Genomic DNA, 60948 nt, shown 5'->3' with positions numbered 1-60948 from the left:
GAGTCCAACCATGGAAATTAGTCAGACCAAATATCAGGTTGAAACAGGTTCGAGTCCCATGTGACTTTAGATGCCCATAGGTACCCAAGTGTCAAATTCTAGGTTTTCTCTGTGGACATAGAAGAATTCAAATTCATGTATGATTCTGCCCAATGTCACTTCCTATGTGCAGGGCAAAATGCTTAAATGCATGAGGTCCATGGGTTTTGGGCCCAACCTACAAAATTATTAGTATCCTTTTACTGCTAACATTAAGGACTCTGCAGGATTCCTTTCTCATTCTTTTGATGACAGCCTAAATTGTGTCAAGGAGTCTACTATTTGAAGTTTGAATTTCTAATGAGTCTACTATCTATTCTTTTCTACCTAATGCTTCCAAAAGTGTTGCTAAATTTTATATTGTAGCTACTGTTGACTGATACGAGTTGGGTCATAGATTCTGTATGTTGGGTCATAGATTCTGTATGGACTGATACAAGTTGATTTTGTTCCACAGGTTACACATTCAACTTGTGTGACTCATGGCTTTCTTGGTTTTCAACCTGAGGGGGACAACAGTGATGAGATATATCACATGTATGCATGGACACAAGCGTATAGTTTTTTCTTTTTTGTTCTTTCGTCATGCTGGAAGAGAGGATAAGTGAACACCTTTGACACCACCTTACTGCATCGCATGAATTGTGGCAGCAGTGCAATGTTATTTTTTCTATGCAACTCTGCATAGATGGGTTTTGGTGAAGGGTCATCCATTTTTCTACAAATTCTGAAGGGTCAACTTTTTGTAGATGGGCTTTGTGAGAAATTGTTGTACATTTTTTCATTTTTATGGTGGAGAATGATTTTTTTTTTTTGATTTTTGTTTGTTTATGTGTTTTTTTTTTCCTTTTTTTTTCATATTTTCTCCATATATGCATTTTGCAGCAGGTTGCCAACGTGTGTATATGTTGAAAATATATAATTAGTAGATGTTTTTGAGGTTTTTTTAACAGAGGCAGAATTGAAAATTTTTGCTGATTCCGATTCCAGCTTCTAGTTGAACCAAACAACAACAATCAAATTTCTTGACTGAACCAAACAGGTGCCAAGAATAGATGATTCTGATTCTGATTTCTGGGGATTCTGATTCCGGTCCTATCTGCAAACCAAACGCACCCTTAGTTTCTATTCTAAACCAAATAGATTATGCCATTATGGGAATGGACCATTCCGATTCCCAACGAGAATAGGCAACCGGGTTGCACGAAACGTGATTCTTAGGGGGAACGACAGAATCACTCCTGGGAGTGATTGCCAAAGAGGGCCTAAGTTTTCAGTAAATACGTGAAACAAATCGAATTTGGATAATTGGATCTTCTACCTGTATCCCATTGGATTCGGTCCGCGTTTGCAGCCGTAGGTTACAGTATCGAAGTTCGAGACACTCGTCAACGAAACGGGTATGATAACGACTGTCAACTATATAAGGCGCGAGTTTTTAATGGGAGCCGCTTTTCGTCCGGCGCTTTATAAACTCAACTGAAATCCCACGCAAGCATCCTCGTTTCATCTTCATCAGAGAAATATCTTATTTATTCGATCGATAGGTTCCAGGTTTGTAGGTTTATGTTCTATCAGTTCGTCGTTGGAACTCGGGATTTCCATTCCACTCTCTTGATTTTGTATTTTTGTTTACGAAAAGACTATTTTTTTTTTCCTGTCATACGCTTCCAAAATTAAGTAGTTTATCTGGCGGATTATCGTCTATGCTTTTATTTATTTCCGGGGAATTTTCTCGAGTGCTCGGATTTTAAGATTGTGCTTGCGTCTCTATATATTTCTATTTTTTTTATCCTCTTTTTTGAGCTTTTCTAGGGTTTCTACTTCACTGTTTTACTTTGTTTTGATTTTTTTGTTCTTTTATTTATCTCGTTTTCCCCCTTTATCTGTGTCTGCATTTCTTTTCATAGGATTTCTGTTCGCTTTCTGAAAATCTACAGGGTCTTTTCAGAGCGATTGACTTTCTCTCAAATTTCTAGAGATTTTTGTTTGTTCATTGAAGCGTTTTAAAGTCTCTGCTCTATTTACCCCATACTCATTATTATTTATTTTCCCTTTCTCACAGTTTCTTGTCATTCATCTGACCAGTTCCCGTAATCTCGGTTCACTTCTGTTTTCTTTTTGAGTCCGGTCGCCATGGGGGACTGGCAGGAGCTAGCTCAATCCGTATTCATAGGCCTCATTTTCTCGTTCCTTGTCGCAAAGCTTATATCCATGGTCATATCGTTTAGAGACGAGAACCTTAGGGTGGCGCGCCATGAGGATTTACCGGCTATACCAGTCGAATCTGAACCAACATCTTCGTACGCTGAAAGGACAACTGAACAAAAATTCGTTGCCGCTAAAGCTGGCATTCCCGGCGATGAGAAGTCGGGGGTTCGTGAAGAGAATCAAAGAGCTTCTGAGCAACCGAGAGTACAGAGTGAGAGCCTTTTGGGAGAAGACGATGATGATTGGGAAGGGGTTGAAAGTACAGAACTAGATGAAGCATTTAGTGCAGCCACTGCTTTTGTAGCTGCTGCTGCTGCTGATCGTCTGTCGCAGAAGGTCTCTAATGATATTCAGCTGCAGCTCTATGGGCTCTATAAGATTGCCACTGAGGGGCCTTGCAACACGCCGCAGCCCTCTGCCCTCAAGATTTCGGCTCGTGCCAAGTGGTATTCCTCTGCTTCCGTTGTCATTTATTCTTATCGGTTTTATACGTGCAGCTTTTTTTAAACGATCAGTAGGCGTATCTTTTACGGAGAAGCACGGATGCACACGATGCAGAATTCTGAATTCCAGCCCCCCTACTACTAGCCCTCTCCCCCCTATAAACCACATCCTGCCCGTGAATTCGGCATCAATTCACGGTCAGGATGCATTCCCCCTGTACTTTGGGGCTATAAAATTCTGATCTGGGCTGATTGGTCATTCTCCCTATCTTTTATTTGTGCTTTTTCAATATTCAATGCCTTCTTAATGATTAGCAATGTGATACAAAATGTTCAATTGGGGGTAGCTGGTTTCTGCACATTTAAGAAAAATATGCCTTGGAGGCGGAACTGGATACTTCTTTAGTGAAGGTTTTGTTGATAATGGTCTAGCTTTATTTGTGAGAGCCTCGGAGCTTTGATCCTTGTTCGTCCCTGAACTACCAAAGATGAAGGACATAATTGACATAATAAAATATGAAATTGAGAATGATACACTTCAGGTGTCTGTACAGCACCAATCTCCATCTTGAATGCAATCCCTTATATTGCCTATAGTAGTACTTATTTCATAATAAAATATGAAATTGAGAATGATACACTTCAGGTGTCTGTACAGCACCAATCTCCATCTTGAATGCAATCCCTTCTATTACCATAAGCATCTAGCACTGACATTGTTAGACATTTCTATTACCAATTACCATAAGCATCTTTGATCAAAAGAAAAATCAAGAAGAAGTGCTGATTAATCAAATCATTAGTAACCTTAGAGGATTGCTGAGTATTAATCTGCATTTCAGGGATGGCCCTTTATCTTGTTCTTTTTTTGGCTGTTGGGCTTTTTTGGGAGGCTTTGATGGTGGTCATTTGTAGGGAGCCTTTTTGTACAGTGAACTGACATACTTGTATACTTCTTTTGAGCACATCAATGCAATTTTACCTTACATTTCAAAAAAAAAGCATCTAGCACCGACTTTTGTATGTTTGTTGCTGAGTTTAGGCATCATTGATCAACCGGAAGAAGTTGTAAGATAAAGAAAGTACTGGTTAATAGATTTTTAATGGTTGGAGAACCTTGCTTAATATTAATAGTTGCGCTGCAATGATGGGGTGAGCTTTGTAATTGCATGCTTTCATTACTGAAGTTGATAGCATATTTTCCTTTTTAAAATTTATTTGTTGCTTGGGACTTTTATGGCCTAACATCACATGCATTTGATTGGCCTAGTTCTTTTTTTTTTTCTTCTTGGTTTATTACTTGTTGCTGGATAAATGGATACTTTCTATCGTTAGAATTACAAATTGCATGGCTGAGTGATACAAATATCAATTTTTGGTGACATGTGCAAGGCATGCATGGCAGAAATTGGGTGCTATGCCTCCAGAAGAAGCAATGCAGAAGTATGTCACGATTGTTACTGATCTATATCCTACTTGGGCAACTGGTTCCGTGGCTGTGAGTATTTTCTTTCAGTATTACATGCATGTTTTTCTTCTGCTGTTCCGATTTTTTTACATTTAAATTTTGAAGAGTTTTCTTCACTTATCCCTTTTCTATTGCTCCAATATGCTCATAACTAGAAAAGTAGAGATGGAGGTACTGATGCTTCTACTTCAGACGCTAAAGGAACAATAGGCCCAGTGTTCAGCACCTTCATTTATGAAGAGGAGTCTGAAAAAGAATTGTAATGTTCTTTACAACTCTTCTATTGTTTTATCTATCAAAAAAAAAAAAAACTCTTTGGTTGTTCAGTTTATTTGTGAAGAGTCTTTGTTACCTCTTTGTCAATGGAGTTCTTCTGTTAATGTTCAATATTCTATATTATTTTACTGTAAGATGAGTTTTACTATTCCTGATAAAAGGGTACAATATGTAATACTACATTTGTATGTGATAAAGGCTTTTATTTTGATCATTACACATGTATGTGAAATGTATTATATATCCATGTGCCTGTGGTAAATAACTTGTCAATGCCTATCGGTTCATTTACGACTTGAACTGATCCGCTAGCCAAGAGTGAGGTGGGGGAGCAGAACTTATACAGGAGGCACCATTGAAGCTAATTAATATGATCCTCATTTTCTGCTTGTAGCTTTCCTATTGTTTCTCCATGTTTTGTCCCCCCCCCCCCACTAGTGCAAAACTAAGGGAGTACAAATGATTCGATTACAAATTCTGATTTTTTTATCTAGCTTTTACCATATTTTGTTTGTTTGCATTGTATATGAAGTAAAATGAAACCTTAATCAAAGTAATGTAAGTAAAACCTGAAGCGAAAATGAACCAGAATTTGCATTCTTCTCATTTGCACTCTCATGCGTTTGTACTAGTTTAAATGAAATAATTGCTCTGCAAATAAATGGGGCCTTAGTCTTATCTAACTAGCAAGAGTGACATTATTATAAGTGAGGGGTGTTATTGTTTGTTTTTGTTGTAGTTGTTTTCCTTGGGTGATTTCTTATCACCTTTCTCGGTATTTTATTTTTTGTTTTAATGAATTTTATCTTCATTATCAATAAAGTTAGTCTCTTTAAAGGTAGGGTATAGTTGGTGCTATATTTAAGCATTATTTCATATTTGAAATGGCATTTTTTTCTCTACCAAGCAGGATGGACTGCATGTTTGTATTTTGTTTTTGTACATTCCCTCATGTATAATGGTCCTATTTCTTGCTATTCAATATCGTATGTAGCATGTACCGGGTTACTACAAGAAATCCTAATAAGTTCCCTTTCCAGGAAGATGGATGCCATACATGCCTCTGCACGAGAAGGAGAGATGGATAACTTGCTTAAATATATGGATAATGGTGTTCCAGTTGATCTGAGGGGTATGCTACCATCTTTACTGACAGAAAATTACATTTCTCATGTGGAATTTCCACTTCTGTTATTCTATTTTACTCTTGTAATTTGGGTCTTGCCTTTTTGGTAAGAAAATGGCTGATTCTAGTAGGTAAAGGATGGAACAAACAAGATACAGGAATTTAAGGTCTGGTCTGGAATTTTTGATGTGGATGTCTTGTTCTACTTTTTTGGCAAATTATCTATTGAGGTCACTTATTCCTTTTAAGTTGCCATGCAGCCTATTCTGAACAAAATCCAACTTAATGAAAATCTGTATTTGTCTTTTGATCCATATTTTTCTTCATCTCATGAGTTTAGATATTTTTAGGTAAATTTACATAAACTTTCTCTCAAACCACCTGGTCATTAATAATACTTCCCCTGCTGTTCTGATATTACTGAACCTTCCCTATTAGCTAGCATTGCATACTACAACCTCCCTTCCATCATTTATCCATTAAGTTTCATTCCTTCATGAACCATCTGAGTTCTAAAAAAAAATTAAAGAAACTACCTATCTGTGCTTTACTCAAATGATACCAAACTATCAATTAAAACATCCTTACTTCTTTCACATTAAAGCCCATTTATTTTCTTACCTACATTTTTAGGAACAGCTTCCTATGGCTACTAAACCAAATGCATATATATATATATATATATCATCCTTACTTCTTTCACATTAAAGCCCATTTATTTTCTTACCTACATTTTTAGGAACAGCTTCCTATGGCTACTAAACCAAATGCATATATATATATATATATATATATATGTGTATATATATATATATATATATGTGTGTGTGTGTGTGTGTGTGTGTCTATATATATATATCAATGTTTAAAACATGGAGGTGTGACGTGACGCGAGGCGTTCCACTACCCGGAGGCATGAGGCGTAAGCCTCAAGTATGTATTTTTTTTATAATTATAGTGAGTATATTAATAAAAAAGAGATATTTTAAGCATAAAAGCATATATAACACTAAAATGACTTAATTTCAATCAATATTTGAGTTCTAAATCTCAAGTTTTCAACACCAACTAACAGTATAGCATAGTGAAAATGTGAAATACAATTCTTGATTCAAGTATGAAGCATAGATCACAAAAAAACAAAAATCTAAGGACTGAAACTCAGTCAAGAGACTCTAAATCATCTTCCTCTAGAATAATAAAGCCATCATTATTTGCTTCAAGAGTTGCATCCACATCACATGGTTCATTTCTCCCTATTTCATCATCTTCATCCTCATCAATCAAATTTAGTTCAACTCTCTTGCCTTTCCTTGTCCCTACAAACAAAATTCAATTGCAATTATCACATCACTCAATAACCCTCAACTAGAAAATTAATTGGACCACTAGAAGAATATCACTAATTATTATTTACTTTGAGATTCGGTAGCTTGAGCCTTTTGATTTCTACGATCAAATGTCTTGTTGCCACTATCACTTGAGCCCCTCTTTCTTCCACTTGATCCTTCTTTGTTGGTAGGGGCTATTGGCTCTACTAAATTTTTATATGCATCTTCAACCACCTCAACTGTGGCAATTTCAAGGCCCAGAGTCATTATCCACCCAAGAAGGATCCTCAATTTCAGTAATCCATTCATCCTCCTCCACATGTTGTGTCAAAATGGGATCAATACTTGCACTTGCCCTCTTCTTCATGTTTCTTTCCCTCAACTTCATATTATACATCACAAAAAATAAAGCATTTAACCTTTGTTGCTCCAATTTGTTTCTCTTTTTTGTGTGTATCTAGTTACAAAGACAAAATATATATTATTAAAAACATTGACAAAACACAACTATTACATAAAAATCTAAAAAGTAAATAAGAAAATAAGTAATTACCTTCTCAAAGTTTCTCTAGTTTCTTTCACAACCATAAGCACATGTAAGACTCAAAACTCGAATAACAAATTTTGTTATCTCTGGTGTTTGAGTTCCAAACCATGCCCCACCAATCAGCTACAAAAATATCATTTAACAAGACATTAGTAAAGCTTTAAAATATCCCAAAAAAAAAAAAGAATTATGCATAGTTGCATACTAATTATCAAACAAATAAACCGTTTACCAAGAGATCGCCTCTTCCTCGTATCAATTGCCATGTCACAACCAAAATCTCCTAGTGCTTTGTCATACATATCCAACTGCAATCTGCTAGGGCACACTCATGCCTATTAGGAATCATCCTTTTCATGCATTCAAATAATCCCTCTCTTACTTCATGATCATTCGAAAAATTTGGCTCATAGCGTAGCTGTGGGTTTAAATAATAACTTGCTACATGAAGTTGAGTGGTCCATCTTTCATCAATCTTATTCCAAATAGGCATATATTTTCTCTTTATCCCACTACAAGCAAATGCAATTTGCTCCTTTGTTGAATCCATCATTTCATATAAGTAAGGCGTTAAGGGTCTTACTTCAGAATCAACTTCTATCAACACTGCAATAATAGGCAAAGTGGTCTTTACACAAAATGCCACATGAGGCCAAAATCTGCTATCAAACATTATAGTTTGTTTTGCCTTGACACCTTCAGGATGCTCACTCCAATGGCTTCCATTCTACTTTTCAGAAGTAAACATTGATTGAAGAGGTTGCTTCTGTTTATAAATGCTTTGCAATGTCAAGTAAGCAGTGGCATATCGAGTAATTGCTGGTCATAAAAGCTCCTAGTTTTTTGTGAAACTCATCAAGTTTAAAACCCATCCATGGCGGTAAATAAATTTTGTGGCATGCTTTGCCTTTCAATTGTTTCACTAAAAACTTTCATCTTCCTAATGGACTCTAACATTAAGTCTATACGATGTGCAGCACAAGGAGTCTAATACAATTTTGTCTTCTTTTTCATCAACTTTTTTCCAGCAAGCACATAACTTGAATGATTATCTATGATTACTTGAACCACATTATCCTCTCTTACTTCTTCAACAACATCATCAATGTTATGGACACACAAACCGGCAGCGCACTACGGCGTAGTCATGGGCAGTGGCACGCATAGCAGCAGGCACCGCCCGGCGCCGCCTGGCAGCACGCACCGCTCGGCAACGCGCAGCACGTACTGCCCGACAGCGCGTTGCACGCACCGCCCGGCAGTGCGCAGCATGCACCGCACGACAGCAGCACTCGGCAGCAACACGCACCACACGGCAGCAGCACACACCACACGGCAGCAGCACGCACCTCACGGCAGCAGCACCGCGAGATGCGCGCGCCGCCCAGGGCGGGGCTCACAAGACAGCTCATCAGGGTGGGGCCACACTTATCTTACCACATCAGCTCTGCCCGCCAACTCGCCGCTAGCTACACCATTCCTTATCCCTTATCCCTTATCTTATCTTATCCTTATCTTTATCTTATCTTAAGTAAGAGTTGTGTTACCATTAGGAGTAGGTAATTAGGGGTTTGAGTTCAAGTTGGAGTTTGAGTTTAATTAGGAATTTCCTTCTGTAATCTCCTATTTAAGGAGCTACGAATTGAAATAAAGGCATTCAGTTTTCTAGTCAAGAAAAGTGAGGAGAGTTCGGGTGGTCTCTTGGACAAGTCACCCATTCAGTTTCCGCAATAGGGTCTGCACGCACGGGAAGGTGCAAGGGAAGGCGGGGCTTCCTCACCGGGACTGACCCGTGACGAGATCCTACACGCGGGACCATAACAATCAACATATTTAAAAAGAAGCTCACCATTTTTAATTGAATCTGATGCATCAATAGATTTCAAAAACATTGCCCTACTTGGTCTATTAACAAGAAAATTGATAATGGACCTATTTTTTTCCAACAGTCCATTCATCAGACATAATCGTGCAACCATAGTCCTTCCATGATTTTCTATACTCCTCCATCAATTTATCTATATTCTCCACTTCTTCTTTCAAGATCCTAGTGCGAAGATCATGCATGGATGGAGGCTTATAACCTGGACCAAAATTTGCAATTGCCTCACACATACTCTTGAAATAAGGACTATTTGCCAAATTAAAAGACAATGCATTGGCATAAAAGCATCTTCCAATAGCCCTATCAACATCTTTTTTTTTATCTTTTTTCCATTGTGAATTTAAAGTCTGCTGGCGTGGCTCAGATGAAACAAATTGATCCATTGGGCCTACTGGTCGTGGTGAAAATGATTGTGCAGAGTCCCACTTCCACTCTGGCTTCCACTTCCACTTCCCACAATAGACTTCTCAAATCTAGGATTAGGAGCCATACAACACCCATGTTGAGAAATCATAGATGTACGATTAAACCTCCCAACACTAGCCACAATATTAGACTTCTTCTTTTTCTCCACTTCAAATTTGGTAAGTGCATTTCGACATCTTAATTTTATCTCTTCAGGGCATTGTTTGCACTCACTCATTCCATGTTTGGTACCGGCCAAATGATGTTTTAATCGGTTTATGCCTCCTGTGCACAGTTTACTACAAAATACACAATAAATATAACATTTTTTCCCATCCTCTTATTTAATATATTCCCAAGCAAAATCCTTTCTAGACATTCTAGGTTCTTGATGAAATAGGGACCAAAGAGATCAAAATATCAAATTGCAGCACCTAATTAAATTAACAAAAAAAGAGTATTAGTTAAAATTCACAAATTATAATTTCTATCATTTAATTCAGATTTACTTTCTATAAGACTATAAGCATTCAGTTTCTACAATTCACAAGTAAAATCAATAAATCATTTATCAAATTCAAAAGAAGCAAAATCAATAAAAGGCTGAACTGATGAAGCTACAGCCAACAGTTGGGTCTTGGGCCTCTTGGCCTATTCGGTCCATTAAATGTGTTAAAAAAAAAAGAAAAAAATAGGAAGAACAGAATCAACAGATTACATAACTACTAAAATCATGCAGCTTTGTTCAACAGATTGCATAATTTATTCATGCAGCTTTGTTCAAGAAGGCTGAAACAAAACTACTAAAATCAAGAAAAAAAAAACAAAGAAACAAAGAAACAACAGAATACAGAAATGAAGAACATAACTACTAAGTACTAAGTTACTAAACGTTGAAACTTATTTCCAAAAAAAAGAACTGTTGCAGCTTTGTCACGTTCACAGCTGCCCAGGTTGGTTGGTTACTCGGTTGGCCCAGCAGCAACCTCTCTTCAATAGTTCGATTGCAATTGAAAATAGAATAAAAAAAAAGATCACATCTGAGAAATTTCAGGTTGCTTGAAGAAGAAAGAAGAAGTTGCAGGTTGCAAAGTGCGATACCAGACCAGATTTCTCGAAGTTGAAGTTGCAGGTTGAATGTTGGAACAGAGTAGAGCTTCTTCGCAGTTCGCATTTAGCAAGAGATTTCACAGTTTAGAGTTCTATACCAGACCAGATTTCTCGAAGTCGAAGTTGCAGGTTGAATGTTGGAACAGAGTAGAGCTTCTTCGCAGTTCACACTTAGCAAGAGGTTTCACAGTTCAGAGTTCTTTTGAGCCCTAAAGTTTGGGTTCGAAAGAGGGATATTTCCCCCTCTTTTAGACTTAAAAAATAGTTGTATACAATGGGGGCCATGATATAATCGTGGCCCCAGCAATTAGAACATAAAAAAATTAAAACAAATAATCTGTTAAATGTTTAATTACATCACACATGGGAGGCGTAATTATATATAGTGATTTCCCACAGGAAGTGTTTCTTTTGCAAACGAAACAACACTCATGCCTGTGCAGATGCATTCTTGCTAGTAGGATATATTTAATCATATCCACAAATCTTTCATTTGATTTTTTTCTTAATTTTTACTTCTCATGCCCGTGTATGCATGAGCTTTCTTGCTAAGTAGTAACTTGTTTAGTAACACTACGTTTGCTTTAGCAATTCATCATACCACTTCATGCATTGCATCCAATTGTCAAGCAATTCCATCATCCTAGTATGCAAGCATTAACTTTAGACTTAAGCAACATTCCAAGGTATGTTACAAAATAGAGAAGAGAAGCATGGCTAAGCTTCCCTAACCATCTAACAATTACTAAAACTTCCCCTGCATTTTGAATATTAACTAACATCCCCTATCCCCTATTTGCTAATCTGGCATTACTTTGATTGCCAAAGGATAGCTTCTTGTGGGGTATGAGTGAAACATGATAGCATATATGCTATTCAGTTTATTAGTTGACTTGCTGAAGATCTTAAAGAAAGGAAGAAAACTGTTTGCTTAAAACTGTAGGTGAGAAGGCTGTCATCTCTCTTAGCCTGGCTTTGTTAGTGTTTAGTAAGTTACCGTCTGGACACATTATTTGTCCCCCTAACAAAGGATCTGGGGCAGCAAGAACCTAGGTTATTTCAAAGTTTCGTGGTTCTTTCTGTGATTTGGATAACTTTTTAAGAAGTTCTACAACTTGTTAGCTGATGTATTTCTTGTAAATCGCCATTGTTCCTAGCTTTGTCATTCTTTTTTTTTTTTCCTTTTGCACGTGTCTTTGTTCTCTACCCTTTCACTTTATATACAAGTTTCTCATCTGTTATCAACAGCTGATTACTTTTTTTATCCATCCTGGACATTTTGAAATCATATTCACATTCCTAACAGTCATGTTGGTATTTTGCAGATGGAGAGGGTCGGACACCATTACATTGGGCTGTAGACCGTGGCCACTTCAATATTGTCGAGCTTCTTGTTAGCAGGAATGCTGATGTAAATGCTAAGGTAAGTTGCTCTTTATGTTGACTGCAAAAATGGTGGAAACTGTATCCTGTCATTTTTTTCTAGTGACAGATGGGTACTATCTGCATGAGTTAATGAACTAAAATTTCAGATATTAATTTGTCAACAACTCAACATAGTTGAAACAAAGGAAAACCTAAAGGTGCTGGTTGAGAACTTTGAAAAGATCTCCAACTTGAGAGTAAAATATAATAAAAGTTGTGTAGCTGGAGTCAATAAGCAAGAAACAGATGTGGCTTGTTTGGCTAGTTCTCTAGGTTGTGAGGTAAGTGATTGGCCTTTAAAGTATCTAGAGTTACCGTTGGGAGGAAAACCGAGGTTAAAAAGCTTTAGGTGGAAGAGGAATTACATCTCTTTAGGGGGTAGAATCACTTGAATTAAGTCAGAACTAGCAAACTTGCTAGTGTATTTCTTGTCTACCTTCAAATTGCCTGTTAAGATTGTGGACTGGATTGAAAAAATAATGAAGGATTTTTTTTGGGAATCTGATGATTCTAAGGACCATAGGGTAAATTGGGAAGTAGTTTCTAGAAAGAAAGACAAAAGGGAATTAGGGGTTGGAAATATCTGTCTAACAAACACAACATTATCAAGTAGTTGTGGAGATTTCCTAAGGAGCAAGAAAGTTTATGGCATAGGGTGATAAGAAGCATTCATAGATTGGCAACAAATGGATGGGATGCTGAAATCGACTCTAGGGCTTCTTGCTCTTCCTTGTGGAAAGGCATTGCTGGTGTCCTACCTGTTTTCTCACCTTTCATCAGGTATGATGCTTGCTTGGGTAATAGGGTTCTCTTTTGAGAGGACACTTGGATTGGGGACTCTTCCCTTAAGGATAGATTCCCAACCATCTATTCCCTCTCTTTGAACAAATTTCAAGTTATCTCTTCTTTTCATGTCTCTGGTAGTCTTGGGATTTGGGACTAAGGAGAGGTTTGAGGGGCTCAGAAGTGGGATTGACAGATGAATTATTTTCTCTTCTCAGCTCAATGTTTTTGGACCAGTCTTGTCCTGACAGTAGAATTTGGATTGAATCCTCTTCAGGTGGCTTCTCTTGTTCTTCCTTTTTTAATGCTCAGGTGCTCCCTACTAACCTGGTAACTTCCTTTCATGTTAAAGAAGTATGGAGTGCTCTGGTACCTCCAAAGGTAAGGGTTTTTGTTGGGAAGTGGTACGTCAAAAAATTAATACATTGGAAGTGCTTCAAAGAAAAAGACCAAATTGGTGTTTATCCCCACATGTCTGTAGCCTTTGCTTAAGGAAGGCGAGACAATGAATCACCTACTATTAATAATATCTTGTCCTTTTATTGCTCTTATTTGGGATAGGTTCTCCTCTCTCTTTGATTGCAAGTGGAATCATCCCTCAAGTGTATAGGATCTCATTGACCCTAGCTTATTCCGATAACCAAAGAAAAAGGGAAGGGTGATATGGAAAACAATGGGGGGCTGCTATTTTGTGGGTAGTTTTGAAAGAGAAAAATAACAGGATTTTCCAATGGAAAGAAAAATCAGTTCCTGAACTCATAGAAGGGATCACCATCAAGGCCATACATGGGTTGAAAGCTCTAGACTTGTTTGGGGATGTCTCTGTAGATGACTTGACTAGAGATTGGAGTGTAATAGCAGGGTTTTTTGATTCTTTTTCTACCATACAAGCAGTTTGGTCTCCTTTGCGGTGTGCTATGAAACTAAATTTTGATGGCAGCTTTGTTGGGAACCCTGGACCTTCTGGAATTGGGGGTGTGTTTAGAGATGCAGGAAGAAGAATCCTGGCCATGTATTTTAGTTCAATAGGGGTGGGGGATTCCTTTAGAGCAGAAATGATGGCCCTCCTCCAGGGGCTCACATTGGCTAAGCAGTTGGGCATTCAACAGTTAGAAGTGGAGGAGACTCAAAATTAGTATTAGGCTGGCTGCAAATAAATAGCTTGGGAACATGGTCCCTTAGACAACTTGTAAGGGAATTATTGAGCCTCACAAGGGAGTTGGGATCACATGTTAACTGTTAAATGGACTAGGTCAGCAAGTGCTTTAGTTGATAATCTAGCAAATCAAGGAGTAAATCGGGAGACTTTGTTTTGGGCTATTTTGTAATCTAGTTTATGATGAGGGATCACCTTATGTCTCTGTAGGTGACAGTTGTATTTCTGTTTTCAAATTAGTGAAAGTTACCGTTTCCTATAAAAAACATATTTGAAACAAACTAACAAAGTCTAGATTCTATGTTATATGCCACAAATTATAGCTATGCTGACGGTCATGGTGTAAGGACACTGTGGGTGCTGTTACTAAGAGTATAACCTAATTTGTAGGTTATGGTGTAAGGACAGTTGTTCCTTGTCATAAGATCTGTTCTTTCGAACTGATGTGCTAGGACTAAGATCTGATCAATATCATCTCTTAAGGGTACTGAAATCCTAGGGTGACAGGTAAACATGAGTTTACCGTAAGCCAGGTTTCCTTGTATGGCTCCGAAGAGGGAGTCTCTTAAGTCGTTGATTCTTCTGTCCATTAAGGCAATCTTAACTGGACTGTTGATTCCTTCACGGAAGGTTGATTTGATCAGGATCTTGATTGTCCCGATATGGATATATCCTATAGTCTTCCTGACTGACTCAGGAACGGTTCTAAGTTTATATTCTATCTCTTGTTTGTTAAACAAGGGGATTTCTACAAGACCGGATGTGTCTCCTATTTTGAGAGAGTATTCTCTGGTACTAATGCAAGTGATGCATTGGTTGGTTCTGGGCTTAAACAAACATCCTATTTGTTTAATGATGCTGTGATTTTTGAACACTTCTCGAGGAGAAAGTTCAAGTTGTATTTTGCTTACTTTCTCTAAGAGAGAAGTATCGAAGCTGGCGTCATGTGCATAGAGTCCTGCTTCCTCAAAAATCTGTTCTTGAGCTGAAAGCTCATCATAAGAGTCCTCAGGGTCGCTCATACTATATTGCTATAGTCATGGCTCTGATACCAGTTTTTTCTAAGCTCGTCCTAAGGTCTTTTAAGGTCATAAAATAATGAAAGTAATAAAGGAGAAAATCGGTTACCTTCAAGATGACTTGCAGATGGCAGCAGCGGAGTGGTATAAATTTAAAGAGATATGGGAGAATAGTGTTTAAAGTATACCTTGTTAATGAATTTGTCGAAATTAGATCATTCTTCTGATAGTAGCTATCGATCTTTTGGGTAGGCAGACAGCGTTCTCATAAGTGACCAAGGTCCACGGCTCGTTCCCTTTCCAATGCCCACGGCCTCCTCGCCTATGGCTACTCTGGGATGATCGCTTCTACTAGACCCTCCAGGTTTTATGAGCAAACCGACCCCTCACGATTAAAACATCAGGCACAAAATAGGCACAGATAGGATCAAACTGGACTTTTATTCATAACAGGATAACTTACAAACACACATCTCCCCTAAGGGGAGTTTCTTAGCCTAACATGGAGAGCTCTGCACACAAGTGAGTCTCCTAGAACTCTTGGTGGATTATCCGATGCTTTACAATGAAACTTAAGGGTCCTTATATAGAGTTCGGACCTCAAAAACTATAAAAAGCAACATAATAAAAGATAAGGAGCGAAGCTCCTTTACAGCTAAGAGATCACATGTGATCTCGATTATTGTCCTTCAAAGCATCTTGCTTTGGTGGTGACGAGGATCACTAGTCTTCTTTTTCGTTGTCGGTCGAATCTTTTGTGCTTTCAGTGCTTTCGGTGGTAGTGGAGGGGTCCACTGTCTTTTCTTTTCTTTTCTCACAAAAGATGCATAGGTGGTCCTTCTTCGGCATTATCTTGCAGAATTCCTGTAGCATCGTCTGAGATGCTTCCAGCTGTCCTGATAGGAACTTTTCTTCTGCAGCAAGCAGCTTCCTTCAGTCTTCTTCTGAAAGTCCTTTCTGGTATCTCGAGATGAGAGTTATCTTCTCATCTGAATAATTTACTTTAAGTTCTGAATCAGCATAAACTTTGCTGTACTGATCATAGACTGCCTTGAGTATCTGTGCTCTGAGCTTGGGCAAGACTGCAGCCAAGTCCTCTGTAATCTTCTTTTCTTCTGGTGGTGGAAAAGAAACTTGTCCTCCAACTAGACCGATCTCAATCCAGTAATAAAGGGTTCTTGGTTCTTCTGAGATCCAGTCAATTAATGAACTTGTAATCTTCAGATAAATTGTCCTATCTGTTTCTTTACAGATACGAGTTCTGAATCTCTTGATGGCTTCAAAGAGATTCTTTGGTAACCTTGAGATTTCAAGTAGGTTTTTACTGGGATAAATAATAGAAATTAATCCGCAGTCAAAACAGTTCTTGACAAAGCTGGGTTCAGCTCCTTGTATTATTCCAAAAGTGGAATATTGCTTGTTGTTGATGGTGAACCAACCTTGTTCTTCATCAAGAGTGCTAGCCTCAGCAAGCCGAGAATAGTGAAAGAACTGGGCCGGGTTTATTAGGCATGGTTCTTTTAGGAGTACTTTGGCTTCTTTTGGACTGGGCCGAAAGAGTCGGTTGAGGTTAGTCAACTGTCTTTTGGGCTCATGGGCCGGAAGTTTGGTAATTTCCTTGAAAGAGGGCTTCTCTTGGGTTTCAAGGAGAAAGTCATTAAAGGCCTTCTGGGCTTCACCTTCAGTGGTGTAGGACTTGTGGATCCATGGTTGTTTTTGGACGATTGGGCTTATTTTGAACCAATCGGTGTAGATTCCTCTGTTGGGTCCATTGAACACAACATAGTACTTCCTGGATTTTCCTTGGGGTCTTAAGGAAACTGTAGGAGGTACTGTGGTAGCCAATTCACCTGTTGGTTGAGACAGGGCTCCATTTGGATTAGAGCATTCCTTCAACGGGTTTGTTGAGTCTTTACCTGTTACCGTTTGAACAGGACTAGTAGTAGGTATACTCCCTACTATGAGTTTTGAGAATAAATTCTCGTCCTTTGCTCCTTGGAGCTTTTCTCCTGTGATTTTTTCGAGGCGTGCCTCCAGGAGTTGAAGTTTGTACTGCTTTACAGCAATGTCCTCTTTGAGATCGTCAATCTCAATTCTGAGTCTTTCTTCAAGACTAGTCATTGTGTCCTGCAAGTTCACGGGACATTATATCAGCAAGATTGTTCTTGTTTCCAGAGATATGCTCAATGGAAAAATCATAATGTTGCAGCCACTGCTGCCATCTCACAAGCCGTGCTTGTTTGTAATCTCCCTTTATAGCTGTCCTGACAAAATAACTCACATTGATATTGTCAGTTCTTGCAATAAATTTAGAAGGTAATAAATAAGCTTTAAAGGCTTGAATAGTCTTAATTAGAGCTAGGAGCTCTTTTTCATTACTATGGTAATTTCTTTGTGCTGGGGAAAAAGTACCGGATGCATACCTGCATAGCTTTTCCTCAGTACCTACCATTGCTTGGAGGATTCCTCCCCAATGGTCATGAGACGCATCTGTCTCTATGATCATTTGATCTTGTGGTCCTGGATTGTAGAGATCTGGTAGAACCTTGATCTGGTTCTTTATCTTTCTGACAATCTTAGTGTCTTGTGGGGTCCATGTCCATGCGACCTCTTTCTTTAATTTGACCTGTAAAGGTTGTCTTATGTTAGCAATTTTAGGAAAGTAAGCAGAAATATAATTTAACATTCCTAAAAATCGTTCTAGTGCTTTCCTGTCAGCAAGCTGATCTGGAATATCTTTGATATGGGCGGCTATGTGCTGCTGGAGCACAAGTTTTCCCTTATCAATTGTAAGACCCAAGAAATTAATCTGGGTTTTACATAATTGGGCTTTCTTTCTAGAGAGCACTATTCCTATGTCTTTGCATGCCTGCAAGATGATCTTAAGATGTTCTTTTTCAGTGTCTGAGTAGACAATGATATCATCTACATAGACCGAGCAAAAGCTCGAGTACTTATGGGATAGGCTTTCATCCATGTGTCTTTGGAAGATGGATGGGGCCTGTTTGAGCCCAAAGGGCATCACAATCCATTCATAATGTCCTTGTGGACAAGTGAACGCTGTGAGTTCTATGGAAGACTTAGATAGTCTTACCTGCCAGAAGCCTGATTTGCAATCAAAGCTACTGAAATAGTTCTTACCTCCAATTCTTGAAAGTAATTGGTCATTGTTTGGTAGAAGATACCCATCACCCTTGGTGTGGTCGTTGAGCATCTTGTAATTTACCACCATACGGGCTTTTCCTCTTTTTTGCTCACTGTGCTTCATAACCATAAAGGCTGGGCTGAAGTGTGGGCTTTTACTGGGCCTTATGACATTGAGTTTAAGGAGTTCATCAATCTGGATTTTGAACTCTTCTCTATCTTTTGGGCTGTACTGCATGGGCTTATTCCTGATGATCTTTTTGGGATCCAGGAGTTCTATATGGGCTTCAAAATTTCCCTTGTTGATTTTTGGATCTAGAAGATGTTCTGAACAAACATTTTCTAGAATTTCTTCTACTTCTTGTAAGGAAGTTAGGGTTTTCAGGAAATCAGTATGTCCTATCTCACCCCCTTCAAAAGAAGTGGAAATGTTATACATGTCCTGATCAAGGACAGGTGTCGCATTTTCAGGATGTGGGGTAGGTAGTGTGTTTCCTAGTCTTTTGCTGGCTAGAAACCCAGGTTGTCCATGAAAATAAGCTTTACTTATTTTCTTAATACTTACTGCTATCCCTTGCTGGTGGAATGTAATTGTATCTTTGTATTGAGCAAGGGGTTCATATAATCGACAGAAATTATTACCTAAAGTAATATCGCCGAGAGTACTTACTTGATAGAGGGTTGGAATAACAAAAGTAATTCCACTTATCTGTACTTGTATTTGTTCAGCAACCTTGTCCATTGTCATAATGGCATCATTTGCTGTTCGAGCCATGATTGGCTTTGCTGCGTTGATCCAGAATTCTTCTGGAATGACGTTCTTATTGGCAGTACACATACTTGCACCTGTATCAATATGCATGTCAAGTGAGTATTTTTTATAACCCTTAAAATAAAAATTACCTTTAATGTAAATAGAGTTAGGGTTTGTCCTGTTTAGGGAACATAGAGTATGTTCTTCTTCTTCAGGTGTCCATAGGACTTCTTTCTCGACTAATGTCTGGTTCTCCTCAGTTGGTTGAACTGTTTCTTCAAGATCATCTTCAAGAAGTCGATCCCAGTCTTCTTCTGTTTCCAGAAGATTCTTCCTTATTCTTTCAATTATCGGATTCGTCATCCGAGCTGCTTTCTGTCCAGGATTGAATTTCCCAGAGTTCTTCTTCATCTGAAATGTCAGTCTCAGAGAAAACAGGTTCTAACTCATATTTATAGAGTTGTTCTAAGACTTTTGAATAGTCTTTTGTGTTGTTTTTGCAATCTTTTGCAAAATGTCCTATTTCATTGCAGATCCAACATCTGCAAGTGGATTTGCCTTGTGGGCAAAATTTCTTTTTATCAGTTTCTTTTGGATCAGAAGCTGATTGGGGGACTTCAGAGATTTCTCTCTTTTGTCCTCTTCTTCGGAAGAATTTTTTATTCCTGTATTTCTTCCTGTAGTCTTTTGGGAAATACCTCTTGCTTCTTCTAAGCTTGTATTTCTTTTTGTATTTTCTCTTGTATTTCTGTTTGATGGAATCATCACAGCCATACTGAGTTTCAGGTCCTTCGTTGTTTTTACAACAGAGAGACTTTCTTAAGTTTCTTCTGGAGTGCTTTTTTCTGACAGACTTTCTCTATTTCTGTAGAAATTAGTTTTTTAGCATATGCTAAGCTGTTCTTGACTATGCTATTAGAGTTCTTCCACTTATCAATAACTAAGTTACCAATATGAGGAATTTTCCTAATAAACAGTTCTGTGTAGGTTGGCCATTCATTCATAGGAATGTTCATGAGAGTAGTCTCATAATCACAGAAAAATTGATCTAAAAGGCATAGATCGCATATCTGTAATCTAGTGAGTCTGACTCGTGATTCCTCAGCCAATCTGAGTCTTTCTGTCTCACCTTCTGTGAGATAGTTTATTCCAACAAATACCGTATATAGGGAATTTGTTATATGTCTTAAGAAGTCTTCTCCACTTCCTGCCCTAAAGGGTGTAGTATCAATACTGTCTAGGAATTTTCTTGCTATTCCTGAAGTTTGGTACTTGGCCAGGGTTAGGATTAGGTCAAAGTCATCTTTGAGATTATCATCTGTGTTGATGATTAGTCTCATTCCATTATCCAATTCTTGGATAAGTTGGGTTCTGTTTGTGGCACAATCTATGTTTAGATTTAAGCCATTGGATCCGTACTTCTTAGTCGGATTATAGTCATTTGGAATACTATTTCTGGTTATACCAGAAGTTTTTCCACTTGAATACCCTTGGGTATTTCCTGGTCCATAGGGAGTACTGTGTGACTTCCTAGGTCTGTAGGTTGTGCTAGATGATGCTTCATCTATGGGTTCTTCAATTCCTGCTTTGGTATTGAAGGTAACCAAAGTTTTAAGCTGTTCTAGAGGAATGTCTTCTATTTCCTCATCTGTCATGCTTAACCATTGAACTACTTGGTCCATGTGGTCATGGGAGGTTGAGTTTTCAAAAAACTCTTCCAATTGTTCTTTGATAGTCATTGTTTTCCCCAGGGGGTCTGACTGGTAGATTGCTAACCAACTTGGGGTGCAGAACTTACTAGTAGAAGGAGACTCCAAGGTGGTAGTGGGTAGGCTGCTGAATCCGAACAGTGCAGTTTACAAATATCTCCTGAAAAAAGTAAAATGGCTCACAAGGAATATGTCAATTAACTTCCAGTGGATCAGCAGATCAGCAAATGCCTTGGCAGACTCTTTCGCTAAACAAGGGGCTTCTCGGGCTTCCTTGGCTAAAGCGGAGGTAGCATCTACAGCCTCCTCCAAGGCTGTTTGTACTCTTCTTTATTCTCTTTAATAAAATTACTTATTCATCAAAAAGTCAGGCAAAATGCCCTGAAGACAAATATAAAAAGTTTTAACATGCATGGGGTCTATGTCTCCACTATAGAGGCGTATATAAATGTGTACACTTCATGTAAGTCATATGCTTCTCATGCACACCAGAGGATGTGTGCCTCATGTGATGCTAATTTATAACTTCTTTATATTATAAAATAAAATAAACCAAAGTGAGAATACTAGTTTATGATGCTCCTCTTAATGATATCATAGACAGTGACATCAAAACATGACAGTTCTTTCTTATGCTCAAAAGATGAATGAATCTAGGGCTTTGTACAAAGAAACGAGTAAGTATGGAGATAAGTGGATGATTGTTTCAAGCTTTGCACTACTCAATGCTCAAATTATCCAATTCGTTTATTTAAGAAAAACTGTTATTTTATATGTTGGAGCTTTACCTGCACAAAACAAACTCAGAATTGGTAGTCAGACTAGGAAGGTATTGGTTTGTTAAAATAGGTGTTAGGGGTGATTTTAGGGATAAATGTAGGGATCTGTTCGTTGGGGTTGTAAAATCTTAGGCCAAATTGCTGACACTGCAGATTCTCCTCTGGTGAAAACATGGAAAATTCTAAAATTTATGTTTAGGGAAGAAACTTTTAATGAATCTTTGCGGTGGTCTTATGAATGTTGCATTAACTCAAACTCTAAAAATTCCAGAAACTAGGATTTTAGAGGTGGTTTTGGGAAATCAAATAAGAAATCAATCAGACAGTTTGGTAAAAACAAAGTTGTCAAGGTCAAGGTGCTAAGGTGTGTCTGAGCAACAGTTTTCAAGGAGGTGTCTGCTATGCATTTTTTTTTTTTAAATAAAGAACATGTATCCCAGGTAACTCCCTAGGTTCATAGCAACCAGCGACCATCTTTTACCAGTAACTATATATAATCGTCGTAAAAAGGTTGTATGCTTCACATTAAACCATAGAAATCAATACATTCATGAGAAGAAAAAGAAGAAAGAAAAGAAAATTTAGAAAATTCCGTTTTTCTGAAGAAGGTATTGATTGGATTGTTCCCGAGATTTCATAACAATCAAGCAATCATCAAAAACATAGAAATTCAACATATTAATGAGAAGGAATTTGTCAAAAAAAAAAAAAACATATTAGTGAGAAGGACCCATCCCTGAAAAATAAAGAAAAAAACCTTCAAAATCAGGAGCGGGCCCTTGAGGGGTAGAAAGAAGCGGCGTGTACAAAAACAACTAAATACTTGGATGAGATGACCCCCGTTGGCGCTCAACTGCCTTGTGTGTTCGCAGTGTTGCATACTTGCATACTTGCCCTCTTTATCACATTAACACCAATACAAGTAAAGGTGAAAATGGCTGAAATGTGAAAATTTATCTTTGATGTAAACTAACGAACATGTATATGGAATCAGGACTACTTTTCATTCTATACGAATGTTAGTCATACTCGTACCACGTATTGTTTTTCTGGTCTTTGGCTCTTTTACTTGTGTGACAGCTATTTCATGCTAACTTGGATTTAAAAGAAAATGTGGGGTGTCTTAATATTCTTGTAGGTAGGCGCATGGTTTTCAAAACCGAACCGGCCAGACGGTTGGACTGGAAAAACTGGGAACCGGTCACCTGACCGGTTCTGTTTTTCCCCAAAACTGTTGATTTTGGTCAACAAACCACTGAACCGGCCGGTTAATCGTTAAAACGGTTTTGCCCGTTTTATGATTTTTTTAAAATTTTATCAGAACGGGCTGACCGTTCGGGTTGAATGGTCGGACCGTTTGAACCAGTAACCGGACCTCTGACTGGTTTGGTTTTAAAAACCATAGGTAGGCGACAACGAGTTGCCTTAACAAACATACTGACCTTCAAACCATCATGTTCTTCTCATTGTGTGGTACTGTATTGTTTTTTTATGCGTATGTGGTACTGTACTATGAACCTCCATACGAGGGTATCTGGGTGGAATGTTTTTTTTTGGCAGGTTCCTGGGTGGTTTGTTGAAGGCTGTTATACATGTATTTATGGAATTCCCATTTCCCCTTCTCTAATCTCAACTCTTATTTTCCTGGTTTTCTTTCTATCGCAAGGATAATGAAGGCCAAACACCATTGCATTATGCGACGGTATGTGAAAGAGAAGGCATTGCTAAGTTTCTTGTGAAGCAAAATGCAGATGTAAATGTGAAGGACAATGAAGGCAACTCCCCAGGTGACCTATGTGAGCTAGACTGGCCGTGGATGCACTGACACTCGTCTATATAAAAAGTGAATGAGTGTGGAACTTTTGTTTGACTAAAATATCCAAATTTTTGAAGTTAGTCCCTCTATAATTGTAAGGACATGAAAAATGTAATTTAAACAATTATTTTTCTTCTCATTCAAAATCTCTCTCATTAAATCAGGGAGCAAATGTGTATGTTTTACCTGGAATAGAAATGGATCCAAGCTTGAACCTGCCTTGAATTGATCATACCAAATTTGTTATTGGGTAGGGTTGGTTCCAAGGTTTTAAATTCTTGGAATGGGCCCCATCCAAGATACTTTGAGGATGTGAAGATTTAAACTTTTAACACTTGTGATTAGGAATTCCATCGTCTCATTTCACCATTGAGTCATTTCAATGATTTGATTTATTTTATTTTGATATTTGAATGTGTATAACTGTATAATATTTGATGTAGAAGATATTATTTAAAAAAATTAAATTAGAAATTTATAATGATCACTTTTGAACATAGTGGAGCATGACCGCATATCACCTTTATAGAATCGTCCTTCAGAGAAGGCCTAAGCTATTTGTTGAAGCACGATTGTGATAACTGTGGTGGTGTCAATCAGCTTCGAACTTTATTGATAGAGTCAATGTTGACAATATCTTTGATGACGTTGCAGATTTGACAATAATTTTATGGAGTTGATTTTAGAAGTCTGGTTGCTGAAGAAACCAAATCTGCCTTCTGCCACTCGTTTCCATGATGAGAGAATTCGTTGCAAATTTCAAAATTGGAGAGGAAAGAGAGCTTTAACTTGTTGGAGACGTGATTGTTGTATTTGTGAATGGCTGAAAATTTTTATAATGTTTTTAGAACTCGTGTAACAGAGAAAAATTGGAATTAAGATTGGGTTTAATTTCCAGTTAAATGGTTTTTTTGTTAGTATTGATCCAAACGAGCTTTAAGAAATTGACTAAATCCTCCCTTGGCGTTAGTTCCGTATCTTCCGTTAATATTTCATCATCTGTAAATATGTGACACCAGGTGATGCATAGAATTTTTAAAAATAAAAATTACTTTTTTTGTGATCAATTTTACCATTTATTATTCTTTAAATTTTTAAAACATATCTGAACAATTTGTGACTGAAAGTCCCCAAAGTATTGAGATGTAAGAAAGAATAATAGTTCTTTTTTCTCTTTCCTGGATGCAATTGACTACCGCCGAGGGTTCCTTTAATTTCTTACCCAAATAGTAAGAGCTGTACTCCATTTATGCTTATGATTCTTTTTGTTAGATGAAACGTAACACTATTTTTTTTTTTCAAAAATAGCCAACGGCAAACATTATATATTAGAAAGGAAATTACAAGGTTCGCCACAGCTGCTTTCTTTACATATTTCTAAATTATACTTACTAGCATTATATGTCAGTTCATGAGCAGTTGTATTGTACTGTCTACTTATATATTTTATACACAATAGACTATAGTAGTTACTTTACTTGGCCATTCAAGGCTTTGATTGACCATTTTACATCTATGTCTTCTTGTCTTCCATCAGAGTATTTATAGTGCCCTTTGCATCATATAAAACAGAAATAGATGAGATTTGCAGCTCCTTTGCTTTCTTAAGGCCATCTAATAATGCCCACCACTCCATTTCAGTGCTTTCATTTGCAAAAAGCCTCCTGCTGCCTACAAACATCAGATGATCATTGTTGTTGTGAATAACATAGCCAGTTCTTGCAATGCCTATGTTGGGTATTGATGGAGCGCGATCCGGCCGGTTTTAGCTGTCAACGACCTTGCTTTTGAACGGGGAACACGGTGTAGCGGCTCCGAAGTTCAAGTTAGAATCCTTCAAAAGCAAGATAATACCAGATAGCGCAAAGTTTGCATACCTTCTTTGTTGGGGGGCAGGGGGCTCTTATAATCACTTCGCGCACTCGTTCCGAGGCCCTTGTCAGGTCGGGTATGATTACCCTTGCGCTTGTCAATTCGGCCGTCGTCCTTTCTGCTGGGACAGAACCGTCACTGCCTAACCGTCTTTCTAACTGGAGATGGCGGTGTCAGTGGCGGTGGCAGGTGGCCGTTTAAAAGTGCGGCCGCCAAGCGTCAGGTCCCAAGTCAGTCAGGTGCGGCTCCCTCGGGCACGAACTTCCTCAGTGTTAGGCATGGCATGACTTGCTTGGTTTTGGTGCCCAGAAGGTGATGCGGAGTGGTGAGCGAGGCGAAGTCTTGAGTTTGGAGGTATCTATAGGGCAGGTCAGTTCGGCGAGGTGAATCCCGAACTGTTACAAGGTTGGCCAGCTCGGCGAGGTATATCCCGAGTTGTTACAAGGTTGGTCAGTTCGGTGAGGTGAATCCCGAACTGTTACAAGGTTGGCCAGCTCGGCGAGGTATATCCCGAACTGTTACAAGGTTGGTCAGTTCGGTGAGGTATATCCCGAGCTGTTATAAGGTTGGCCAGTTCGGATTACTCTGGTTTTGGGCCAAGGGTGAGTTCGGGCCCCCCGTAGGGAGTTCGGTCCGCTGGTGTCCCCTTGTTCACGCCTAGGCTTGGCCCTTTTGCCGAGTTGTCGTTTCTGCCACGTGTCGCATTACTGTGAGGTCAGGCCAAATCTTCCTTCATCAATTGCCCCCCCACTCCTCGCGCCAAGGGTCTTCCCCTAGTGCGGGGAGTTTCGCAAGGTAGTAGGTGGATTTGCCCCGTCCTTTGGATCTTGACTGTGCGAGTTGCTTTTGCTAGGGTTCTTCGGTTTCCGTGAAGGCTAGAAACCTGCCTACTCATAAATGTTGATGGTTGCGATAGCGCGCGTTTTAATTTTCAAAAATTTGCACTGCGGGGACGTGACAGCGGGTCATTCAAAAAGGCGCGCCACTGCTGTACGTGCGCGGGCAGATGTCAGAGAGACGTGCGGCGTGGTCAGTTTCGGAAAGATGCGTGTCGGCGCGACGTCGGTTTCAAAAAGGCGTGCGTTGACGTTTCGCTCTTTTCGGAAAGACGTGCGCCAATCACGTCTCGATCTTTCGGGACGTGCAGTCAACGAAAACGTGGGCCGTCGGATCGTCTTTGATCTGCACGGTTGATCCTTGGTTACTGTAGCTATAAATAGTGGGGGACCCCAGTCGATTTGTCACTTCTGCGGTGTCTATTGAGCTCGCGTCCAAGTTTTTTCCAGCTCGCGTCAAGGCTGGTTACATAGCCTTCAAGGTTCTTTGTCTTGTTCCCGTCTCCGGAGCCTTCAAAACTTTCTTCCGGTGAGTACCTTCCTGAATCCACATTTTCCTCAATGTCTAGCTTTGATAGCTCAGATGACTCTTCAAGTAGGGCCGACGTAGGTTCTACCAACCGAGCCGTGTCCCCCGACTGCCTCAGTGATCCTGAGGTGGAACTCGAGGACTATGAACCAGTAGGCCAAGCCGCCTCGGGCAGATTGGCGTCTACCTCCCGCCGAGGTCGGATGCTAGACAGGTTTGGTCCCTCGACCATGACGCCTGAGGGGCTTCAATCCATACTTATGTCTTACAACCTTCCCGGGGGGTATACATATTTTATTCCTTCGGGTAGCTTTCCTTGGAAACACGGTCCTAATGAGATCGTGATTTTTCGAGAGCAGCTCGCTGCGGGGTTGCGACTTTCTTTCCACCCCCTTCTCGTCGAAGTCATAAACCATTTTGGTGTCACCATTGGCCAACTTCATCCGAACTCAATTCGGAACCTGGTGGGGACAGTTTCCCTTTTTTGCAAGCAGAACTTCCCCTTGGACTTAGAGATATTCTCCTCCATCTTGATGCTTAAGAGACAGGCGGGTTCTCTTCCTGGGGGAAGACAGGCGTATTACCTTTCTCCTCGCCAGGGTTTTAAGCTTCTGCACAATCTTCCTAATAAGGTCCCGGCGTGGAAGCGAGACTACTTCGGTGTGCGAAGTGCACAAGGATGGCCCTTTCAGACCGGGTGGGGTGAGGCCGCTCCCGATTCATGTGTTACTCTCGATAAAGAGACGGTGAAGGGCCTCCGGCAATGGGCACGGCAGGGTTTAAAGTGTCATCACTACTTAACGGAGGCCAAGCTTATTGCGGTTGGCCTGAGTTCGGGTAGGTTTCTAGCTATGCGGTTTCTTGCTTGCTTTGTTCTTTCATTTTTTCTAATGTCGAACTCGTTTCTGCAGGTGTGATGGATGTGGAGAGAACTCGTGGGGGGCGTCTGATCCAAGGTATGAAGAGGAGGAAGCGGGTCGCCAAGCGAACTCGTACCGAGCTGCCCCTGGACGAGGAGCCCCAAGTTCCAGACCACATGCCGGAGGATCTGCCCAGGGAGTCCGAGGTGACTCCATTGATGCACGAAACTGCCAGGGCGCCTTACGCTGAGACCATTCATACGGGTGCTCCTGCATACTCAAGTGCTCCAGCACACTCTGGGTCCGCTCATACGCGGGCTGGGCCCTCGGGTTTGGGAGCTCAAGGGGAGTTCAGGAGCGTGTTGACGCCGAACTACGCTCTTCAGAAGAGTAGGGAGGCTACTTTCCCTGAGGAGATCGCGGCGTGGACCGATCTTCCTTTGAATCAGGTCGCCTGCCGCGCCGTGACACATGCTATGGTGGTAAGTTAGATTCCGTCTGCCTTTTTCATTTCCTGTCAGTTTTGCTGTTATTGCTCACTTGTTTCTTTTGGTAGGTGAATTCTTCAATTCATGCCTTAGCGGCCCAAGTGGAGAGGAGCTCGCGACAGGCGCGAGCTGCTGAGACTGCCGCTCATGCTGCTGAAGAAGCTTTCTGTGCTGCAGAGGCGAATACCCGGGCTGCTGAGGCGGCCGCTTATGCTGTCGAAGAGGCTGCTCACGTCGCGATGGTCAAGCAGGCAAGGTCTCAGCGTGACGCCGAGGCCATGGGGGTAGTTGTCAAGCATATGGCGGACTTGAAGTTGGATTTGCAGCATCAAGTCGAATATCTTCAGGAGGACATCAGGGAGAGAACACAGATTTTTTCCCAAGGCATTGAGGACGCCAAGAAGAAGGCCGTTGAAGACTACATTGCCTCTCTGCGTTTTGACGATCTGATGGTGGATTCTTACAAGAGGGGGTTCAAACTGAGCAAGTGGATGATCCGGAATATGTACCCCGACCTCGACGTTAGTGCCATATCCACTTCGCGTATAACTCAGGAGATGGCCAATGCTGCCGATGGCGAGCCGGACTCTAAAGGAGAGGCAGGGCCTTCGGGTGTTGTTGAAGTGCCTTCTGATGGCGAAGAAGTAGCTCCGGGCATGTAACAATTTTTTTAAGCGCCTTCTAATGGCCAATGTACTCCTGTTTCTTGCAACGGAATAGATAATCTTTTTTCCCAAGTGTTCCTTTACCCCAAACTAATTCTTTGTCGAACTGAATATGCCACTTTCTTGCCGGGTTATTATACTTTCGCGACCTGTTTTGCCGTGAAGGCTTTTTGCAGCGAACTGATTTTTTGCTGAGCTGATAATATGTTATTCTTTGCTTGTTGACGCCGAGGTTCTTCTTGGCTCTGCATCGTGGCACATAGGACCTGATTTCGTCCACTTCGCTTGGCGGTTTATAGGTAGTATCGCCTTAAGTTCACGATGTTCCATGCTCGAGGTACTTGTTTGCCTTCCAAGGTTTCGAGTTTGTATGCCCCCCCGAGCGCTCTTTTTACTTTATAGGGCCCTTCCCAGTTTGGTCCAAGTTTGCCTACGCCGGGTTCGGGCACCATAATCTTACGAAGGACCAGGTCGCCGACTCGGAAGCTTCGTTGCTTTACTCTGGTGTTGTAGTAGCGAGCTACCTGCTGCTGGTATGCCGCTGTTCGGATGTGCGCGAGGTCCCTTACCTCGTCCAATAGGTCAAGGTTGGTACATAACTCATCTCCGTTCGTCCGATCGTCGTATGTTTCTAGTCGCAATGTTGGTACTTCGATTTCCGCCGGGATCACTGCTTCAGTGCCGTAGGTGAGGTTAAAGGGGGTTTCTCCCGTGGCGGTTTTTTCTGTAGTTCGGTGAGCCCATAAGACACTTGGTAGCTCTTCGGCCCACAATTCCTTAGCTCGATCCAGACGTGCTTTCAGTCCGCGCAGGATGGCTCTGTTCATTACTTCCGTCTGACCGTTTGCCTGCGGGTGCGCGACTGACGTGAAGTTTTGTCGAATCCCCATGTTTTGGCACCATTTTTGGAACTTGATATCCTCGAACTGCTTGCCGTTGTCGGAGATTAGTACCCGAGGTAACCCGAAGCGACATACTATGTTCTTCCAAAAGAAGTTCTGTATGTTTCGGGCCGTAACAGTTGCCAGAGGTTCGGCTTCTATCCACTTCGTAAAGTAATCTACTGCAACAACTAGGAATTTTCTTCCACTTGTTGCTGGTGGGAATGGCCCCAAGAGGTCGATGCCCCATTGTGCAAAGGGCCACGGGCTGGCGAGGTGTTTGAGGTCGGAGGCAGGTTGACGGTAGATATTGGCGTGCTTCTGACACTTGTCGCATTTTCTGACGAGCTCGACAGCTTCTGCCTTCATTGTTTGCCAGTAGTATCCTTGTCGAAGTGCTTTTTGGGCGAGTGCTCTGCCCCCAAGGTGTCCGCCGCACAGGCCTTCATGAGTGTCGCGGAGTACGAACTCGGCTTCGGTAGGTCGCAGGCAACGCAAGTAGGGGAGCGTGTAGGACCGTTGGTATAACCATTCGTCTTTTATGACGTATTTGGCTGCCTGGCGCTGCACCCTCTTGGCCACATTGCATTCTGCAGGGAGGGTTCCGTCTATCAAGAAGCTCGCGAGTGGGTCGATCCAGCTCGGCTCTGCTTCCAAGACGGGAGCGACCTCCTCTGTCCCCCCGAGAATACTAGGCCGAGGTAAGTCCTCTATGTAAACAGTTCTCATGCTGTTGTGACTTGTGCTGGCTAACCGGGACAGAGCGTCGGCCTCAGTGTTCTTTGACCTCAGGATTTGCCTGATGAAATGTGACTGGAATTTGAGTAGGGCTTCTTTTACTTTGGCCAAATATGCGATCATGGAGAGCTCGCGTGCTTCATACTCGCCCGTAACTTGGTTGACCACGAGCTGGGAATCGTTGCAGATGACCAAGTGTTTTGCCTTTAACTTTCGCGCTAGGTCCAGCCCAGCTATTAGTGCTTCGTACTCTGCCTCGTTGTTGGATGCCACGAACTCAAAGCGTAGTGCGTATTATAATTTCGTGCCACCCAGGCCGCATAAGACTATTCCAACTCCGCTGCCTTGCCGATTCGAGGAACCATCCACGTGAAGGATCCAATGCTCCTCATCCCAGTTCACGTTTCGCCTGACCAGGAGCGATGCCACACTGGTTGCTACTTCGCGGGGTTCAGACTCTATTGGCTCGGGAGCTCCGGGTTCGCCCGAACTGGGGACCTCAGGCTCGACCTGTGGGGCTTCGTGGCTGAAAGTGCACTCGACGATAAAATCTGCCAAAGCTTGGGCCTTAATAGCGGTTCTTGGCTTGTACTGGAGGTCGTACTCGCTGAGTTCGATGGCCCATTTCGTCAGTCGACCGGAAACCTCGGGTTTGAGTAAAACTTGTCTCAGAGGTTTGTCAGTCAGGACGATGACGGGGTGAGCCTGGAAGTATGGGCGGAGTTTCCGAGCTCCTGTCACTAGTGCGTATGCTAGCTTTTCTATCTGCGGGTACCTTGTCTCTGCTCCCTGCAAAATTTTACTAACATAATAGATGGGTCGCTGGACCCGGTCTGTTTCTTTTATTATTACCGAACTGACCACCTCGTCGCTTGCCGAGAGGTACAGTTCTAAGACCTCGCCCTCCTCGGGCCTGGCTAAGGTTGGCACACTAGCGAGGTAACCTTTTAGCTCGTCAAACGCGAGCTGGCAGTGCTGGGTCCACTCGAACCCTTTGCCTTTGATTGCTTTGAAGAAAGGTAGGCAGCGGTCTGCCGATTTGGACATGAAGCGGCTTAGAGCAGCTATGCGGCCGTTTAGCCTCTGAACTTCTTTTACTTTCCGAGGTGGTCTCATATCTAGAATGGCTTTTATCTTCTCCGGGTTAGCCTCAATACCGCGTCGATTGACAATATACCCTAGGAATTTGCCCGAGGTGACGCCGAAGACACATTTGTTGGGGTTCAATTTCATGCTAAACTGACGTAGGATTTGGAAAACAGAATCTAAGTCTTATATTAATTCTTGTGAAAACTGAGTCTTGACGACCATGTCGTCTACATAGCCCTCTATCTTCGTGCCAATCAGGGGCCGAAACATCCTATTTATAAGTCTTTGGAAAGTCGCCCCGACATTTTTTAGTCCGAAGGGCATGACCTTGTAGCAATATAGGCAGAACTCGGTTATGAAGCTGGTTTTTTCCTCATCGGATGGGTCCATCCGAATTTGGTTGTAGCCCGAGTAGGCATCCAGGAAGCTTAGCAACTCACTTCCTGAGGTCGTGTCCACTAGGCGGTCAATTCTGGGGAGAGGGAAGCAATCTTTCGGACAAGCTCGGTTCAAGTCGGTGTAGTCGACGCGCATGCGCCACTTGCCGTTTGCCTTTTTTACCAACACCGGGTTGGCCACCCAGCTCGGGTAATGGACTTCCTTTATGAAGTTTGCTGCGAGGAGCTTCTCGACCTCCTCGTCGACCGCCCTCCAGCGTTCAGGGGCTAAGTTGCGTTTCTTCTGTTTAACGAGTCTGACTACAGGGTCAGTATTAAGTTTGTGAGTTATCAGGCCGGGGCTAATGCCGGGCATGTCGGCCGCGGACCAGGCGAAAATATCTAAATTTTGAAGTAAAAAACTCACCAGTTCGGTTCGTAGGGGTTCCTCGACGGAAGCTCCGATCTGAAGTGTGCGAGCTGGGTCCGTAGCCGAAGTCGGGATTGCGACGGTTTCCTCCGTGGGTGAAGTTCGTTCCTCACCTTGCTCCGCAGGCCGCTCCAGTTCGAGGTCATCGGTCGCCTTGGTTTTTCCCTTTAGGGCGGCAACATGACACTTGCGGGACTCGAGCTGGTCGCCCCGCGCTACTCCCACACTGAAGTCCGTAGGGAACTTCATGGCCAAATAGTAGGTGGAGACCACCACTCGTAGGATATGGGTGATCGACCGCCCTATTATGGCATTGTATGGGGAGGGGGTCGCGACCACCAGGAAATCATGGTTGAGTCTGACCGCACAAGGCCATGTGCCGACTTCCACAGGTACCGTTATTTTTCCGAGGGGCCTGACTTCCTCTCCGTTGAAACCCACCAGGGGAGTGCTCGCGGGCTTCAGCTCGCTCCTCTGTAGTTGTAGCTGGTCAAATGCTGATTTAAAGAGGATGTCCGCTGAGCTGCCCGAATCTACGAGTACGCGTCTGACCTCGAAGTCGCTGATCCTTAGCTTAATGACAAGCGCATCATCATGGGGGTAGCGGACCCCTCGCGCGCCGTCCTCCATGAAGAAGATTGGTTCTTCGGTCTTTGGTCTCTTTGGGGGGTTACATTCTTCGAGGGCCGCTTCGCGAACTGAAGTCCGGGTCGCTGCCGAGGTACACCCCGCTACCACCGAACCTCCCACAATTACATGGATGGTTCCCCGAACTGGCCTCTCTTCCGGAGGCTGTCGCTGCAACGGTTCGACAGGTCTACTGCTAGACTCGGGGGCATCCTTTACGTGCTCCCCTTGCCGACCTGCCTTATTGTTATTATTGGTGTGCTGTACAAAGTTTCTCAAGTATCCGCGACGGATGAGCCCCTCTATCTCGTCCCGGAGGTTATTACACTGCTCGGTACTATGACCATGGCCTCTATGGAAACTACAATACAAATTCATATTTCTCTTGTTCGGATTTCCCTTTAGGCGAGGTGGCCACTTCACGTACGGGGAGTCTTTGATCATCATTAAGATCTCGGTCCGCCTTGTGTTTAACGGCGTGTAGTCCGTCCGAACTGCTAGGGGGGCTCGGAACGACTGGTTTGGCTTCGGCTTCCGGGCCGGGTTTTTTCTATCGATTGGGTTGGAGAGCTCGCCTTCCCTCTTTCTTTTCTCGTTCCTGCCTTCGGTTCGTTGGTTGATTTCTTCCTCTGTCCTCATGAACTTATCCGCGAGCTTGAGGAATTCGGCCACGGTTGCGGGCTGGTTAGCCACCATGTGCCATTTGAATTCTTTGTGCGTCACCCCTCTTTTGGCCGCCGCGAGCTGCACTGTGGGGTCCAACCGCGGTATCTGCAAGCATGCTTCGTTGAATCGCTTAATGTTGCCCCGGATGGATTCTCCTTCTCTTTGAACTACTCTGAAGATGCTTTCCTCTGTTCTGGGGCACCGTTGGCTGGTGACAAAGTGTGCGGTGAAGACCTGCACGAACTAGGCCCAACACTTTATCGACCCGGGGGCCAGGTTCCTGTACCAAGTGCGGGCTACCCCCCTGAGGGTGGTGGTAAAGGCCACGCACATGCACGATTCGCTGGCCCTGGCGAGGTGCATTTGGGACTGAAAGGCGTCAACGTGGTCGTTGGGGTCGAAGGACCCGTCGTACTTGTCCAGAGGCGGGAGCTTGAAATTTCTAGGTAAAGGGACCGCTAGGAGTTCTGATGCGAGGGGGGAAGGAACCGAGAGAATCGGGGCAGCTCCTACCTCGTCCGAGTTCGTCTCTTTGCCTCTGAGTTCTGACAAGGCACAGGTGGCGGTTCGGCGACTTCGCCGGCGCCTTCGTTGTTGAGTGGGCCTTGTACTGGCGCTGCTGGCCTCCGTGTTACCGAGCTCGATGGACCCGGAATGCTGGTAGTTTGCCGCCAGGGCGCCGAATCGATTTTCCGTGAGCGGGAACTCGGGCTTGGAGCGCCGGGGTGCTGACCTCGCGGGCGAGGTTCCCAACCCGCCTACGGGTTGCGAGGCGGGGATGATATTTTTCTCTCTTCGGCCTGGGGATGAGGCCTGGCTGTTAGGGGGGTTCTGGGGCTGGGAGGCCTTCGCCTGGTGGGGGCGTCCATCCTGCGGGGAGGGCTTGACCGACCTCGGAGCAGGGTGGCGAGGTGGAAGTAGTGGTTGGTTCAGTGGCAGTTGGGGGAATTGCTGTTGATAGTGATACTGGGAGATGTGCAGTACTTGGTGATGGTGAAGCTGGTGCTGCTGGAACTGTTGCATTTGGGCTTGCATTGCCCGCATGCACTGCATCAGGTCGTCCAACCGGTTTTGGCTGGCTGCCAGGGGGACGGTAGTCGGTTCAGTAAAGGTTGTCTCAATGGGGAAAGGAAAGGGGATGCTTGTGGTAGGAAGGTTTACGGGCGCCACTGCTTGTGGCGCGTTCAAGCTGGGGATCCCATCCACCAAAAGGGAGATGGTGAACTGTCCAACGCACACCAGGGGGACTTGAAGTTGTTCCCCGGTGGTGTTTGTCTCCGTGCCACGTCCGACGTTGCTGGAGGAGGCCATGAGTGTTGGGTTTTTTGAAGAAAAGGGGTTATGGAAGTTTGGAGGGAGGCTTTTTGAAGCGTTCCCACGGCGCCAATTGATGGAGCGCGATCCGGCCGGTCTTAGCTGTCAACGACCTTGCTTCTGAACGGGGTAGCAGGGAACCTGAAACGAAGGAGATGAGGAAGCTCCGGGGGGGAACCCGGTGTAGCGGCTCCGAAGCTCAAGTTAGAATCCTTCAAAAGCAAGATAATACCAGATAGCACAAAGTTTGCATACCTTCTTTGTTGGGGGGCAGGGGGCTCTTATAATCACTTCGCGCACTCGTTCCGAGGCCCTTGTCAGGTCGGGTATGATTACCCTTGCGCTTGTCAATTCGGCCGTCGTCCTTTCTGTTGGGACAGAACCGTCACTGCCTAACCGTCTTTCTAACTGGAGATGGCGGTGTCAGTGGCGGTGGTAGGTGACTGTTTAAAAGTGCGGCCGCCAAGCGTCAGATCCCAAGTCAGTCAGGTGCGGCGCCCTCGGGCACGGACTTCCTCAGTGTCAGGCATGGTACGACTTGTTTGGTTTTGGTGCCCAGAAGGTGATGCGGAGTGGTGAGCGAGGCGAAGTCTTGAGTTCGGAGGTATCTATAGGGTAGGTCAGTTCGGCGAGGTGAATCCCAAACTGTTACAAGGTTGGCCAGCTCGGCAAGGTATATCCGGAGCTGTTACAAGGTTGGTCAGTTCGGCGAGGTATATCCCGAACTGTTATAAGGTTGGCCAGTTCGGTTTACTCTGGTTTTGGGCCAAGGGTGAGTTCGGGCCCCCCGTAGGGAGTTCGGTCCGCTGGTGTCCCCTTGTTCACGCCTAGGCTTGGCCCTTTTGCCGAGCTGTCGTTTCTGCCACGTGTCGCATAACTGTGAGGTCGGGCCAAATCTTCCTTCATCAGGTATAAAAGATCCATCCATGAACATTCTGAAGTTGTGATTAGCGAGAGGTGGTTGCCTACTTATTTCTAGATCAACAATTCTCCTAGGATCCGGAGATACATTCAAGAACTGAATTGCTAGTTCAGGTTCAGATTCAAGATTTTTGATTATGTAATTTGGCATTCCTCATATCCCATGTTAATATGAATACTAGCGGAGAGGCCCCTGCATTGTAGGGGCAAGTGGAAGGTAAAATATTTTTCTAAAAAAACATGTGTAAATGAGGGTGGGAAAAAATAATAGTTTCAGTAAATTATAAAATAGTCAAGTTGTTTTCACTTTAGTGTTGGGCGTTTATATATATTTGCAAGGGTACATATATCCAATTAATTGGTTTTGTTTAGTCATATTCTGAACCACATATGCAGTATAAATAGTGATTCAAAATCATAACAGAGCCTTCCAAAAATGTATTCCATCCTCTCAATAAATCATTAATAGATAAGACAGAAAATTCTTTATAGATGATGGCCCAATGTAGAACTCTTAAGGTTATGGGTTTAATTAACTATTCAACCTGTGTTTGCTTTCATTAAAATATATGCTAGAAAATTCATCGCATTTCTATCAGACCCTGGACCCCACAAAATTGCTGTGTACACACTATCCCACAAAATTCATCATCTTTGTTTTGAATGTAAGCATCAATTTTCAAAAGTTCTAGTATTTCTTTCCCTCATGTGATCCGGGAAAGAGCAAAGAGGAAACATTGCTATATGACTTAACCTCCTCATATGCTTTTCCATATCAAGTTTTTGTGGTTTTGGTGGCTCTAACCTTTGAATAATGATAAAAAAGAAGCTTCCAATATGTCCAGTAAAAGTATACCAAAAAAAAATTCATGTAAAAGAATGATGTTATGCTACCCAGCAATATTTATGATTGTTCTGTGAATTATGTTTCGTTTTGTGTACAGTAACATAGAATTGTATTCAAGTGTCAATATATGCAATTTTACAAAAAAAAAAAAAAGGCTTTCATATGCAAGCCTAATTTCAAATGCAGCCTTAGTCTACTTTGTAAGAATTTGAGGAAAACAGAAATGTTGACATTGCAAATGTTAAGTTTGTTGCTATAAAAACTATTAATTCATCAAACAAAACAGATTACCTACAAATTCAAAAATTCCATTAACCAACTACTTGGGGGCCTAGAACGTGAATCCTGTTACATGTTCACTCTAACAAGAGCGATATCTTCTGTCAATCCATAGACCTTCAAGTATTTCTCACTTCTTTAACCCATTTCCACCTATTGAAGCTGACACTAAATTCCCTCCAGCACACTAATTTTCAACTCTAGGCATCCATCCCAGCCTTGCAACTCATTTATCTCAACATCCTCATCTAAATATTTATGGATGTTTTATTTCTTATAGTACAATAGCCTCTAAAAGCAACTCTCCACTTCACCCACCCTATTATAATCCAATGTTTTAAAAGGCATGTCTCAGGTGAACTTACGCTTATAGGCAAGGCTCATTTCATGGTGTGTGTGCCTTGCCTGAAGAATGCCCCCGTTCTCACATCCCAGAGAAAAGTTTGAAGCCACAGACACAGCCAAACTACCACCCTGAACAACCCCTTAATGAGCAGGAGATCAAACCACAACCCCCCATCTCTTATACTGTCTTGAATAGATACCATCAAGAGCCCTAAGAGCCCCACTTGGGAGGGCCTACGCCTTGATTGAGCTGCTTTCACGGGGCCGATTTGAAGAAGTTTAACCACAATTCCAATTTTCTAGCTGAATGACATCATAATTGGGACTCCGGATCTCCTGCCTACAAGAACCCTGTCCACGTTTACCCACAGTACACCACCCCCGTGAATAGGGAACATCTCCCCCTGCATAATACTATGCAGAGGATGAGATGTTCTCTATGCGTGGCTAAGATAAACGTGGGCAGGAGATCCGGGCTCCATAATTGGGCTTCCCAGATTTTTCGCCAAACATAAGTTATAGGCTGTCTGTGTGGAGCCCACCTCACAAAGCCATAAGTCACTGTGTCAAAGCCCTCCCAAACTACCACTAAATACAATCAAACCAAGCTAGTGGAAATGCATGCTTTGGAGTATCCTTGGTCATGAATCTTATTTCTACCCCTTCTCTACTATTATTGCTAAGTTACACGGTATATGTTATTTACTCCTACTTATCTTAAAATCACTTGATCATAAAGCATGTCTTTGTATCTTAAACTACCCCCTCTCTGGTTTTATGAAACAAGAGTACAAGACTAAATATCATCAGCAAACAACTTACACCACATGACCTCCTTGAGTAGAATATTCATTATACAAACAAGAGGAAAATACACCATATCTTCTATCATAGAATGCCAATATCAGTGTGCATGAAGTGTATAGAGATGTGCAGAGAAAATCATGTTTAGATTGATACTAAGATCAGCTAAATCGTTCACTTATATTCTTGCTAGTCAAGAGGTTAAAGGATGGGTTAACTACTAGTCAGATTTCCAACCGATAACAGTTTTATTTATCTAAGAATTATATTTCTCTTTGGCCTGCATTAATAAAGCCCGTTTACATTTTTATTCTTTTTGAAAAGCGAAGTATCAAATCAAAAAGAAAACACCATGTGCAAGTATAGACCATGTATAAATAGATGATATACATAGGGTCTCAGAAAGCTCTGAGGAAAATGCTAATCAAAAAGTTTAGAAAGGAAACTTCTCCGAATTCCTTTCTGGTTGCCATCCATGAATCTATCATGTCAATGGCATTCCAATGGGATGAATGTAAGCATCAATTTTCAATAGTTCTAGTATTTCTTTCCCTCATATGATCCGGGAAAGAGCAAAGAGGAAACATTGCTATAAGACTTAACCTCCTCTTGCTTAATCCTTGCGAACACCAGTCACATAAATTCTTCACAAGCAAGCAAGTTAACCACCATCTTACTCAAAAAGTTTCAACAAGAACAAAGATAAAGAAAATAAAGGCATTCAAAAAAACATTTAGCAATGTGATCTTCAATGTGTACAGGAGAAAACTTGGTTTGAAGTAAATAATCACACACATACAAACATAAAAAATAAGATGGGAAAAAACAAAGAATTTATAGACATACAAACACCAGGAGAACCTAGGCAAGAACCCAAACGGCAGTACTAGAAGAACCCAGGCAATGGAGTAAAAGGTAGAAGAACCCAAGCAACAACCAGAAGAACCTGGCACAAGAAAAAAGTCAACACATAGTTCAATTAGTAGAGAAAAAAAACTAAGAATTTATAGACATACAAACACCGGGAGAACCCAGGCAAGAACCCAAACGGCAGTACAAGAAGAACCCAGGCAATGGTGTAAAAGGCAGAAGAACCCAAGCAACAACCAGAAGAACCTGGCACAAAAAAAAAAAAAAAAAAATCAACACATAGTTCAATCAGTACAGTAAAAAACATGGTTTGAAGTAAATAAAGCACAGACATACAAACACCAGAAGAACACTAAGTAAGAACCTAAACGGCAGTATTAGAAGAACCCTCAAGCGACAAGAATGAAAAAACAGAAGAAAATAGAACGAGAATATATATAGAGATCAACAGGCAAATATATCTGTCGAGGAGAAGAAATGATTATGGCTAAAAATTATTATATCTATTTACCTAGGCAATAAAACACAGTTAAGCATGCAAGTGACGGGCTATCAGATTAACCCTACAAGTGACGGTAGGTTATCACGGATTTGAGCATGCAAGCGACGGGTTAGATCTATGAGGCAACATGTATTACATGTGTAATAAATGCTGGCCAGGGTCGTCGGATTTCATTGTTCGTTCTCCCGTGCAAGGTATCTTTCCTTCGGAAAATAGTGCCAGAGTCATCGGATTTCCAAAACAGAAAAACAGAGAGGGTGACAGACTCGAAGGTAACCGGAAACGACAGGGAAACTTGAAACAGTGATACGGTAAATGTTTGCACGTGAGATGCAAAATCTATTCACACGAGTTAGATTCCGTTTTCTGAATGGGGAAAGGACCCACCCATTAATGGCATGAGAAAAATACATGTTGCTAGGATTTAATCTCCTCGTTGCACATCACAATTTCCTATCTTCTTTTGGTAAGAAATTGAAACGGTCTTTGGTACAAATACCATGCTGCCAAGCCTTCCACATGAAAACTTGAAACCTTAGGGGGGTTTTAGCTTTCAAAATGATATTCCAATTCACTTAGGAGCCTGATGAAGAGGGATTATTCTCTGTGAAGACTTTGTACCCTGATTTGACATCATATTTTGCCTTCTTAGTTTTTTTTTTTTTTGTCCATAACAAAGTGTCATGTTGGAGGTGGGGAGATAAGCATTTTTGGTTGCTATAAGCAATACATCTATCTGTAAAGAGTTGGAGTAGTTTCCTTTGATCCTAGTTTCCATTCTTGCCAATCAGATTTTTTACAGATTCATTCAAGAGACTAGAGGAAATAGAATCCTTGAATTCTAGAGAGAATGCATTGAATGTGGGGATCCACAGGTTTGAAATGTGAACTGACTGGCCATCTTTGACCTACCAAATGTGGGGATCCAAGGTGTCCACTACCTTCTTCCACCATGGCGAGTCATTTGATTTCTTTTTTAAAGAAAACAAAGACGCATTTGTGAGACATTTCTGTTTCAGAATGGCACTCCAAAGTCCTGTGTTTTGTGAGAATAGCCTCCATATATTAAACAAGGCTTTATTGAATTCCTTTAATTTTTGAAAGCCTAGCCCTCCTTCCTTTTTTGGTTTACAGATTTTGTTCCATGCCATAGTATGGGATGTTGTTTTATTTTGATGACCACTCCACCAGAAATCTCTTTGTATTTGTTCTATTCTGGACACAATTTTAAGGATGGACAAGCCCTTAATATAGGTAGCCAGAGCTTGAAGAACCGACTTTACCATTGTAAGAACCCCTCCCAAATATTTTCTTTTAATGCCATTTGTTTTATTCCAAGCTGTCTCAACAGAATTTTCCTTTTCCTTCCATGAACACACTTACTAAATTGAGCCCTTGATTTCTTTTATTATTGATTTTTTGTCATAATAGATTTTGGAAATTCAATAGAAATCTTTCACTTTGGAAACTTGATTAGGATCGGCTTTGCACATCATTAGACAATCATTAGCAAAGAACAGATGGGTAATCGGAGTTTCCATTTTACATAGCTTGAATCCCTTCGATCCTTCTTCTTTCTCAGCCTTTTCAAATAAACTGGACAACACTTGCATACCCATTATGAATAGGGTATGGGGAAAGGGGATCCCTTGTTTGAGGTTGTTTTTGGGTTCCATTTATCTTGATTGAGAACTTAGGGGAGTTTATACAGCTATCCACCATTTTACACCATTTGTGAGGGAATCCCATTTCAACAAGGACCGTTAGGATGAAATCTCTTATCATTCGATCATAAGCATTGGATGTATCCATTTTCAGTAACATCCATTTCACTCATTTTTTCTGTTTCTTCATTTTATTGCATGTTTCATTTGCAACTATTACATCATCCACGCATTGTCTCCCTTTAATGAATGCAACTTGATTTGGAGCAATTACTTTCCCCAACAGTTTTTTGTATTCTCAGTACTAGCCATTTTGCAAGAATTTTGTAGATTACATTGCAAACACTTATTGGCCTATTCTGAAATATTTCTTTGGGAGAATAACGGTTCAGCTCAGGGTCAGAATTTATAGGCTTAAAGTACATTTGGGGTCGGTGCCAACTCGGAATTGATATAATTGACGGGCAGGTATGGTTGCATAGAGTGTGGGTTTTTAACATTTTAAATGTTTATAGATTTGCAATAGTATTCAAAAATCTGCATTAGGTCTGTCCATACTTTTTGGTATCTTTTTTGGGTTTCTCACCTTTGAAATGTGGACCAGATTGGTAGCATTTATGTTAGAGGGAAATTATGTTGTCTCAAAAAAGTTCCTTATAAAGGCATGATATCGGCTTTTAAGAGGCTCTAATATTTTTGATAAAAGAAAGGAAGGAAGCCATCGGGTCTTGGAGCTGAGTGAGTCCATAAAGACTTCATTATACTTTCTATTTCCTCCTCTAGGGAGAGGCTAGCAAGACATCTACCTCTACTTCAATGATTTTGGCAATGATGAGGTCTTGTAAGTTAACCGGATGGGGATGATTAACATCACTTATCTCAATGGAATTTTAAAGTTTTCCGCCACTTCTTCTAAGCTCATGAGACTTCATCTTTTTCTAAGAATTCTAGGGAGTTTCTCCTTCTATTTAAGTTTGTTGTTTGATGAAAAAACCTGGTGTTTCTATCCCTTTCTTTTAATCATAATTCCCTAGATTTTATTAACCACATTTGTTCCTCTCTAAGAAGTCACTTTTACGAAAGCATTTTTAGAAAATCACTTTTATGAAAACACTTTTATAAAAACACTTCTACAAAAGTATTTTTATAAAAGTATTTTTATAAAAGCACTTCTATATTTTATAAAAATCTATGGAAGTGCTTTTCGAAAAATGCTTTTACAAAAAAAACTTTTCCAAAGTACTTTCAATAAAATTTATGAAAATATTTCTAGAAGAGGTATCAAGGAGTAGGACAAAGTGATGAGAAAATGGTGTGATAAGCTATAATTTTTGCTTTAGGAAAGGTTTCTTTGCCAGCAGGGAGTAGCTAGGCCCCCATCCAATTTTTCTTTCAATAACCCTACTGATCTGTGATGACTTTGCTGAGGTGGTGGGAAGGTCTATTCATACAGAGTCTTGTTCCTTTATAGTCAGAGTTGTCAACATTAATGTTTGTTGAGGTCGAAAGTATTTAAACTAAAAAGAAACAAATGGAAATATGTTAGCGTAAAGCCATAAATTGATGTTTGTTAACTCCTCATGCAGCAATAGGACAACTCATTTAATTTACTCATGCTTGTATACTTCTTATGTTGTATCGTTATGCTATATTAGCAAGAAGTTGAAAAAATGGAACAGTCGTTGATAAGATATAGCTTATGTACGTTACAGAATAAAATGCAAGAATATGAGAAAGAAAGTTGGTACGTGTTGAGATTTCCTGTGGAATTTTTGGTGCCTGATTTAAGAAAGAAATGCAACGATGTTTGGAGAGAAAGAACAATTACAGGATTCTTTTAACGTTAAATAAACGAAAGAGGAATTTATGGAGAGAAATAAGTGCGCCTTGGAATTCAATAGTTCTGAAGGAGGCCAATGGAATTCAATTTGTGGAATAGAGATGACCGTCAAGGGTGTAGGGCAGTCGGTTTGGTGTTTGAATTTCCATTAGCGGTAAGTTTATTCAAATGTTACATTTTAAAAATTTTAAAAAGAATGATGAATAAAATAAGCTTTTCTATTTTTTCGTTAATAATGACAAAGAGGCTTTAATCAATTGCCAGAAAACTTAGGGAGCACTTTAAGACAATTTCTAAATAATATGGGCAAGTCACAGGTTCCGTCGTTCCCATCGCTTCTCGATTAATGGCTAGGTCTGAACTTTGCAACGGAGCTCCTAATGAAATTTGTTCCTGAGTCAATCTCCTCAGTCTTTATTGACTCGTGGCTCTTTACTTCTTTTTTTTAAGATCTTGTATATCTAGATAAATACTTTATCTATATGCAATGCAAAATATATGCAATAGGATCCCCATTTTTTATTCGGCTCAATCCTTTTAGAAAAAGATTGGGCCGAGTAACCAAAGATGGTCCGATTCAGTGATCAAGAGGAGCAAACTTCAGACTCCTTTCCCAATTTGATGAGAATGGACAATTTGGTAAAAAAAAAGCCTTGGTCACGGTTTTTTTAATATATTTGGAAAATTCTTGATCAATACCTTTAACTTTAAGGGTTGTCTCAAGTCTAGAGGATGCACAATCGTTTCACTACCGAGTTCGGCTTCAGTTCAGGCACCCTATGTCAAGGCACTGTTCACGCATTCGGAGGACATCCTCCAAATCGTATGAAAGGCTGAAGCATGCAAGGATGCTTCAATCCTGTTAGTGTGCATCGCCTTAGTCTAAGTTAAGCAAAATGAGTGTTTTGCTCCTCTCCTCTCCTCTCCTCTCCTCCCGCAAACAAGACATTTTTCCTCCCTCTTTCTCTCTCTCCCCATTTGCCCAGCGGCGGGATCACCTTAAGTATTGTTTTCTTTGCATCTCTTCTTCTTTAAATCTCTTCTTCTATGAAAACTAACCCTAATGGCTTAATGACTGCCATCCAAAACCATTAGGGTTAGTTTTCATGGAAGAAGAAGAGATGCAAACAAAACAATACCTGAAGTTGATCCTGCCACTGGTGATGGTTGTGAAGTCGTAGCCATTAGGGTTAGTTTTCATGGAAGAAGAAGAGATGCAAAGAAAATAATACCTGAGGTCGATCTCGCCACAGGTGATGGTTGTGAAGTCATCGCCGAGCAAATGGGGAGAGAGAGGGGGGAGGAGAGATGTCTCGTCTGTGACAGGAGAGGAGAGGGAGGAGCAAAATGCTCGTTTTGCTTAACTAATGGTTGTGAAGCAAAACGCTCGCATGCTTCAGCCCTTCACATGATTTGGAGGATGTGTGGCGCATCCTCTGAATGCATGAATGGTGCCCTGTTACCTAGTGAAGCCGCTCTAATCGGAATGTATTGCCAACAAAGAATAGTACTCCAACAGTTGTGGTAGACAACACAACTCATGATGGACCCAACAATAAAGATCTAATCTTCCATATACAAAGGTGTAGTCCCTTAGTCCAACGACCGTTGGGGTGGTTAAATCTATGAGAACTAGCATTGTCTTTGGCTTGACACCTTTGACTCCGAATAAACTGTTGTCATCTCAAGGTAGAAGACAATGAATAATGCCTTCTTTTGAAAGGTAGTTTTGACATTTTAAAGAGTTTTAAGTGCATATGTCATCATGTGATTAGATAATTGATGAATTGTTAATGACAAGGGCCTATTAGACACATTTTGAAAATTCGGGGGGTACTGTAGAGACACATTTGAAAGTTTGGGACTGACTTGAGACAACCCCTAATGTCCAGGGTACTTATCAAGAATTTTTCCTAATATATTTGAAAACATATCCAAATTTGAAAATTCATGAAACTTTATTATTATTATTTTTGTTTGTTTGGAAAAATTGCATATTAGTACTTTGGGCATAATCTCACTTTGGCCCCCAAACTTCAAAACGTGCGGGTCCAGTGCCTAAATTTTCAAAATGTACCAATTTAATATCTATCATTAACCAGTCGTCAATTATGTGCATCACGTGATGTCATGTACAACTTAAAACCTTTTGAAAATATCAAAGTTAACCTTTGAAATAAAACAATGTTCATTATCTTCTTGTCAAAAAGATGAAATAAAGGTACAAAACACTGAGTCACATGAGCAGTCACTAGATTTGGGCATTTGAATGGTTGATAAAGAGAATTAGATGACACCCATGAAGCATTTATGCCTTTTCATATGCCACTTAATGGGGGTTACCAATTTTGGACTAAATTTGCAAGTTTTGGAAGTCTAGATGCTATGTTAGCACGTGCAATTTCCAACTTAAAAAAAAAAAAAAAAAGGTGAAATATCCCATTGGAATAGGTGATGGGAGCAAGGGGTTCACATTTCACCACAATTCACACCACTCTAAAAAACGTGTTTGAAGAAGCTATTTTATCTCTTTCTCCTAATACGATCTTATTGGTCGGGAACGCCGAATACCACACCAAGTCGAAAAACGCTCTTGTGCCCTTGACTTGGAACGAACGGTGTCGCTAGGCGGGCCGTCGTATCTTTCTCCCCATCCATTATTTAAGCACACGAAAGCTTGGAACGCTTCTCAGGTGCTCATAAACTCGTCGGAAGATGGCAAAGGCGGTGGTCTATCCCATTTGGGCCACTGTCTTCGTCATCTTCCTCATCACCTCTCTTCCTCCCCGCAAGGGTCCTGAACACCTTCGCCTGGGTCGTCGCTTGGGCTACAGGCATGTACCATTTGACCCACTGGTTGCGCATTTGGAGAAACAGACCGAAGAAAAGGGATTAAGCGACTGGGATTCCCCAACAACTTGGGAATCTGCCTTATTTTCCAGTGAGTTTGGGGACATGGAGGAATTATTAAATGACGAGGGGAAGCTAAACATAACAGACAGGTTGCTTGTTCTGTTTCCTCTGCTAGACACGTCTCCTGACGATGGATTGATTAGTTTAAAGGAGCTTGTTAATTGGAATGTTCAACAAGCAACCGATAGGTTATCTTATAGGACATATAAAGAGATGGAGGTACGCGATACCAATTGGGATGGCGTAATTTCTCTCAAGGAATGTCTCTATCGGTTTTCCCAAGAGGAGATAGGTATGCAGCAGTATGCTGTCTTTCTTTCCTTTCCTTTGTTCCCTTGCTTGCTTCCTTGTTTCTACTTGATAATTTATTAATATTAACGAGGCATTCGTAGATTTTATATATAATTCATAATACATTCTGTCATTCTGTGTAAATGTAAAACAGAGAAAAATGACATGAGCACCGGGCAAGCTGGGTGGTTGAGGGAACAATTTTCTAACGCAGATGCAGACGGCGATGAATCTCTCAATGCCGTCGAATTCAACGAGTATGAATTTTTCCAAGAATAATTAATCCCCCACACTTTTCCTTTTCCTTTCCCAGTTTGATGATGAACAAGAATCACCATTTTGCTGCAGTTTTTTGCACCCTGAGGATAGCAACAATCATAAAGTTCGGCGCTGGCTGTTGAGAGAAAAGATTAAGTAAATTATTCCATGCATCCTTTACTTTGTTTCTACTTTGTAGTTATATATGTATACTTACGAATTACGATATCGTCATGGCGTATAGGGCAATGGACCAGGACAAAGATGGCAGAATCAGCTTCAAGGAATTTTCTGATGGAGCTTATGGTATCATCAAGAATTATATGGAACTGGAAATAGGTTATGAGGCGCCAGGTGCTGGAGAAAAATTTGCGGAGCTTGACGTGAACTCAGACGAGTACCTATTATTCTATTATTTATGGAATTAATTATTATACGATTCTGACTAGCTAGCTAGCAAACTAATTATTACCTTGTTTAGACTCACCAGCGATTGATCTTAAGCAATATTGATTCTCTGGTTTGATTTGTGTACAGATTCTTGACAGAGGAGGAATTGGTACCCGTAATGCACCACCTTCAACCTGGAGAAATATCCTATGCTAAACACTATGCAAGCTATCTAATGCACGAGGTGAGTGACAAAAGATGCACTTTCTCTGTTTCTTTTGCTTTGCTCAATTAGGACCCATCTTGCACGATTCTTTGATTCAGTTGCAACAAACTAGTACGTCCCTTGGAATCTCTAACTGTTGCTTTAATACAACTCAGGCTGATGACGACAGAGATGGGAGCTTAACGCTTGAAGAGATGCTCCGTCACGAATTTGTTTTCTACGGCACAGTGTTTGAAGATGACGAATTTGATGAAAACGACGACGACGACGACGACGATTCCCATGACGAATTCCGTTGAGTCAGTAAAGCCATTGCTAGGGATTTTTTTCTTGCTCAGTTGAGTTCAGGACGATAATGAGTACCTTCTCCAACCCTCTTCACCCACCCAAAAAGAGAGAGAGAGAGAGAGAGAGAGAGAGAGAGAGAAATAGGATGGACATTGATTTAACACTATTTTGTTTTTCATCTGAATCTTGGATTGTTTTCTACTCAGACATCTCTAGAATTGTTTTCGTTTTATTAATGGTGGCAAATGGTGTAAAACTGTGTGTACCAACATATGTATCTCAACCTATTCCACCTTCTTCATATCCGAACAAACTCTAATGTAGTTGGAAGGGATCTTGGTTCTCAATGGTCCTAGTGTCAACCTTAAATTGAGGATGCGAGCGTCCTTCAAAGCATGAGACCATGGGTTGGGTTGGGAATTTGTTAAAATATGGGCCTGAACCCAAACCCTGGTCTGGTCCAATGTAGTTCATATTCTTCAAAATCGGACAACACGACTTGCAGCCCTGAAGGACGCTTGTGTCCCTATTAATAAGGGCTACACATCCCAATCACAAACAAACAGCAGAGTGGTCCAAACTCTTACCAGATTTTTCAACTATTGATTGTTTATTTGTAAGTGGGGCTGTTGTAGCTTTTGCCTCTAGCAACTGATATTACTTTTTTTGGAGGATGGACAAAGTGGAACTAAATGGAACTGGATCACAATTATATTCTTGAAACTATTTAAATGTATTTTGTATATTTAGGAAACTACTTAAATATACCATGAATTTTCAAAATCTATATTAAAGGTTAAGTCTAACAGATTAAATTGTAAAAGACAAAAAGACCCTTAATTATTCATTAAATTTCAAAACATACCATGTTACTTTTTTTCTTGAACCACTTCAACAAAACTTTGAAATAGGTTGACTAAATAAAGAAAAACAGATTATTGCTTGCCAATGTCACTTGAAACTTGGAACTGCTGAAATAGTACACAAAAGTGGAATCTTAGTAGAAAAATTGCCCATAAATGCATTTGGGTTAGGCTCGGATTGGTCAAAGAATTCACTTTAAAATTATACATATTTGTATGCATAAATGCAAATATATACCCGAAAAATAAAAAAAAAAGTCCAAATTCTTAGGCCCGAGGACTGCCAAACCAAGCCCATCTCTCTCTCTCTCTCTCTCTCTCTCTCTCTCTCTCTCTCTCTCTTATATATATATATATATATATATATATATATATATATATATATATTAAAACTGGTCATGTCATGTCAGCATAGCTCTCCTTTAAGAGAAGCTATTTATCTATTTTATACATTTTTTGTATTTTTTATTTCTTTTGTTTTAAAAATATAAAACAGTAATCATTCCTTATCATGATTAGATTAAACAACCAATGAGATGCACTTTCCCAAAACCTAAATAATCTCTTCTCCTAACATTTCTCCTAAATTACCTCCCCCACTTTCTCCAAAATTATCACTAGTTCTTATTTATCTCCAAAATTATCTCTAATTTAGTATAGAGTTTCTCTCCTAAGTTATCTCTAAATCCTATTTATCCTCTCCCCTACTTTTTATCTATATCTATCTAAATAAAGTTTGGATTAAAAAATATAAGAATTATTTAAATATTCTAACAAAATCATATAATAATTTAAAATATTTATTAAAAATACAAAAAATAATTTTATATTTTTACAAAATATATCACGAAATTATATACTAACAATTTAAATGATATTTTTCTGGATTATCAATTTAAATGTTTTTCAAATATTTATTAATATGTAATAGCTTAAATAAATAAAATTGAAATAACAAAAAATTTTAAATATTTTATAGATTATTTAAATATTTATCATAACTAGATTTTAAATAGTTAAAATAACAAAATCATGTAATAAAGTTAAAAAAATTCTTCTAAGTAGAAAAATAATTATAACATAATATTGAAATTACTAATAATTTAATATATTACAAAATTAATATGGAATTATGTAATAATAGTATAAATTATGAATTTGTGGATAATTAAATTCAAAAAATAATTAATATTTTAAAATTTAAATATTTTACATATTATTTAAGTATTTAAATAACAAAATATTTAACATAACTAGATTTTAAATAGTTAAAATAAATAAATTATGTAATAAACTAAAAAAAATAGAAAAGTAATTATAACATAATATTGAAATTAATAATAATTTAATATTTTTACATAATATTATAAATAAATAATTTCACTTATATCAAGTAATAATTCGAGAAAATAACTTTGAAAAACATTAATATTTATTAATAAAAATTTTAAACTCTTAATCTGTATTTATTATATAATTAAATATACTAAAATTAATATTTATTGTATTTCAGTAATTATTTATTGTTTTTTGTGTTAAATGTATTTTCAATGATTATGTATAAATTTATTGTGTTTTGTTATTTGATAGAAAACGTTAAATAATTATTGGAGATTAAACTACTATTATTGATTTTTTTTAATTTAATTTATTGTACTTTTTGTATTTATTATATTTTTATTATAACTTATTGATTAATTAATTTTTATTATAAATTAATCTATTATTTGAGATCATACTATTTATTGACTAAGTTAATATATTTTTAGTACTTATTGTTTTTTTTATAATTATCGTATTTTTTATTATCAATATATTTTCAATAATTGTGTGTTTTCACTATAAATTTTTAATAATTATTAGAGATTAAACTATTGTTATTTATCGGATGTAAAACTATTAATTTAGCTAAAAATATGAGTGTTCATGAGTTGGTTCGGACTGGCTGTGAGCTATTTGGCTAACAAATTGACAAGGTCAGGTTGGGGAGTTGGTCAGCTGAAGCTGACTGACCTTTTGTGGAAACTGACCCACTCAAGTTGTATCGGTTTTCACAAAAGGTTAATTGGTTCAAAATATTTAAACTTAAAAATTAAATTAAATTTTAAAAATTACAGTGCAATTATAGGTACATGGTGGTCACTTAAACCATCAAAACAGAGGAGGTGTCAAACTAATACTATTGAATGACTATAATGAGTCCATAACTCATCGCACATCTATGATGAATTCATAACTCATCACACATCTGTAATGAACTCATAGCCGAAACAGGTTGCGATAAACATTGGACCCATATAGACTTGTGATGAGTTTAAATCCATCACGGAACCACAATGGGCTTTGGACCCATGTGGACTTGCGATAAGTTTAAAGTCAACAGATAATTGCAATGAGCACACTCACCGCAAATCAGAAACAAATAATAGAAACACGTTTGTCGATAAATAATAAGCTAAATAGTGACATCACTCATGCCATGTCTTTTTAAAAGGGTCATGAAAGGAAGTAGCACACGTGTATTATGAAAATCCTTAGACGAAAGGAAAGTTCGTCCTTAAGATATCTCATAAGACATGTGGCGAAACCCTAATAGTGTTCCCTAACAATTAACACCAAATATAAGATTCCCTTTCCTAATGGGAACTAAACACTTTTGGTTCCTTCCTTTCGGGACCTTGGGATCTCTCCCTATAAATAGAGGCCCAATTCATAACGAGATAATAGTTCTATCACCTCATTTACCTTAGCCTTTAGCTTACCTCTTGCACTCAGCTTTCTTTTGTCCTTCAAGGAGACTCCCGTACGTAGCCTAACCACCTCACTCATAGCAATTATTAGAAAAAAAATTTAAAAATTAGATTTATAAAATAAAACATTTTAGACTAAGAAATATGGAAAAATTTTCACTTTTTCATATTAAAAATTATATTTAAAAAAAAAAATATATATATATATATATATCCATGGTTAGGTCATCCAATTTTGGTCGGTTTACAAATGGTTAAAGTGGAATTGATCCAATTTAGTCAAATTGGGAATTTTTTGAACTAAAACTAACATAAAATACTAGAAAACCGACCAACTAGTGTTGAATTGATCAAGTTGGTCGGTTTCATAAATTTGATGAATAAACCTAACTAAAATTAATTATTGTTATTTTTATATTATAAAAAATTATTAAAAGTAGTATATGAAATATGAATAATTATTAATTATTTAAAAAGTTGAAAATATAAAACAATTGTATACTCTTATGTGTTTATATTAGGGTCATTTACTATTAATTTTATTTATATTTTCCCGTGCATCGCATGGGTCCCTGCTAGTACCATATAAAATTTTGAGTTGGGTCTATTCAGGCCCACCCAAATTGCACCCATACCACCAACGTATTTTATTGATCATTAGGAAAAGCTGTCATTCATCTAAGATTCCACTATAGGGTTAAGGGTGTTAGTGGTATATGAAAATCCAATTTCGAATTTGAGATTTGGCATAATCGAATTAAATTTGGATAACTTGAATATCTAATCATTTGAATTCGGATATGACCTTATTCTATTGGATAAATATCCAAATTTGATTAATTGTTTAATTCTTGTATATGATATATGAAATATTTAAATGCTTTATGTAATTTATATATAATAATTAAATTATATAAATAATTTATATATTTATATACTTTATATAAATAAAATATTAAACTTATATATTTATTAATTACCTAAATAATTATTTAGTCGAATTCAAATCGAATAAAAATTTCAAATATTTAATTGAATTCGAATTCGATTATTAATTTTCAATATTCGTCGGATATCAAATTTTCTAATTGGATTTGCATTTGAATATTGCCTGATTCGATTCAAATTCGATCCGTTTAGACCTAAGGTACAGAATGTGCAAAAATTTCAAATGAGAGAAATATAGTAAGGAACTCACCCAAGAGATTATAGTCATAAGTCTTTACGAGGGAACAAAATGGTACAACTTCAACTCTATCACTTCACTTCACCTTTGAAGTAACCAATAAAGTTCATTCTTTATTATTTTTATTCATTGAAACAAGTTTGGGTTGGAGAAGGTGTATGTTGAAGGGGAAAGGAGTCTACTAACTGGTACAAATATTAGCATAGTCTTCCTAGGAGGTGTCTAAGAAAAGAATGAAGCTATATGGGATTTGATAATGTAATCGTCATTCTGGGTCAGAGCAGAATCAAAGGTATTAGAGATTAATTTGGTTCAATTCCTTTGTCTTTTCAAATACCTTCTTTAGTGTTGTTGCTTTTCGTCTTCTTTTTCTTAAGATAACATTTCACGAAAGAACAATATTTTCAACATTCCATCTAGATCTACGATTATGTCCTTTGATTTTTTTCTTATCAGATCTAGTTATCTTTGACAATCTAACATTTTCTTCTTATATATATCAGTCTTTCCACATCTGCATCATTGCATCTAATTGATCATGGTGGTTGTCACCTCAGTTTTGAGAGAACAATTGCTTCCATTCACTCAGTTAGGAGAGGGGAGAAGGAAGAATAAGGGTAAATGTGGAATTATAAAAGAATTAATGGCATATATAACAAAATTGACTCTTTTTTTAACAGATGGCCTATTTGTGTTATGTAGAGCCATCCTGTAAGGTATGTATAAGTAGGTTTTGAAAGTTTAGGGTACATTTAATTTAAGTACTTTACTAAATATATAGAATATATAAGTAATTAACCCTAAAAAAGAAATCAAACATCCCAAGGGTATAATTGGTTTGCACTGCTTGAGACAATTCAGAAAAAGGTTAAGTGGAATCTCCCTTTTATACAAGTTATTGGATACAACAAGAAAGTAAGTGACCATTTTCTCAATGGATAATTCCATTGAAATCAGAATGGTCTATTACCATATTCTGTTTGGTTCAGATAATAATGGAAATCGAAATTAGATTTCATTCCCAAAGGAGGGGGAATAGCCATTTTCTCAATTGGGGAATGCCATTTCAGTAGGAAGGGGAATGGGATTCCAATTCCATCCAGTCAAACAATTGAAATTGGAATGACCTCATTCCATTTCTAATTCCATACCACAGTTTATTTCTCTACTATTTTCTATCTAACAAAAAATGGCCTTGGGTTTTCATTTGGTTCTAGTTTCGAATTGTAAATCTATAGCAAGTTGAGAGGTAGCGTTCAAGTTTGAATTGTAAATCTGTGACAAGTTGATAGGTCATGTTCAAGTTTGATGTTACTGGTGGGGCTAATTGAATCTGACCTGATACGACTTGATTTTAACTAATTACAAACAAGCACGGCTTTGGTAATTCTTATTTTCTGATTTTCTCTTCTCAAACCGTTCTCTATTTGTCCTATAAAATGATATTTCAGACATCTCATTCAAAATTATTATTGATGGTGTACAATTTGGTTGCTCCTAGCTGGATGGCAGCTTGGGCATTGGTCTGCTTAAACAACTGGTCGAATTGCAAGAAAGTAAAATCAGAGAAGCCAGGGTGGCTTACCTAGTGTGGGCACTTTGATGTTTAAGTTAGCGAGTGGAGTTTGCGAGCCAAAGGATTTAATAAGCAAGAGAGCTAGTAAGTGATAATCGCGCGTACCTTGTAGTGATGGGATTGGAGCCCTTATATAGGCAACCTATCGTGAGTAATACAAAACACCTCCAAGATCCCTGCCCAGCATTACCATGAGTTCGTTCTATGCCCGGAGATGGACTTCATGTGAGTTGATAAGGCTTATTGAGTCTGTTCGATTAGGGTGGGATAAGGATAAGGCTTGCGGACATGTGGCATGATCCCGGAGAGGTCAGAGACAGTTGGCTAGTTCCTAGAAGTTGGCTACGTGTCACCTCGACAGGTCGAGCCATCACAAGCTGCTCGGGCCTCAGTCTTGGCTGAGGTGCTTGAGGTACTCGAGCTGACCTGACCTCTCTAGCATTTTTGGATTAGATAATGGGACCCGATTGAAAATCGGATAAAATTCAAATCATCTCCTTATGTATAAATATGTTTATATTGTACTTTTTGTAATTATTTTTTATAAAAAGACATGTATATATTAATATATATGATGAAAGTAGTTATACTTTTGTTTTTCTTTATCTAAATTGTTATATTTTTTCTCTTAATAATTTATTAAAATTTTCAGAATTTAAATCCTATCAAATTAGATTCGGATATACTCTAATTCAAATCTGATATAATTTGCTTACATTCCTAATCAATTTGGGTGTTAAATTAGGACAGGACTCAAAATACTATGCAAGATATCATAAAATAGAGCCAGATCAGTTTAGACTTTGTCCTCAAACTAGGACCAAGTGATGTGCTAATTTTGCAAGGTAGGATTGGTTATGGTGGAAGAATTTGCAAATAAAATATGACAGTGAATTAGCTATTGCCTTCTTAATGGAGACGATTAAGGCTCAAATTGAAGCTAAGTTGTCTATCCTGATTGATTTGTCATCTATTAATGCCAACACCATAATAAAAACAAAGAGATGTTGAGGTTGAACTTGCCTTTTTTGTTTACTTTTTTTCTATCAATTGGTTCTCCCTTACCCTTATGTTGGTCATCAACTTTATTTTATTGGATAATTCCAAACTAATCTTTGTAAAACATGGTTATGCCTACCATTTGCCATGTGAGAAGATGGATTCCTCGACTTTTGCAAACATCCAACTCATACAGTGAATGATGGGGGGGGGGGGCATAATGGGCATGGGGAGATGATGATAGATATAACTCCTTAACAACTTCCTCTCAACCTTTTTTTTTTTTTTTTAATACATAACTTTTTCTCAACTTTTTATTTATCAAAATCAAACCAACAACCTAAGTGATTGGACTGAATACTGGGTTTCTCCATGGCATACAGGGCTGTGGGCGATGCCTAAAACCAAGGTAAAAAATAAAAAAAATTGTTCAAAAACCATTGTATAGGTTGATAGTTTGACGGTTTGATCACCTGGGTTAATAATTTATTGATCAAATAAATAGTTTTTGTTTAAAAAATGGTTTTGGAGAAAAACGAAATTGGTCAAGTTTTGAAAACAAATTCCTAATTTTTCTTGTCTGACTGTCCGATCTGGTCCAGTTTTGAAAATACTGTCTAAATTGAAATAATTAAGAACCCTATTCATTAGTCATTATCATGAATAAAGTCATAAACCCAAAAAGGACCCTCCTGTCCCCACGGTTTGGATTTGTACGTCAAGAAAGAAATCTTATTAGGGTTACAGTAAATTGGTTTAACCATCATAAATTAAAGATCATTCATAACTCAACTCATAAGAACCGTCTAATAACCCGTTCCTGGACGTAGGAAGCTCACTGGATCACTGGATTTTAAGTTTTGAATTCTCGATTATAATATAGAAAAGATACGATATCCAAAAACCAACTGATTAATAAATCAGAATCATAAAAGTAATAAAGAACATGGTATTATTTATCAAAATTCGTGGATGAATTTTGATTGATCAAAACTCATTCTATACCATATCTTTTCTGCATCATAGATTTTCCTTTGATATATTCCATGCTTTTTTTTTTGGGTAATAATACTCCATGCTTCAGCAGTATATAAATGGATGGTAATGTTGGTTAAATTAAATTATTTAAAATATTTTGTAGATTTACAAGTGGGAATTACACGTTTTGATGTAAAACTAGAGCAATATACCAAAAGGGACCGTAACAGCATCAGCAGGGTCACATGTGTTGACTTGAACCTTTGGCTAATTGGCTTTGAGGCTTTGAGGCTTTGAGCTTGACTAATATCGGGCCGGGCCAAATCAGGCCAGGGGCCTGAACTGATATATTTCCCTTCTTGTTTCTTTTCACAAAACAACGAAGATGTGAATCGTCAGAACTCAGAAGGGATGCCGCTGAAAACTGAATCCACATGGTACACCGTACACAGCCGGTCCGTGATTTTCTCGTATTTCAATCCAACGGTCCTAAACCTACCAAATGGCAAAATGTCGCGATAAATTAAGAGCGAGTCCGTACATAAACAGACGTGGCTTCTGCGGGATGGTGGATGCTAGAGAAACGAAACCCTAAAACTGACGACTGACGACTGACGAGAGAATAGTGCGGAAAGCGGGAAAGAACGATTTCCCCTTTTCTTTTTTGGTTTGAATTTGAAACATAGGGGCAATTTAGTAATAGTGGCCTTAAAATAATAACAAATTCAATAAATAATGTTTGTAACTTTATATATATAGAGAAAAAATAGAAATAGACTGTATTTCCAGCTCTATATTCGCGTCCGCTTCTTCTCTTTCATCTACTACTTCTTTGTCCTAGGGTTTCAGCTATTGCCCCCCCGGCAGACCCTTGATCGTGGTATAGGAGACGCGACAAATCAAGTTTATGTAAGTTTTCATCAGAAATTGATTTGTTTCCAATCCGAATAACGATTGCTGGTTTAAATTCTTCATTTTAGTGGTTGGCGATGGTTCTGTTTGTTGCTCTTTTATTGTGACTTCGGTTCTATGGTATCGAATTAGAATTTAATTTACGATATCGATTTATGTGTATATATGTGTTTCTTATTCTGCAACGGTTTTCTAAGTTTAGAGATTTTCCTTTTAGGGTTTTGATCGTGATGCATTAGAGAAGGAAAGTTCACACTTTTATTGCAGAAATCATTTTTAGTCCTTTTAGGTTAGAGATAAGAACCGATCGTAGATGTATTTAAAAGTAGTTCACGTTTAATTTATTTTCTATCCCGAGTAGGAGTTGGATTTTTTATTTATTTCGATCCTGTATTACCAGTAATCGTGTTGATTCGCTTGATGTGCTGTGATCCGCTGTTACTTTGGGTACTTACTAGGTGCAACGGTTAATTTTTGGCTTTTCGTTTGTAGGAAATACTTGTTGGTTGAGTGGATTTTCGGTTTCCTTACTTTCCTTTCAAAACTTGATAGCCAGAGTTTACTACCATGATTAATTTGAGAACCTTCTTCCCATTCTGTACTTTTTCTCTTACCTGTACTTTGTTTCCTTCCTTTTCATGTTTCACTTTTCTGTTATACAGACCCATTATCTTTTGCAGCTCTGCCATGCTTCCATTTGTGTATCAAACATAACAATCTGTGCTGTAGAAAAGGTTATTGCTGATACATTAATGTAATTTCCGTTTTCTTGTTGCTTTTACCTTTCTTTTTTTTTTTAACATCAGTTTACATTATTGATTGGTTTTCTTTTTCATGGAGAATCTCAACTCGAGTGTTGTGTCTCATAATGATTTTACTGACTGCAAATTCCTTGATTTATTGGATCTGTTTGTACTCAGATACAATATGGCAATGGAAGTCACACAGATACTCTTGAACGCACAAGCCGTTGATGGTACAGTACGGAAACATGCAGAAGAAAGCCTCAAACAGTTTCAGGAGCAAAACCTTCCCAGTTTCCTGTTATCACTCTCCGGTGAATTGTCGAATGATGATAAGCCTGTCGATAGCCGTAAATTAGCTGGTTTAATCCTCAAAAATGCCTTGGATGCAAAAGAACAGCATAGAAAACTTGAGCTTGTACAGAGATGGTTGTCATTAGACACAACTGTGAAAGCCCAGATTAAATCATGCTTGTTGCAAACCCTTTCTTCTCCTGTACCTGATGCTCGGTCAACTGCATCCCAAGTTATTGCAAAGATTGCGGGCATTGAGTTGCCACATAACCAATGGCCAGAGCTGATAGGTGCACTCTTATCAAACATTCATCAGCTTCCTGGTCATGTCAAGCAGGCAACACTTGAAACACTTGGATATTTGTGTGAGGAAGTTTCTCCAGATGTTGTAGACCAAGATCAAGTGAACAATATACTTACCGCTGTGGTTCAGGGTATGAATGCTTCTGAAGGGAACAATGATATCAGGCTTGCTGCCACACATGCATTGTATAATGCTTTGGGCTTTGCCCAAGTGAATTTCACCAATGATATGGAGCGAGACTACATCATGAGGGTCGTATGTGAAGCAACTTTATCATCTGAGTTGAAGATAAGGCAAGCAGCTTTTGAGTGTTTGGTCTCCATTTCTTCAACCTATTATGATAAGCTATCTCCATACATCCAGGACATTTTTAACATAACATCAAAAGCAGTGAGGGAAGGTGAGGAGCCAGTTGCTCTCCAGGCTATTGAGTTCTGGAGTTCAATCTGTGATGAGGAGATAGATATCTTAGAAGAATATGGGGGTGATTTTAGTGGTGACTCTGAAATCATTTGCTTCTATTTTATTAAGCAGGCTCTTCCTGCTCTTGTCCCTATGCTATTGGAGACACTCCTTAAGCAGGAAGAGGATCAGGATCAAGATGAAGGAGCATGGAACCTTGCAATGGCAGGGGGGACATGCTTGGGTTTAGTTGCAAAGACTGTTGGGGATGATGTTGTTCCACTGGTTATGCCTTTTATTGAAGAGAACATAACAAAACCAGGTTGGCGGCAAAGGGAGGCGGCAACTTATGCCTTTGGATCTATCTTGGAGGGTCCATCTCCTGAAAAACTCATCTCTATTGTTAATGTTGCGTTGATCTTTATGCTTACTGCATTGATGAAGGACCCTAACAATCACGTGAAGGACACTACCGCATGGACTCTTGGAAGAATTTTTGAATTCCTTCATGCCTCAACAGTGGGAACACCCATAATCACCCAGGCAAACTGCCAAGAGATCATAAAAGTTTTGCTCCAGGCCATGAAAGATGTTCCAAATGTTGCTGAGAAGGCTTGTGGTGCACTCTATTTTCTTGCACAAGGTTATGAGGATGTGGGCTCATCTTCCTCCCCCCTAACACCTTTTTTCCAGGAAATTGTTCAAGCCCTTCTTACTGTGACACATAGAGAAGATGCTGGTGAATCCCGCCTTCGCACTGCTGCTTATGAGACATTGAATGAAGTTGTTAGGTGTTCAACAGATGAGACGACTCCTATGGTAATGCAGTTAGTTCCTCTCATAATGATGGAGCTCCATCAGACACTAGAAGCACAAAAGCTTTCATCTGATGAGAGGGAAAAACAAAATGAATTGCAAGGCCTTCTATGTGGATGCTTGCAGGTCATCACACAAAAGTTGGGGGCCTCTGAGCCAACAAGGTTTGTGTTCATGCAATATGCAGATCAGATGATGTCTCTCTTTCTAAGGGTCTTTGCTTGTAGAAATGCAACAATGCACGAAGAGGCCATGCTTGCTATTGGAGCCTTGGCCTATGCAACAGGATCTGAATTTGCAAAGTACATGCCCGAATTTTACAAGTATTTGGAAATGGGCCTCCAGAATTTTGAGGAGTATCAGGTATGTGCCATCACAGTTGGTGTGGTTGGGGATATATGCAGGGCATTGGAGGATAAAATACTTCCATATTGTGATGGAATCATGACACAACTTCTCAAAAACTTGTCAAGCAATCAATTGCATCGTACTGTCAAGCCTCCAATATTCTCATGTTTTGGTGACATTGCCCTGGCGATAGGAGAAAATTTTGAGAAGTACTTGATGTATTCCATGCCCATGCTTCAGAGTGCTGCAGAACTGTTTGCCCGTGCCTCAGGGGCTGATGAAGAAATAATAGAGTACACCAATGTTCTAAGAAATGGGATTTTGGAAGCATACTCGGGGATTTTCCAAGGCTTCAAGAACTCTCCCAAGACACAGCTATTGATGCCGTATGCCCCTCACATTCTCCAATTCTTGGATAGCTTGTACATTGAGAAAGATATGTAAGTTCTAATGGAGTCCTTTCATTTTGGTTTGTTGCTCGTTCTTCTATCTTCTGTTATTGACAACTTTTTTTTTTTTTTACCTTCCTTTCAGGGACGATTTGGTGATGAAGACTGCAATAGGAGTCTTGGGAGATCTTGCTGATACTCTGGGTGGTAATGCAGGTCCTTTGATTCAACAATCTGTGTCAAGCCGAGACTTTCTAAATGAATGCTTGTCATTAGATGACCATTTGATCAAGGAATCTGCCGAATGGGCCAAGTTGGCTATCAGTCGAGCAATTTCTGTTTGAAGCTGCTGCCTCTTGGTGTATTCTTATGTATAAGTCCCTGCATGCATTTGGGTGTGTCGAGTTGGGGTCTGGGATTGCATACCATGTGTCAGGTTGTCACCGTTTTTGCACCACAGGAGTTAGGGTTTGTTGGGTTGTTACTAACTCATGTCAGCACGATGGAGGCGGGTCTTTTTCATTTGGCATTTGAGGAAGTGGGTGGTGGGACCTACTTGCCTCTGCTAACTTTGCACACAAATGGGTGAGAACCTCCCCTTGGAGAAATAATAAAAAAGAAAAAAAAGTGGCGTGGGAGGAGTGAAAGGGACTGAAATGTGGCTGCGATCGGTTGAGCAGACACATCTTTGGCTGTTGTTACCATTGCCACAGTATAATGCTGGTTCTGTTTGAGAGTTGCATCTTATCAAAGACCCCATCCCACCAAGCTGGTGCTTTCTCCCAACAGGCGAGCAATCAAAGTGCTGTTTGAGAGTTGCTTCAAATATTGCAGCACTTGAAACACTCTCCAAGAGCAGTACTTCTGCTCTTTTTCATCCCATTTTATTTTATTCACTTTCGCTTCTTTCTTCTCTTTCAATACGAATTTTGTATTCAGACCTGCATTATTCTTGTTGTCTGTCAGAGTCGGTCTGGTATCATCTCCTCCCGCTCTTTCCTATACTCTCATTATGTGGGACTTGTAATCTCCCACATAATGCTTAGGTGTTAATATATCCTGCATTATCAATATTTGATCGTCATCTTCATTTTTCCATAGGTGTCTATTTTTTGTTGATATCACATACAATGCATTCATCATATCATGCAT

General features: G+C 39.7%; 3 protein-coding genes and 1 long non-coding RNA gene across 7 annotated transcripts in view; 3 read left to right on the top strand and 1 right to left on the bottom strand.

Moving 5' to 3' along the window:
* The first annotated feature begins 507 nt into the window (after positions 1-507).
* Positions 508-23572, top strand: ACBP2 (acyl-CoA binding protein 2). 2 transcript variants are annotated; one of them, XM_088963233.1, is made up of 7 exons: positions 508-1593; positions 2105-2696; positions 4086-4191; positions 4317-4420; positions 5478-5569; positions 12167-12264; positions 23277-23572. In XM_088963233.1, the coding sequence occupies exons 2-7, from the start codon at positions 2176-2178 to the stop codon at positions 23433-23435; spliced, it is 1080 nt and encodes a 359-aa protein (XP_088819359.1). In that variant the 5' UTR covers positions 508-1593; positions 2105-2175; the 3' UTR covers positions 23436-23572. The 2 variants fall into 2 exon arrangements, with proteins under 2 accessions (XP_088819359.1, XP_088819360.1); XM_088963234.1 differs by having other exon boundaries at positions 790-1593; positions 2128-2696.
* On the bottom strand, positions 6415-15767 carry LOC148881027 (uncharacterized). Of its 2 annotated transcripts, XR_016104727.1 has the most exons (5): positions 15413-15767; positions 7674-7756; positions 7448-7564; positions 6981-7351; positions 6415-6882 (listed from the first exon to the last, which is right to left on the bottom strand). It is a non-coding gene; the product is annotated as an uncharacterized LOC148881027 (long non-coding RNA). The 2 variants fall into 2 exon arrangements; XR_016104726.1 differs by lacking the exon at positions 7674-7756 and having other exon boundaries at positions 6428-6882.
* Positions 23573-45023: 21451 nt separating the features above from the next.
* Positions 45024-47583, top strand: LOC148881025 (Calcium-binding EF hand family protein). Its single transcript, XM_088963232.1, has 6 exons — positions 45024-46075; positions 46229-46331; positions 46423-46488; positions 46577-46729; positions 46870-46966; positions 47104-47583. The coding sequence occupies exons 1-6, from the start codon at positions 45586-45588 to the stop codon at positions 47245-47247; spliced, it is 1053 nt and encodes a 350-aa protein (XP_088819358.1). The 5' UTR covers positions 45024-45585; the 3' UTR covers positions 47248-47583.
* An 8762-nt stretch (positions 47584-56345) lies between these two features.
* LOC148881024 (importin subunit beta-1-like) overlaps positions 56346-60948 on the top strand; it is a 4855-nt gene continuing 252 nt past the window's right edge. The window contains exons 1-4 of one of the 2 annotated variants that reach the window (XM_088963230.1): positions 56374-56497; positions 57163-57254; positions 57421-59847; positions 59942-60948. The exon at positions 59942-60948 is cut by the window's right edge and continues 252 nt beyond it. In XM_088963230.1, coding sequence (XP_088819356.1) covers positions 57428-59847; positions 59942-60140 — 2619 coding nt within the window. In that variant the 5' untranslated portion in view covers positions 56374-56497; positions 57163-57254; positions 57421-57427 and the 3' untranslated portion in view covers positions 60141-60948. Of the gene's footprint in view, positions 56498-57162; positions 57255-57420; positions 59848-59941 lie in introns of both variants that reach the window. The other variant, XM_088963231.1, reaches the window with a different exon arrangement.

Source organism: Nelumbo lutea, chromosome 1, assembly GCF_056320005.1.
Source record: "Nelumbo lutea isolate HS-2025 chromosome 1, American lotus-T2T, whole genome shotgun sequence".
Taxonomy (NCBI): domain Eukaryota; kingdom Viridiplantae; phylum Streptophyta; class Magnoliopsida; order Proteales; family Nelumbonaceae; genus Nelumbo; species Nelumbo lutea.
This window is presented reverse-complemented; position numbering and strand designations above follow the sequence as displayed.

What these genes read in the sequence shown, in the direction of transcription:
- ACBP2 (XM_088963233.1), top strand. Translation starts at nt 2,176, where the DNA reads ATGGGGGACTGGCAGGAGCTAGCTCAATCCGTATTCATAGGCCTCATT. An exon ending in GAGGAGTCTGAAAAAGAATT is followed by an intron (nt 4,421 to 5,477) that starts GTAATGTTCTTT and finishes TTCCCTTTCCAG; the next exon opens with GAAGATGGATGCCATACATG. An exon ending in ATGCTGATGTAAATGCTAAG is followed by an intron (nt 12,265 to 23,276) that starts GTAAGTTGCTCT and finishes TTCTATCGCAAG; the next exon opens with GATAATGAAGGCCAAACACC.
- LOC148881025 (XM_088963232.1), top strand. Translation starts at nt 45,586, where the DNA reads ATGGCAAAGGCGGTGGTCTATCCCATTTGGGCCACTGTCTTCGTCATC. An exon ending in CTGTTGAGAGAAAAGATTAA is followed by an intron (nt 46,489 to 46,576) that starts GTAAATTATTCC and finishes CATGGCGTATAG; the next exon opens with GGCAATGGACCAGGACAAAG. An exon ending in CAAGCTATCTAATGCACGAG is followed by an intron (nt 46,967 to 47,103) that starts GTGAGTGACAAA and finishes AATACAACTCAG; the next exon opens with GCTGATGACGACAGAGATGG.